The 72,089-nt window shown below is 40.5% G+C and overlaps 3 protein-coding genes across 4 annotated transcripts in view; all 3 read left to right on the top strand.

The window, feature by feature from the left end:
• Positions 1-1,149: 1,149 nt before the first annotated feature.
• vps45 (vacuolar protein sorting 45 homolog) lies at positions 1,150-13,428 on the top strand. Of its 2 annotated transcripts, XM_015004824.2 has the most exons (16): positions 1,150-1,412; positions 1,887-2,021; positions 2,652-2,712; positions 2,866-2,945; positions 3,714-3,782; positions 4,817-4,858; positions 5,221-5,358; positions 6,530-6,640; positions 7,510-7,644; positions 8,076-8,189; positions 8,698-8,865; positions 9,611-9,769; positions 9,872-9,979; positions 10,116-10,237; positions 10,431-10,562; positions 11,058-13,428. In XM_015004824.2, exons 1-16 carry the CDS (start codon positions 1,320-1,322, stop codon positions 11,137-11,139), a joined length of 1,749 nt encoding a protein of 582 aa, XP_014860310.2. In that variant the 5' UTR covers positions 1,150-1,319; the 3' UTR covers positions 11,140-13,428. The 2 variants fall into 2 exon arrangements, with proteins under 2 accessions (XP_014860310.2, XP_014860311.2); XM_015004825.2 differs by lacking the exon at positions 4,817-4,858.
• A 1,051-nt stretch (positions 13,429-14,479) lies between these two features.
• On the top strand, positions 14,480-18,547 carry LOC106928524 (saxitoxin and tetrodotoxin-binding protein 1-like). The gene is made up of 6 exons (XM_088010400.1): positions 14,480-14,720; positions 14,800-14,945; positions 16,236-16,318; positions 16,930-17,070; positions 18,053-18,172; positions 18,473-18,547. Exons 1-6 carry the CDS (start codon positions 14,589-14,591, stop codon positions 18,508-18,510), a joined length of 660 nt encoding a protein of 219 aa, XP_087866526.1. The 5' UTR covers positions 14,480-14,588; the 3' UTR covers positions 18,511-18,547.
• Positions 18,548-45,602: 27,055 nt separating this feature from the next.
• The window catches only part of plekho1a (pleckstrin homology domain containing O1a), a 27,689-nt gene continuing 1,202 nt past the window's right edge, over positions 45,603-72,089 (top strand). The window contains exons 1-9 of the mRNA XM_088009976.1: positions 45,603-45,611; positions 45,666-45,815; positions 56,083-56,223; positions 59,753-59,857; positions 59,932-60,408; positions 61,403-61,500; positions 67,093-67,255; positions 67,329-67,441; positions 68,088-72,089. The exon at positions 68,088-72,089 is cut by the window's right edge and continues 1,202 nt beyond it. Of these exons, the coding sequence (XP_087866102.1) occupies positions 45,603-45,611; positions 45,666-45,815; positions 56,083-56,223; positions 59,753-59,857; positions 59,932-60,408; positions 61,403-61,500; positions 67,093-67,255; positions 67,329-67,441; positions 68,088-68,871 (2,040 nt within the window). The 3' untranslated portion in view covers positions 68,872-72,089. The remainder of the gene's footprint in view (positions 45,612-45,665; positions 45,816-56,082; positions 56,224-59,752; positions 59,858-59,931; positions 60,409-61,402; positions 61,501-67,092; positions 67,256-67,328; positions 67,442-68,087) is intronic.

Genomic DNA, 72,089 nt, shown 5'->3' on the forward strand with positions numbered 1-72,089 from the left:
TAGAACTGGTTATTTGTAAATTTCAGAATACAACTGAGCTGTTTAAGCAATAATTACCTAAATTAAGTACTAATGTTTATGGGTTTAATAAAAATATTTTTGCTTTAAACAGGTGCTATGTTCAATGATTATGACCTACAAATTCTATGTTCTTTTTTGTGTAAATAACAATTTAAGTTTAAGTAGACACGAAAGCAGCTGAACTCACAAGCAGTATATTAAAATGACAACCCCAGTCCCCAGGGACTGCTAGCAAAATGAGCTAATACATTAAAACATTTACATTGGTCAAATTAAATGGAAACATTCGCATTCAAATGTTCTCTTACAATCACTTCCAACACTTCTAGTTTCTTTGAAACAAAACATTTGCAGTCTTGTTTGATTGACACTTATAGACAAAGAATCCACTTGTTAAAAGCAGAGAGACGTTTTATTCATGGAAAACCATTTAAAATGATAAGCCTAACTATGGTCTTTATGTACAATGTTGGATGTTTCATATAACATGGAAAGAACATGTAAGCTTCCAGGACTACAAAGACATTTCTGATGCTTTGAGCCTCTAGCAAACCAAGTGAAAGTCATTATCAAAAATGAAAAAAGGCATAAAACAGTGATAAGCTTTTCCAGGAGTGGCCTACCAAAGTTACTCCATTAGTGGATCAATCACAGACTCATCTAGGAGGTCATGAAAGACTCCAGAACATAAAAATCACTTAAATAAGTGTTTGGGATTCAAGTTTGAGGAAGAAACTGGGCAAAAATGGCAACCATGAGAGAGCTCCAACACCAAGACCAAAAAACATCTTGATCTGGTCCCCTAGAAAAATACTCTGTTGACTGATGAGAGAAAAACTTTTTCTGGAATATATAAGTTTTAACATATCTGGTGTAAAACTAGCAAGTCAAATTCTGATTGACTAAATAAATATATATAAAATAAAATTGAGATAAATAATGATTAAAAAAAATAAATGATCAATAAATAATAATTTAAAATAATCTTTTTATACTCAATTGAGTTTTTATCACAAGTTTTCCTAAAGAAAGTCTTGCCTCACTTTCATTCACTAACTTTCGTCCGCGTTTTCCATCAACGCTGCATCTGTCAACAATGAGATATACGTGGTACGTAATGACGTCAGAGACCCGGAAGAAGATCGCATCGGTGCTGCCTCAAGAGCTCAGCTGATAGATCTTCACAACAACAAAAACCAGACATACAGAGCTTCCAGCACGGGCGCTGCTGGCATTTTACCGCTGGTTTAGACTTTATTTGTTTGTTTTTGTCGCAGTTGTGTCTCAGCGTCGCCATCATGAACGTGACGCTCGCGGTGAAGCAGTACATCTCCAAAATGATCGAGAACAGCGGGCCCGGGATGAAGGTTCTGCTCATGGACAAGGAGACGGTGAGAGCCTGCTGGCTGATGTGGTACCGTCTGAGCTTTGGGGACTGAAACAGTCCGGTAGCTGTTGGTACTGTGTGGACCTGCAGTATTACTGTGTAATTCTAGAGTCGTGGTGTTGCAGTGAAGCAACTAACCATATAGAATCGGTTCTGGTTCTGTGTGGTGGTCCTCTTGATCTTTTTATACAGAATTTGAACAAAATGCCACTTGAGGAGTTTTGGGTCAAACATATTTACAGACGACAAAGATGATTTTTATCTTAAATGTATTAATACATTGCACAGTTTTGGCCTAATATCTTCTCTGAATATGTTTCTATTTTTTTCAGCAAATTGCCTTTATTTGAGTCTGTAACCCGTATTAACAATTAATTGATGATAAAATTAGCTGATTAATTCAGCAATCTGATTAGCCCTTGTTTGTCCACCTTGTTTATTCTGGCTGCATCAGAGTAAAACATGTTTGTGTTTCCAGACCAGCATAGTAAGCGTGGTTTACACCCAGTCTGAAATCCTGCAGAAGGAGGTTTACCTGTTCGAACGGATCGACTCTCAGAGCAGAGACAGCATGAAGCACCTGAAGGCCATCTGCTTCCTTCGTCCAACCAAGGTACGCAAACCATCTCCACCAGTCTGAGCAAATGCTCTTTAAAGCTGCAGTAGTTAACTTTTATAAATAATATGTTTTCTCTTTCTACCAAAAACTGGATGATAAAATTCTTCAATCTGGTGTTTTCGTCACCTCTATCCCTTTTTTCGAAGGATAATTTTGTTTACAGAGACTTCATAATTAATTTTATTTGTTGTTTTTATTTTTTTTATATATTTAAAGTGTCTTCCAGTTACAGTGTTAAATGTTCATTAGGAATTAAAGTTAATTGATCTTTGAGAATTCATTTTTGCATTATATTATTTGAAAATGATCTCAAAACAACAATATTATCATTTATCACTGAGACAATTTATCATCCAGTAAAATTTGTTATTTTGATAGCGCAATATGAGACAGATGATCTGTGGCGCGCACACAGGCATGGTTGACAGCACTAAGACCCGCCTTCTGGCGCTGAATGGTTGTTTCTAGTTAGAACTGGGAACACCGGGAGAGGAGCTCATCTGTCTCATGTCATACTGCAAAGACAAAGTGACAGTTTCAACGAAAATGTAGAAAATAACAGCTGCATGCTCTAACATTAAATGAAAAAAGGGAGACTAACATTAGTTTTTGTTTTTGCTGCAGGAGAACGTGCAGCATCTAATCCAGGAGCTAAGAAGACCAAAGTACAGCGTTTACTTCATCTGTACGTCAGCCGATGGTTTTACTGAGACGCTTTAGGCTGAGTGAATCGCCTAATGTGATGTGACAAAGATGCTTGTTTTACTAGCTTGTTTTGCTAGTTTCCTGTAAATCAAAGCTGCTGTTCCTTTAAGGTTTGTGGCTGTGTCTGTTTCAGACTTCAGTAATGTGATCAGTAAGAGTGAAATCAAAGCTCTGGCCGAGGCAGATGAACAGGAAGTTGTGGCTGAAGTCCAGGTGAGAGCTGAAACATTTTAGCTTTACTCTAATGTTTATAAACTTACATCTTACCCACAGACATAAAAGATGCTGCAGCTACAGACTATATGAGATTTTATAAATGGTCTGTCGAGTTTGTAGTTTGCTAAAAATATTTAAAAATGAAATCGTTTTTCAGAAATAAACAGTTTCTAGATTAACTCTGGACTGTAGTTGTCTTCAGAAATTGAGACAATTTAGTGTTTGGTTTGTTTTTTTCATAATCTCATAATATCTATATATTTGTGTGTGTGTGTGTGTGTGTGTGTGTGTGTATATTTATATACAAGCATCTGTATTTTTTATATAAATATATTGACGTATTTATATTTTTACACGGTATTGTTTTTTATTTTGTTGTATTTCATTTGTTTCTCTTTTGTTCCGTTTTCTGCCATGGCAGCTTAAGTTTCCTACATCTTGATCAGATTTCATATTTTTATGTTTTCACTATTTGACATGAAACATTTTTTTACATGAACTCCTGAGTGGTTTTCCTAAGACGGTGTATAAGAAAAGGATTGTCTTTTCTAATCATATCTAATCTCACCATCTGTTTCACAGCAGCTCTCTTCCATTTATGTTTTTTTTTTCTTGGTGCAAACTAAATTTTTTTAACATGTTCTCATGTGGAAAATTTGTTTCTTTTATTTCTGTGTGCAAAACAGAATAAAGTAAAGATCTGAAATTGCTGTTTATGAGCAATAAAAACCAAATTACTGAGTGTGTGTTTGTGTTTTTCTGCAGGAGTTTTATGGAGATTTTATCGCTGTGAATCCTCACGTGTTTTCTCTCAACCTGCAGGGAGTTTCCCGGGTAAGAAAGATGGAAGCTCTTATATTTTATGTAAAAACACAAGTAAAAGCAAAACAAGGAGAGAAAAATTGTAAATTATTAGGTAAAATATAAACAATTTCAGTCAATTTATTGATCTGTTTTTTTGTTTTGCAAGCCTGAGCAAATATTGTTTTTATTTTTTGTTGGGATTGAAATCCGTGGAGCGTTTAGTGTTACAAGTTCAAGTGATCAAACAGGAAAGACATTTTTATTTTACCTGAAATGTTAGTTCTGGTTCAGATGAACGGCTGTCAGAACTCCTGTTGGATCACAGTTCGTGTTGATGTTGGTGTCTGAGACTAAAACTGGATCATTTAGTAATTAAAATTTTGGTCTTTGTGGATCGATGTGAGCCAGTTAAGATGAACAAAGATGGATTTCTGAGAGTACAAATACTTTGGAGAATTTTTTAGGACGGATTAATTGTAATTAATCGGTATTTGAAATAATTGTAAGCTAATTTAGTCATCAATTAATCATTAATTGAGGTATTCAGACTCAAGAAAGGGTATTTATTAAAAGAACAACATATTCAGATCATTTATTAGCAAAAACTGTAAAAAGGTTTTTGTAAGAAAAAAAAACCTTTTTCTGTAAATATGTTCTACCTAGGTCTCCTCAGGAGGCAGTTTTAGCTTCACCTGGTTTTAATTCTGTAAAAATAAAGTATTTTTTTAGCTGCAGATGGATCCTTTGACACAAATGACCAAATGTTCACTATAGGAATGCTGTTACTGCATTTCAGACAGTGAAATCTTTATTTTTCTATTTAAAATAGGAATTGAAATATGTGCATCTTTTAATGTATTTCTAATATACTGAAGGAATAAATGGTTGTAAGAAAAATCTTCAAAGTGTGGCATTTATTTTATCCCAATGCTCTTCAGAACAGAATAATCTTTCCTAGAAGTTTTATACTTTATTAAATTGTTGGAAAGTGGGTCCATCCATTTATTTGAGTTGCTTTGACATGTTTGTCATGTTTACGTTGGCCATCTTTGTTTCTCGACCAGAGACGCACCGATCAGGTTTTATCTGGCCGAAACCATTTCCCGGTAGGTGAGAGCTGCTGATTCTGACTTAAGAATGTTTTGATGAAAACGAACAAACTGCTGTTGCTAGCTCTTTGTTAGCAGCAGAGAGCTAGCAGCAAGTAGCTAGCTCTTTGCTAGCTCCCTGCTTGTAGCAGCAGTTTGAATCAAACCTTCATCTGATTTTTATGAACCTCAGGAGAAAGGTCATGATGGTACCTGCTGGTGGTGGTTGATTCTTCTTGACAGTGAAAATGGTTCTAACATTTGATTTGTTTAATAAACTGGGTGAAATGGATCGGTTCTGATCGATGGGCTGTTGGTTGGTGTCGCTACAGTCCGGTTGGTTCACACGGCGTCTCTCTGAGAACCTGTTTGTGTTTCAGGGTCGGACCTGGGAACCCTCCATGTTGTCGCGCTGCACGCAGGGTTTGACCTCCGTCCTGCTCGCTCTGAAGAAATGTCCAATGATCCGCTACCAGCTGTCCTCTGACATGGCCAAACGCCTCGCAGAGAGCGTCAAGGTTTCCACCACAACAGCGTTTCACGCTCCATGTTACATTTTAACTTGTTTTCCTCCTGTTCCAAGAAGTATTCAGCCCCTTGGATTGTTTTCCCCTTTCAGTGCTTATAAATCATTTATATATGATAAACAAAATTAGCATTTTCTGTCAAAAAAATAAAACACTCTAATGTGTTGACTTTATTTAGCACATTTTAAAACAACCACATTTGAACAAATTGCCCATTGAAAGTATGGAATTAGATTTTTTCATATATACTTAAGTTTAGAAACGTACAGAAAATAGAAAATCTGGTATAAATATGTTTTAGTTTCCAGATTTCTTTCCTTTTCATTCATCTAAAAGAACTAGTTTACAACCAAATAAAGAGCTTTTATGTTGATTTGGTTAAAAAATATGCACTTTACTTTTTAATTTTAATTTCGTATTGACAACAGAGAACCAAAAGTTTCACACACAATCAGTGAAAAATAAAACAAAGGAATATTTTACAGGTTTTTTTTTTTACTATATATCATCCAGTACAGGTTATTAACAAATACACAAGCAAGAAAATATGACACACTGCATAAACACAAAATCCTACCAAATATTTTTCGTCCAGTTTCTAGTGCAAATACCTTAGTGTACTTGAAACACAACAAAAGTAACTTACAAGTAACTTTTCAGTAAAATATAGGAGCTGGTTTTAAGTCAATAGTTCCTTAATGTTGATACTGGCAGATTATTTAACTTATAACATGAGAAAAATGTTTTGTTAAAAGTCAAATAGTTGCCAGTGGAACTAGAACTGGTTGCTAGGTGACGGGCTGGGTTGGCTGTGGTTGCTAGGTGACGGGCTGGGTTGGCTGTGGTTGCTAGGTGACGGGCTGGGTTGGCTGTGGTTGCTAGGTGACTGGCTGGGTTGGCTGTGGTTGCTAGGTGATGGACAGGGTTGGCTGTGGTTGCTAGGTGACGGCTTTAGTGCCCCTTGATTCTGAAATAAGTGAAGTAATCTGCCAGTATACCTTGTACTTTTTAAGCAATATTAAGGACTTAAAATAAGCCCATTTTTTTGTTTTCTCATGGATTTTGAAAAACATAGAAAATACACTCTGCTCTTTCTCTTTTTTATTGAAATTGTGAGCTTTAACGTATTTTGGATCATCATATTTTGTTTGTCTGCTTTCAGCAAATCATCACGAAGGAATATGAGCTGTTTGACTTCAGGAAGACTGAAGTTCCTCCTCTGCTGCTGATCCTCGACCGCAGCGACGACGCCATCACACCGCTGCTCAACCAGGTGACCAGTCACACACATATGTTTCTAATAATAATTAGCTTTTATTTAATTATATTTAAGTTGTTTTTTTACTTGTCTCAAGAAACAGGGGTTTTTAATTTTAGACAATTTTTACTTATACTTTATTCTGTTTCTGAATCCCATCTTTGAAATTAAATGAAACCCATTTAACAAGTTTAATCCTTAATTATTAAATATTAAATCTAAATAAAAATGTCTCTAAAAGCTGATTTTTTTTGGTATGATTCTGACATCATTTTGGAAAGTTTTTCTTCATTATGGGATATTTTTGGTTTGAAAAGTAATCAAGATAGCAGTTAAGTATTTTTTAAATGTACATTTGGGTTTATTTTGAACTTGTAATTATTTATTTGTTCAATTGAGGATCCTCTTTAGTTTCTGTCATAGTAGAGATTCTTCTTCCTGGCATCCACACCACAAACATTATAATAAAATTATACTTTTACACATGTTACAAAAGAGAAACAAAATCAAAACATGAAATTCAAATCCACCGCCTCCACAATTTTAACATTTTAGAAACATTAAAAAAGGACAAAATGTGATACCTTGAAACACACAAACAAAATTAAAACACAAAATTTCAACTGTGGCAAAGATAAATTAAAAACAATCTTCACTTAAAGTATAAATTCCACCAATTCAATATTATTTTATGATTTATTATTGAATTTTTAAGGTCCTTTTTAAAATTTACATGATTTTATTAACTCTTGTAGGCATAAATGTGTTGAATCCCCTTGTTACTTTGTGAAGATATGAACAGTGGGGATGAACTGTGCTGCTGGGATGTTTGTTTTTGTGTGAAATGTTCGCCCTGCTGACGAGACGCGGTCGGTGTCTCACAGTGGACGTACCAGGCGATGGTCCACGAGCTGCTGGGTCTGAACAACAACCGGATCGACCTGTCCAGAGTCCCGGGGATCACCAAAGACCTGCGGGAAGTGGTGCTGTCCGCCGAGAACGACGAGTTTTACGCCAACGTGAGTCCTGAACAAAAACATGACGGCTTCCTGTTTACGCTCAGCTAATTCTGAGTTCTCACACCTACAAGCTGATTAAATTTAAATCTGGTTTACAAAACAAAAGTAACACAGTGCGACTAAAACTCTCACAGTGTCTGTTGTTTATCGTGTTGCTTTGGTTGTTTAAAGGCAACTTCTACGTCTCTATTGTCATTTAGGTTTCTCTTATACGATGGAGTATTAGGGCCAGGCTAAGAAAAAAAAAATATATGAGTAAAGTAATAATATTGTCACTTCCCTTTACATTCTCTGAGTTGGGAAGATATTTCTCCTGAGTCTCTGTCAGGTATTAATGGTATAACTAACACTTCTAGTAGAGATCTTTATTATTAATCATCATGTAAAATATTCAAATAACTTTGTGTTCTGTTCCATATTTCTGTTTACAGAACTTGTACATGAATTTCGGGGAAATCGGCACAAACATAAAGAACCTGATGGAAGATTTCCAGAAAAAGAAACCTAAAGGGCAACAGAAGCTGGAGTCCATTTCTGACATGAAGGTTGGGATTTATTGAGCTGAATTTATTGGGTTGATTTATTGAGTTGAAAAAACTAAAATAAAAAAATTTAATCCAATGTTTGTCTTTTTTTATTGGGGATTATGTAGATGGAAAACAAACAAAAAAAAGATTACATTTCCACCAAAAATATATATATTTCTGAGTTTCAAAAGTTGAACATTTTCAATTTTTCCAACTCAGAAATTTCTGCTTTTTTTTTTTTCTAGAAAATTTTTGAAATTAATCTCAAAATGTCTGACTTTTATCTAGCAAATTTTCAAAAAACTCCCACCTGGTTTTTGGCAACAAATTAATGTTTTTTGGTGTCTGGAAATTGAGCTGTTTCAAAAACATTTCGAATGTAACGCCACAAATCAGCACTCACTGCGCCGTTACCTAGCAACCCCAGCAGAGCCCAACCCGTTACCTAGCAACCGAAACCAGGCTCCTGTAAATTCAAAAATATTTTATTGATGCCAAAGATTTTTGATTTTTTTCATCCCTCCAGGCGTTTGTGGACAACTACCCTCAGTTCAAGAAGATGTCGGGAACCGTGTCGAAGCACGTGACGGTGGTGGGGGAGCTTTCCCGGCTGGTGTCTGAGCGGCAGCTGATGGAGGTGTCAGAGGTGGAGCAGGAGCTGGCCTGTCAGAACGACCACTCAAACGCTCAGCAGGTAACGCTCTTCATCATCTCACCTCAGTCTCTAGTCAGAAACTTAAAGAAGAGCAGAAGGTTAAATGCACAATTCACATTTGGAACATTTTGAAAACAACCCAAGCTGTTTAAAGTTTTTTAAAGATTTTTTTGACGATAACTTAATGTTTTTTGGTGTCTGGAAATAAGCCTGGTTGGAGTAGCTCTGTACTTTATTGAGATTTTTTGCTGCTTTTGGACAACCGTTCCTCCTTGTTTTGGATTCGGTGTAGCTGTACTGATTTTTGCCAATTCTTTTTACACTTTGCTGTTTTTGTTATGATACCTAACCTTATTTAGTTTCCCTTTGAGATGAATAAAGTATTTTTGAATTGAATTTAATGAAATTGTCACATTCCATGGGCACTGCGCTGTTACCTAGCAACCTCAGCTGAGCCCAACCTGTTACCTAGCAACCCAAACAGAGTTCCAGAATGTTGGGTCAGCTGGTTTTACCTCTGTATTTGCTGTACAAAGACTGCTGGAAAAGACAAATGTTTTGTTGTTGTTTTGCCATTCAGAAAACACTTTATGTATTCTTGCTGGTTGTGCAGGAGGATTTACTAATGCTTTTCTAAAACAGCTCATTCCAAAGGGAGCTCGAAATATAACTGATCAGATTAAAGTCTTATTATCTAAGAATGATTGTGTGCAGAAGATGTATCGGACATGTTTTGTGTAGTCCATAGAAGCGTAGGTCACCTTTAAGACATCTTTTCTGTCAGAACGTTCGGCGGCTGCTGCAGAATCCTCGGGTTTCGGAGCTGGACGCCGTCCGTCTTGTCATGCTCTACGCTTTGAGGTATGAGCGCCACAGCAGCAGCATCCTCCCGTCGCTGATGGAGGAGCTGAGCAGGAAGGGAGTGTCTGAACGCTACCGCAGGGTAATCACAGCCTCTTGGTTTTATTTTCACGCAAGCATGTATTTACTAATTTTGGCCTGTGGATGGCAGATTGAAGCTTTACGATGTGCATTCCTTCTGCAGATGGTTCAGTCGGTTGTGGAGTACGGTGGGAAGAGAATCAGAGGAAGTGACCTCATCACACCAACGGATGCTGTCGCCATCACTAAACAGTTCTTCAAAGGACTAAAGGTAAAAAAACACATCTGATCTCAATATTTATTTACATATTACTTACTTCATCAGATGAGCCTGAAGAAGCATGTAGCTTACTGCAGGGTTCAGAGAAAACACAGCATTTTATTGTGTGTTTTAATGTATTTCTCAGGGCGTAGAGAACGTGTATACACAGCATCAGCCTCTGCTGCACGACACTCTGGATCAGCTGATTAAAGGTCGACTCAAAGACAGTCAGTTCCCATACCTGGGAGCCAGCAGCCTGAGAGACAGGTAACACACCTGGAAATCCTTACAGAAATTACTCTCACAGATAGAAATTCACATATTTCATGTTTGGTTTTGAATGATTTGTTTTCTTTACATCTGAAATATTAAGAGTTTAGAGCAGGGGAATGAAAATAGACCTTTATAAAATACACAGATATTTTTCTCCAGAAAGTCACATTTTGAAAACATGTTTCAGGCCTCAGGACATTATGGTGTTCCTGATCGGTGGAGCGACGTATGAAGAAGCTTTGACTGTTTACAACCTGAATCGTAACACACCGGGGGTTCGGATTGTGCTGGGAGGAAGCGCCATCCACAACACTAAGAGGTATCAGATGCTCATACTCTGATTTTTATCTTTTCATTAGTTAGATTCACTTCACTGCATGTAAAAAATAAAACAAAAGAGGACCCAAGGACTCATCCTTGTGGAACTCCATGTCTAAGTGTAGTTATAAAGAAGCATAAACAGACAATCTTTTGATTTTGCCATCCTGGATATATAGTTTATTGGACAAGGGCACTTTTGGAGGACATTTTGTTTCAGTTGTTTTAGCCAGAAGAAATGCCAAATATTTTCAGTACTAAAAATGTCTGAATCTGAATCTTAGCTTTGATCATTTTACTATTATTACTTATATTTAACCGTTCTTTGATCATCTCAGGTCTAGCAAATAAATCAACTGATTCTGACATATATATCTAGCAGCATTTACATATAAACAGATTTTTATTTCTATTTTGAGATGTAGTGGACACATAAATTACACATTCACACATATTCAGTTTAATTTCAGCTTCTTTTGCTCGTTTTTTTCTCCAGTTTCCTTGAAGAGGTGATGCTGGCGACGGGTCACAGCGGCGACAGAGCGCAGGGAAGTGGACGCCACTCCACCAGGCGATGAACACTAACTCTGCTTCTGACTCTTGTATAATAAACTTCATCTCTCCCTCCGCTTGTTTATGTCTGTATTTAGAGGAGCTTCCAGAGATCTGTGAATTACCTGGATGTCTTTTTTAAATACCAACAGGTTTGTGTTAAACAAACACCCATTACTGGCAAATTAAGAGCTACTCAATCAGGAAAGATGAAGGATTTGGGAACAATCTTGTTTTCAGGTCTGTAACAGTACACTCAGGTCATGGCTGAAAATCCATCTCATTGTCAGAGTCTTGATTCAGCTCATCGAAAGTGAATAAAGTCATGAATAATAATATTGACTTAAATATATTTAATTTAAAATATGACATGGGAAAAGAAAAGGATGCAAACAGACCTCTTAATTCTTGCTGCAGTCTAAGCTTTAAAAACCATAACCTTTAAAGGTTTGTGATACTGTTAGAAAACTAATAAACACAAAACAAGAACTTTTATATTTGCGTTTGTTAATCCCTTGTAGCAGCAACATTCTCAGGAAAACAAAGGCTAACTACTGAACACACCGACTGTCTTTCTAAAGTGTTGCTACAGGAAAGGCAAATTTTCATGAGCCTCCAACTGCTACTTTTGTGACTTCCTGTTGCTGTTAGCTGTGCTGCAATTCTAACACTGAGCTTGTAGCAGCAACAGTATGTAAAAAATCAGTTTGAGATTTGTTTTGACTATTTCTAGGACCATTTTATGAGCATCTCAGCAATTTCCAACTGTAAAAACTTTAAAAATTTTATTTTTCTTATTTCTTGTAGGCACTAGCTTGACTGCTGTAACACCTTTTGAAAATTCAGTTTTATGTTTATTTTTTAATTTGCAACATGTTGTTGCGTGATGAAAGCTACAAATCTACAAATATCTAAAACAATTTCCAATATACCAAACAGTCGCTCTGTTAATAAGTGCTACTTTGTTAGCTTCCTGTAGCAGATAGCTCAGTGCTAGCACTACATTACATATTAACAACATGTATTATTATTATTATTATTATTATTATTATTATTATTATTATGTGTCTTTTGTAGTAGCTCTGCTAGTTATAATATTTTTGTTAGGATAACAACAATCCTACTATGTCTGAGGAAATGGCTTCTGAGAGCAGTTAGCTAGCGGTGCTGCAGTGCTAATGCTAGCTTATTTGTAAAACGTAATAGATCATTAAGATTCCATTTAAAATATGCTATTTATTTCTGTCTTCTTCTTTAACAGCATAACTTTTGCTAGACATATTTCTTTAAGGATCTTAATAACCTAAAGAAAAACTGCTTATAAATTTCAGCTGTGAAAATGACACTTGCTTCCTGTAGCAACTAGCTCTGCTTTCATAACATGTGAAGATTCAGTTTCATTTTCACGTGAAATATAACTACAAGACATTTTTCTTTGTTTGTTCTGTAACAGAGTCAAAACTATGCAGCTATGAATTTTTGTAAACATATTAAGATTCCTAGAACACAAGAGGCAATAGCTAGCTATAGTTTTAAACTCCTATTGTTTTTAGCTTCGTGTAGCGGGTAGCTTTGCTTCCATTCTGCTAACCCAAGCTTATTCATAAACATGTTTATTTTTCTATCTTCTTTGATCTACGACTGATAATATTATATTAGTATCTAAACAGTGCTGCAACCTCTGAGGAAATGCTTGCGGGTTTTCAAACTCTGCTACCTGCGCCGCTGTGCTAATGCTAGCTAGCATATCAAAAGTAATCGTGTCAACATTCTACCTACATCTGAATTATTTTTTTAGCACCAAGATTAAAATAAAAATGTTTTCTCTAACCTCTTTTTTTCCAGAGCAGAGGTTTTTGTCACTGAAGTAACTCAAGCACACGCTCTGCAGTTTGTATCTTAGCTGCCAGGACTTGACATTGTGTACTGTAACAGACCAGAAAACTGAAATGATCTTCAAATTTAATTAGGATATAATCCACTGATATAGTCTTATAAATATTTTTCAAAGCAGTGGTTATATAATTAGGGTTCTTGGAGCTTTCTGTCCTTGATTTAAAGTGCAGTTTTTCATCTGTTTGGTTTAAAGGAACATTTTTTTTTGCTTCTGTCATGCAGTGATTCTCTTGTTACATCCTTAAACTTTCCAGTGTTTTCCTTTACATGTTTCTGACTGAATGTGAATTTGAAAGGATTAAAAAGAAAAAACAGAGTTGAAACTGTGTTTGGAATCTGAATCTGTACCAGAAATGAATTGAAATATGTGTAATACTGGTGAATATACTGGCGAATATATTAAAATGTATTTTAAAATATATTTGTTTAACTCTTAATTTGGTTTTAAAGTTGGATCAGGTATATTGCAACAGAAAACTCTTTGTTGCTTTCACCACATATTAAATATTTATTACTATTAATCATTAGTACAAATCTGTGTGATTGAGGTATTATGCAAAACAAGTTTATTTGTCTTCTCTGCTGTAAAGGATTTGTGTGGACTGATCTTCCTGTTAATAAGCAACGTAAGTTTACTTTGAATAGTATAGAAAACCACTCCAAAAGATTTAAAAACAAAAATATTGATCTATTCACATATTTACCATGCAATGTACAAAAGGTGAACACTGGAGTCTAGATAAGAAGCACTAAAGTTCAAGAATCCACCGGAAAATGACTGAAAGCAGGTCAAAGGTGAAGGGACTGAGTGAAAATTAAGCAACTGAATTAAATGGATGAAATGTAAAATAAAGAATGTAAAGATTTCCTGTCAGTTTAGATGCAATAATTACATAAAAATAAGACTCAAAATTTAAAATATTACAACTGGTCATGTTGGTTGGAAGCTGTTTTAAATACCTTAAATAATTAACAAAATAACTCAAATAAATGAAAAAAAGAAAAAAAAAACAATATAAAATCACAGGAAAGTTCAAGACAGCCGTATATTTAATCCAGTATCAGATAGAGAAAACTGTAGGAACACAAACAGTTCAAAAGTGTTCAAAAAATAAAATTCATTGAAGTGCTTACAAGATTAAAAAATATTAAAAGAAATTATTAACTATATTTATTACAATAATTTTGAACAAAATAATGTCTGTAAAACTTAAAGTTGATGCAACTTATCTGAGTCACCGTAACCAGGAACCAAGAGTCAAGTTGAATCAGTAAGTTATTTTTTACAGTGTTAAAATGAGGAAAGTTAAAATAAAAGCCCAGATCTGAACAAGATCTGCAGGACGGGAACCAGAAAATGTTTTCCTGAAATGCAGAGATGCAGGAATGACGTAGAAGTATCCACCTGTAAAGAAAAGTATTGATCAATGGGTGGGTCAATTGATCGGTTCTGTCACCAGTGGAGTGGGCGGGTCGGAGTGTTTGCCTGCTTCTCTGAGAGTAAACACTCTGTTGGACTCACTGTGGGTCCAGCTTTATGACCAGACGGCTCTCGGTCAGTCAGTTCTCTCCCTGAACCATGAAGCTTCACTCCGCTGGACCTCTGCTGGTTCTGATGCTGGTTCTGATGCTGGTTCTGATGCTACTCAGCTGCAGCGCTGCTGAAGAATGCAACCTGCCGCCAAAGCTGCAACGACAGGACTTACATAAGGTGAGATCACAAACCAGAACATCTTGACTCATCAGACGTCTCAGCAGAGTTCCTGATTGGTTATGTGTTCTGGTTCCAGTTGACAGAGGTCCGGTGGGTTCTGGTTCAGGCGATAGCCGACTATCCAGCAGGCGAGGAGCTGATGAAGAACGCCAACAGCTCTGTCATGGAGCTGAAGCTCAAGGAAAACAACGAGAGCTTCATGTTTGTTGAGCGAAACATTGTGTGAGTTTAACCTGGGCTCAACTGGACCGGGTAACGTTCTGACTCTTTTACACTGTAAAAACACAAAGTAAGCATTTTCAGTTGAGTTTCTACTGCAAACTTCTTAGTACACTCAAAATAAAACAAAACTAACTTACATTTTCATCACAATGTAGGAGCTTGTTTTAGGTAAATAAATCCTTAAGAAAGAAACTGATTCCATGTACATATTATTTCATTTAAGACAGTTTTGACATATTAAGTTTTTTTTTAATCAATGTTAAGGATTTATTTACTCAAAATAAGCTCATAATGTTTGCAAAAATGTTACTTTTACAGTTCTGTCTTATTTCAAGTGTATTAAAATGTTTGTACTAGAAACCAGGCCAAAAATACTTGCTGAGATTTTGTGTTTTTGCAGTGTAGAAATTATATACGACGGCGTATTAAGGCTTTTAGGAATAGAAAAAAGAGGAAAACCTCAGACAAAAAAATCTGAAATTTTTGGATCAATCTCAGAAACTTTCTATAAAAACCAATGAAGTTTCTGAGATTCAAAAGTTGAATTTTTTTTAATTTTCTTGAAAAAAAAGAAATTTTCTGAGATTAATCTCAAAATTTCTGACATTTTTTTTTTTTAGCAATTTTCTTCACAGCACCAAAACTTTTTATCAAAAAACAAGAGCTGTTTTAAATTAGTTCCTTTCCATTTAGCAAATGTATTTTCAAAATGTCAGATTGCATATAGTTAATGGAAACAGAGTGGGAGCCACGTTACATGTCATATTTACTTATCAGGGACATTTTTCACATTGTTTTTGTTCTTCCATTTTGGTTTCTACAGCTTCTAAAATCAACCCAAGCACTTTAGAATAAAACACCCAGACATTTTTTGGCAGTAAGTTTATGTTTTCTGGTGTCTTGAAATTGAGCCGTTTCAAAACCCTTTTGAATGTGACGTCACAAATCAGAAAGCAAAGCGCTGTTACCTAGCAACCCCAGTAGAGCCCAGTCTGTTACCTAGCAACCCTAGTAGAGCCCAGTATGTTTCCTAGCAACCCCAGTAGAGCCCAGTCTGTTTCCTAGCAATGTTCCAATTCAAATTAAATTTGAATTTAATTTGAATTAAATTCAAATTCAAAAATACTTTGATACCAAAGGGGAAGTAAATGTTGCAACTCATATTAAAATTCTTGACTTCCATCCAGAGCTTCTTGAACCTCCAGATCCCGAGTTTCTACAATCTGCTTTCTGTAACTTTCTAAGGTTCAGTTATTTGATTCAAATATAATTTTGTTCTGTTTTTTCCAGAGCTGGAAACTGTCTCATCTTCCGTGGGAACCTATCGGTCCCAGATCCTGAGACATCCAACCATACGCTCCTTCTGGATGCTGGTCAGTGTTGGACGAGCTCTAATTTTATACTTTTATATGTTAAATTTATACTTTTTTGGCAGGAATTCACTCCTCCATGGACGTTTTTCTCCACTTTTATCAGAAATAGCCCTAATATAATCTGTCCCTGTAAACAACCAATATACTAACTCAAGCATCAAGCTAGGAGCTAGTAGATGATCCACTTTAAGTCTGTATGTATAATTTGTCCCCTGGAGAGAAAAGCTAGTAATTTCAAGATATTCTTAATTTTAAAATATTAGTGGCCCTTGAAATGATTGTGTTTGGCCAAAGTCAAAAATGGTAAAAACTATTCATAACAAAATATTTTGAGATGTTCTGTTTTTCTTCTAATAAGACATCAGTCCAAAGCCATTTTTATGTTATGCTCAATTTATTTTTTAGCAGGTAAAACAAACAAACCAAAAAATGGCAATAAATAAAATTTGCCTTTTTAATTTAATGAATCTTGTTGTTCGCCAATAGTTTAAATTTTCCAGTTTTGGCCCCGAGGACTAAAAGTTTGGACACCCCTGAGTTACATATTGAAGGAAATTCGACCAGCACAGAGGGAAAAGTTGATGGATGTTATTGTTGCTGATTCCTCGAAGGCGTGCGGGAGTTTGGCGGTGTGGTGACTCCATACGATGACAAAGGTCGAGCGGACGTCCACCAGGCCTGTCCGAACTGCCTGCTTGTCTTCTACCGCGGAGTGTTTGAGGGAACGCCGGGGAGGATGCTGCTCATTTACAGTGAGGAAAACACTTTGAACATTCATCTGACATGAGATTAAAACTGATCTGCAAAAACTCCACACCAGTTGGAATATAAAACAAAATTATCAGTTGTTTGAAGACATGGTGTTTTGGCTCTGTTAGGACTAAAATAATCTGTCTTTAAAGCATACAGGTTATGGAAAGTTTTGGAAACCAATAAAATGCGAATCTGTTGTTTTTTTATCCGTTTAACTACTTACACCTGCAATGTTTTGTTTGGAAGTGTGTAAATGTAAATAAAGAATTCTAAAAAATAAATAAGTAAAATAAATTTAGTTCACATATAGCATAAAATTACAACAAATATAATAAGTTCAATCTAATCATACTGACATAGCCCACTCTGTAAAAAAAGAAAATCGTCTCTAATTCACAGTGAAATACCAGCAGGTTGCTAAATTATAAATGTAAATACGATAAAATCCATATTTTATCTGTAGTTACCAGAATTTCACCGTATTTATGGTAAAATTATGTGAATATGGTAAAACTCTGACAACCACAGCTGCTGGTATTTTGTCATAAGTTACAGACGGAAGTCAATTACAACCATTACAAATCGTAAATTTTTTACTTTTTTGAATTTTTGGAGCTCAGAAATTTCCATGTTTTGTCTAGAAATAATCTTAGAAAATTGTGGGGGAAAAGGGCAAATTCAGAAATATTTTTGCCCAAAACATCTGGCAAAAAATTTTTCTGAATTTTTGGCAAAATTTTCCTTTTTTATTCTATCTATCATGGTCCTAACACACCGTGATCCGCATTGCTCCTTCCAGGCTCCTTACTGTCAAACCCAGAATCCAAAGCTCCCTGTTAGAAAACCACAACAAAACAAAAAATATTTTTAATTAAAAAACAAAACAAAGCAGAACACTGCAAATCTCTAATATCTACTTTACAAAGAGTTTATTCTGTCTGCAGAGAGGATGCTGACTTCCTGTCATTTTTTGTGAAACAGGAAGTGAGGGGAAACACCTGGATGCTGAGGAGCTGAAAGCTGCTGAGAGCGAACACAGGAGGATGGCCGAGTGCCTGAAGTTCAACGTCAGGACGAGTTTCCGCTACGACGGGAAGGCAGGTCAGGAAAATGACTAAAGTTACTGTCTGAAGTGGTAAAACTGGGCGACAGACTTCAAAGTTCATGTTTTAGTTGTTATAGAAACCAAATAACAGTCAAACATTTGTGACGTTGTTTTATATAATTGGTGAGAAGATTTTAAACTCTGTTTTCTTTTATATTAAATTACAAAAACAAGCAACATGCATGTTCATTCACAGACATGAATCTCTGTATTCTGTAAATTTAACCTCAATTTCAGCCATTATTTGGATCATAAAGCAGATTATTTTTTTAAAAAAGTGTATTGTTTCTCTGCAGATTTTTGCCTGGAAAAGAAGGAAGAAACAGAAGCCTGACACAACATGTAGGGTTTAATAAATATATTTAATCTGATGAAGACTAAAGTTATTTTATTCATTCTCGTGTGTCTCGATTTGTTGCAGAGAGCAGATGGAAATCTATGCTAATACAGTAGTCTGGCAAAAGTAGCAAACATAAGTTACTACAATTGTCAAGTTATGGCAATTTGCGCCATAATATGAATTATAATATGAATATTATAATTTATATTGTAATGTGAATTATAATATAAATTATAATTCATAGTTTTTTTATTTTTAAAATTAAATGTATTTATTTATTTATTTATTTATTTATTTATTTATTTATTTATTTATCACTCTTGCTGCTTAATGTTTCGATAAAATAAAATTTTTCAGACGTGTCTTTCCGGTCTGGTGCCGCTGGGTGTCGCTGTCGCGCTCCTTTTTAATTCGCTGAAAAGAAACCCGCCGCGCGCGGCCTCGTACGGGGTAGAGCGCGCGTGCTCGAAGCCAAAGAGCATCTGCTTCAAAGCGGTCCGCGCACGCGCAGGAGGGAAGGATGCAGCCTGTGTTCAGACAACAGCCGCGGCTCTGAGGAGGAGACACAACCGGCGTGGACCCGAGTGGACGCGGCGGCACCGACACCAGGACCTCACCGGGGACCGGAGCGACCAGAGTCCGGGCTGCAGCTCCCTCCGGGCCGGACCGAACCTCCTCCTTCTTCCCCAGCGCTCCGACTGAGCGGTTCCCCCCGGGAGTGAAGAGGAGGGAGGATGAAGAAAAGCAACCAAAGCAGACGGGTCAGTCAGACACGTTTTATTCTTTAGTTTTATTTTTTTATTTTTAGATTTGGAGTCAGTTTTAAACATTCATCCGGGTTTAAGTTGTTTTAATGTTTAATTGGGCAGAAAGCAGAGTATAAATATGAAAATAAATCCCTCAGATTTCTGATCAGGTTCGTTATTTATCAATATTCATCACGCTGCTCCATTGAAATTCCTAATCACTGCCACGTTTCCGTCAATAACTTTAACTTAATTTACATCTGATTGATGAATTAATGAATAAACATTTTTGTTACATATTTATTAGTCGTCTATTGTGTAAATAAATTAAGTTTAATTATATTTTTTCAGCCTTTTTTTTGTTTTTATGTTTTCACCCAGGTTTTGTTTATCTGGTCAGTTAAACATTTTAATTTTGAGTCAATATTGCATGACATTTCACCATCATTTAGGTTTTGGGATCCTCAGATTAACGCTTCACACACATTCTGAGGAGGAAATTTTTTTTATTTTTTTAACTAAACTAATTTAAAGATGGAGTCAGAAATTGTGGGAAAAATCTTCAAATGTTCTTCTTCGTCTTCCCCTCCAGATAAATAACTGGAATCCTGAAACCTGTTATTGTCAGATCAGAGGATAAAAAACATCCCAAACCACTTTGAGCTCAACTTTCATGTCTTTTTTTGTTGTTTCTTTGAATTTTTCCCTTTGAAAGTTTTTCCCGTCAGGTCCTGTTGCTTCCCGTTTCCTGGTCGGTTTCATTTCGTCTCTTTCTCTCTGCAGCACTTCGCCCAGCTTTCTTTTTAGGCCCGAGCAGCTAAGCGCTGCGAGAGCCTATTGAAACTGTACTGTTTCTTATTAGGCCCGAGCAGCTAAGCGCTGCGAGAGCCTATTGAAACTGTACTGTTTTATTAGGCCCGAGCAGCTAAGCGCTGCGAGAGCCTATTGAAACCTTGCTGTTTCTTATTATTATAGTTCTTCAGCCAAATGAATTGGCTTTTTGGGGGCTTTATCATATTCAAAAACTCACCAAACTTGGCGGGGGCATAGAGCCCGTGTAAAATTTACGTATTTTAAGGTACCTGCAAAAATCGCACAAGAAACGGCTCAAGGGCGCCACCTAGCAACTTTCGAAAGACCCTTTCCTATTCACTTACTTTATAGTAGAGACTTGAAATTTGGTACACTTGTAGAGCTCCCCAAGACACTCAGAATTTACAATTAATGTCATAGTGCAAGTATCACAGATTGTCGGCCATTTTGGATTAAAGTTCCGATTTTGACCCGATTTTGGGCGTTTGCAGGGTTCGCATTTGATCGAACTTGTCCTAGGGATTTCGATCGATCGGCTTCAAACTCGGTCAGATCGTTCATAAGGCATGGCCGATCCAAAGTTATCGTAGGTTTGCGTTTTCGGGCTTGCTGAAGGGGTCTTTCCGGGGGTCAAAGGTCACCGATTCGCCATGAAACATCAAACTGTTATAACTCTTTGAAAAAAACTCATAGAAGCACCAAACTTTCAGTGATTGATCATCATGGGATGCTCTACAATACCCAACGGTCAAATGATGACGTCACTTAGGCCACGCCCCCTGAGAACAGGAAGTGTCATTTTTTACGCTGAACGGTCGCTATCTGACCCCTTTCACCTAATCGAGGTGAAACTGTGTCCACAGACAGAAAACATGTTGGTGTGTTGAGGATTCCAAGCCAAGCTCATTTGAATCCAGCAGGTGGGCGTGGCGGCGTGGCGAAGTGACCCTAAACGCCGTGTCCTTACGTTTGGCTGTGGATTCCACAATTTTGAGGCCAGCTGCACCAAACTTGACATGAGTGATCCTGGTAGGGTCCCCTACGATCCTATGTTGTCATAGTCTGACGTCATCTAAGCCCCGCCCCCTCAGAACAGGAAGTGCTTTTTTTTCCATGGAAAGCTGCCTTTCTGGCTCACTGCACCTAATCAACATGATTCTGTGTTGGATGACAGATAACATGTTAGTGTCACTTGCTTTAAAGCGCCAAGAGTCTTCTGTAGAGGGCGTGGCCGTGGGACCGCGGCGAAGCAGAGGTAACGCCGCCGCCATACGTTTGGCTCTAGATTCCACATCGTTCAGCCCAGCTGCACCAAACTCACTAGGATGCATCCTTATCCATCCCCGAACAGGAATCCATAACAGTCGTTGATGGGCGTGGCCTAATTTCTCTACAGCGCCCCCTAGAAATTTTTAAATGATCAGCCCCAAGCCATGCTTTAACCTAGAATTATGAAACTTGGTACACATGTGTATGATGTCAGGACCTACAAAAAAGTCTCTTGGAGCCATGGTGCAAACCCAACAGGAAGTCGGCCATTTTGGATCAAAATCAGCCATTTCCTCTTTTTCATAGACATCGCATCTGATCTATCTCCTCCTGCAGCTTTTGAGATAGAGACTTCAAACTCAGTCAGCAGTGACTTGAGACATTAAAGATGAAAAGTTATCGTAGGAATTTTTCTATGTCAAAGCATGTGGGCGTGGCTAAGTCCCAAACTTTGACTATACAGCATGAAACATGAATGTGAAATAACTTCCAAATGCCAGGTCACAGCTGCATCACACTTTCTATGTCTCATTATAGACCAGCCTTCATCATAGTTAGGTGGTCGATTGATGACATCACCCTAGCCCCGCCCACTTCCGACAGGAAGTAACCTCTTTCTTCAATTGTATGTCTTACTTTTACTCTCTAATTCTTATGGGTTTCATCCTGTGCAGGCTGACATGAAATGACATGATGATGAACTCTCCCATGATGAACTCTACTGACCCGTGGGGGCGTGGCTAAGTCCCAAACTTTGACTATACACCATGAAACATGAATGTGAAATAACTTCCAAATGCCAGGTCACAGCTTCATCAGACTTTCTATGTCTCATTATAGATAAGCCCTCATCACAGTTATGTGGTCGATTGATGACATCACCCTTGCCCCGCCCACTTCCGACAGGAAGTCACCCCTATTTTCTACTGTATGTCTGACTTTTACTCTCTAAGTAATGTTGGTGTGTCATGGATTCCAACCCTGTGCAGGCTGACATAAAATGAGATGATGATGAACTCTGTAAATGCCTACTGCTAAGTTTGGGACTAAGCGTGGCTTAGTCCCAAACTTTGACTATTCACCATGAAACATGAATGTGAAATAACTTCCTAATGCCAGGTCACAGCTGCATCAGACTTTCTATGTCTCATTATAGACCAGTCCTCATCACAGTTAGGTGGTCGATTGATGACATCACCTTAGCCCCGCCCACTTCCGACAGGAAGTCACCTGTTTTTTCTACTGTATGTCTGACTTTTACTCTCTAAGTCATATGGGTTTCATCCTGTGCAGACTGACATAAAATGCCATGAAGATGAACTCTGTCAATGGCATCTGACCCTTGTGGGTGTGGCAAAAATGGCTGTCCCTCGCCATATGCATACGATCGTCTCTTATTGACAAACGCATCATCCCATTTGCTCCAGACTTTTTATGAGTGACACTTGTGAACCTCTAAGGAGCCCAATAGAGTTTAATTGCAATTTGACTCTACTGCGCACCCAGGTTAATCAAACACCTGTGTCTCCTTGCGATATCAGCTGATCTACACCAGATTTTTGTGCATTGACTGGGAGCAATGTCGAACATGAAAGGGTGACTATCTTCAGGGCGGGTTTGGCAGCTCCGTGAGAGCAAGGCGGTGGCTGGGGGTAGGCGGTGGCTGGGGTGACATGGTGCTGAGGGGAGGCAGTGGCTGGGGGGAGGTGGTGCTGAGGGGAGGCGGTGGCTGAGGGGAGGCGGTGCTGGAACATCCGCGGTGGCTATAGGCTTGAGCGGCGCTTGGCTGCGAGGGCCGCTTGAGGCTCCGCGGAGCTTTAATTAGGCCCGAGCAGCTAAGCGCTGCGAAGGCCTATTGTAATCGCGCTGTTTATTATTCTTATTATTAGGCCCGAGCAGCTAAGCGCTGCGAAGGCCTATTGTAATCGCGCTGTTTATTATTCTTATTATTAGGCCCGAGCAGCTAAGCGCTGCGAAGGCCTATTGTAATCGCGCTGTTTCTTATTATTATTAGGCCCGAGCAGCTAAGCGCTGCGAAGGCCTATTGTAATCGTGCTGTTAATTATTATTATTATTATGCTTCCGCCAAATAAATTGGCTTTTAGGGGGCTTTATCATATTCAAAAACTCACCAAACTTGGCGGACGCATCAGGTCTGCGTGAAAATTACGTATTTTAAGGTCCCCAGAAAAATCGCACAAGAAACGGCTCAAGGGCGCCACCTAGCAACTTTCAAAGGAGCCTTTCCTATTCACTTACTTTATCGTAGAGACTTGAAACTTGGTACACTTGTACAGCTCCCCAAAACACTCTGAATTTACAATTAATGTCATAGTGCAAGTATCACAGATTGTCGGCCATTTTGGATTGAATCTCCGATTTTGACCCGATTTTGTCCGTTTACAGGGTTCGCATTTGATCGAACTTGTCCTAGGGATTTCGATCGATCGGCTTCAAACTCGGTCAGATCGTTCATAAGGCATGGCCGATCCAAAGTTATCGTAGGTTTGCGTTTTCGGGCTTGCTGAAGCGGTCTTTCCGGGGGTCAAAGGTCACCGATTCGCCATGAAACATCAAACTGTTATAACTCTTTGAAAAAAACTCATAGAAGCACCAAACTTTCAGTGATTGATCATCATGGGATGCTCTACAATACCCAACGGTCAAATGATGACGTCACTTAGGCCACGCCCCCTGAGAACAGGAAGTGTCATTTTTTACGCTGAACGGTCGCTATCTGACCCCTTTGTCCTAATCGAGGTGAAACTGTGTCCACAGACAGAAAACATGTTGGTGTGTTGAGGATTCCAAGCCAAGCTCATTTGAATCCAGCAGGTGGGCGTGGCGGCGTGGCGAAGTGACCCTAAACGCCGTGTCCTTACGTTTGGCTGTGGATTCCACAATTTTGAGGCCAGCTGCACCAAACTTGACATGAGTGATCCTGGTAGGGTCCCCTACGATCCTATGTTGTCATAGTCTGACGTCATCTAAGCCCCGCCCCCTCAGAACAGGAAGTGCTTTTTTTTCCATGGAAAGCTGCCTTTCTGGCTCACTGCACCTAATCAACATGATTCTGTGTTGGATGACAGATAACATGTTAGTGTCACTTGCTTTAAAGCGCCAAGAGTCTTCTGTAGAGGGCGTGGCCGTGGGACCGCGTCGAAGCAGAGGTAACGCCGCCGCCATACGTTTGGCTCTAGATTCCACATGGTTCAGCCCAGCTGCACCAAACTCACTAGGATGCATCCTTATCCATCCCCGAACAGGAATCCATAACAGTCGTTGATGGGCGTGGCCTAATTTCTCTACAGCGCCCCCTAGAAATTTTTAAATGATCAGCCCCAAGCCATGCTTTAACCTAGAATTATGAAACTTGGTACACATGTGTATCATGTCAGGACCTACAAAAAAGTCTCTTGGAGCCATGGTGCAAACCCAACAGGAAGTCGGCCATTTTGGATCAAAATCAGCCATTTCCTCTTTTTCATAGACATCGCATCTGATCTATCTCCTCCTGCAGCTTTTGAGATAGAGACTTCAAACTCAGTCAGCAGAGACTTGAGACATTAAAGATGAAAAGTTATCGTAGGAATTTTTCTATGTCAAAGCATGTGGGCGTGGCTAAGTCCCAAACTTTGACTATTCGCCATGAAACATCAAGATGCAATAACTTCCACATAGAAGGTCACAGCTGCATCAGACTTCCTATATCTGACTACAGACCACCCCTCATCACATTGAGATGGTCAGTTGATGACATCACCTTAACCCCGCCCACTTCCGACAGGAAGTCACCTGTTTTTTCTATTGTATGTCTTACTTTTACTCTCTAAGTCATATGGGTTTCATCCGGTGTAGGCTGACATGACATGATATGATGATGAACTCTCCCATGATGAACTCGACTGACCCGTGGGGGCGTGGCTAAGTCCCAAACTTTGACTATACACCATGAAACATGAATGTGAAATAACTTCCAAATGCCAGGTCAGAGCTGCATCAGACTTTCTATGTCTCATTATAGATAAGCCCTCATCACAGTTAGGTGGTCGATTGATGACGTCACCTTTGCCCCGCCCACTTCCGAAAGGAAGTAACATGTTTTTTCAAATGTATGTCTTACAGTCTAATTCATATGGGTTTAATCCTGTGCAGACTGACATAAAATGAAATGATGATGAACTTATTGATGATGAACTCATTGATGATGAACTCTACTGACCCGTGGGGGCGTGGCAAAATGGCTGTCCCTCGTAATATGCATACGTTCGTCTCGTATTCACAAACGCATCATCCGATTTGCACCAGACATTGTATGAGTGACACTTGTGAACCTCTAAGGAGCCCAATAGAGTTTATTTGTGATTTGACTCCACTGCGCCCCCTAGGTTAATCAAACAGCTGTATCTCCTCTCTACATGGCCCGATGTGCTCCAGATTTTTGGTTCATCGCCAGGGAGCTCTGCCGAAGCCGTAAAAGCGGATAGCGTGGATGAGGGCGCGCGAGCGTCGGCGGTGGCGGGCGGGTGGCGGTGCTGGTACCCCCGCGGTGGCTATAGGCCGGAGCAGCGCTAGCTGCGAGGGCCGCTTGAGGCTCCGCGGAGCTTTAATTATTATTATTATTATAGTTCTTGTGCCAAATGAATTGGCTTTTTGGGGGCTTTATCATATTCAAAAACTCACCAAACGTGGCGGGGGCATAGAGCCCGTGTAAAATTTACGTATTTTAAGGTCCTCTGAAAAATCGCACAAGAAACGGCTCAAGGGCGCCACCTGGCAAATTTCAAAGGACCCTTTCCTATTCACTTACTTTATCGTAGAGACTTGAAACTTGGTACACTTGTAGAGCTCCCCAAGACACTCAGAATTTACAATTAATGTCATAGTGCAAGTATCACAGAATGTCGGCCATTTTGGATTGAAGTTCCGATTTTGACCCGATTTTGGCCGTTTACAGGGTTCGCATTTTTTCGAACTTGTCCTAGGGATTTCGATCGATCGGCTTCAAACTCGGTCAGATCGTTCATAAGGCATGGCCGATCCAAAGTTATCGTAGGTTTGCGTTTTCGACCTTCCTGAAGGGGGGTTACCTGGGGTCAAAGTTCACCTAGTCGCCATGAAAAATAAAACGGTTATAACTTTTACAAAAAAACTCACAGCAGCACCAAACTGTCAGTGATTGATCATCATCGGGTCCCCTACAATACCCAATGGTCAAATGATGACATCACTTAGGCCACGCCCCCTTAGAACAGGAAGTGTCATTTTTTACTGTGAATGGTCGCTATCTGACCCCTTTGACCTAATCAACATGAAACTGTGTCCACAGACAGAAAACATGTTGGTGTGTCATGGATTCCAACCCTGTTTCGCTTTGATGGAGCAGGTGGGCGTGGCAGCGTGGCGAACTGACCTGTAACGCCGTCGCCATACGTTTGGCTGTAGATTCCACAATTTTAAGCCCAGCTGCACCAAACTTCACATGAGTGATCCTGGTGGGATGCCTTACGATCCTATGTCGTCATAGTCTGACGTCATCTAAGCCCCGCCCCCTCAGAACAGGAAGTGCCTTTTTTTGACTTGTAAAGCTCCATCTATGGTTCTCTCAACCTAATCAAGATGATTCTGTGTTGGATGACAGATAACATGTTGGTCTCACTTGCTTTAAAGCGCCAAGAGTCTTCAGTAGAGGGCGTGGCCGTGGCAGCGCGGCGAAGCAGAGGGAACGCCGCCGCCATACGTTTGGCTCTAGATTCCACATCGTTCAGCCCAGCTGCACCAAACTCACTAGGATGCATCCTTATTTATCCCCGAACAGGAATCCATAACAGTCGTTGATGGGCGTGGCCTAATTTCTCTACAGCGCCCCCTAGAATTATTTAAATAATCAGCCCCAAGCCATGCTTTAACCTAGAATTATGAAACTTGGTACACATGTGTATGATGTCAGGACCTACAAAAAAGTCTCTTGGAGCCATGGTGCAAACCCAACAGGAAGTCGGCCATTTTGGATCAAAATCCGCCATTTACTGTTTTTCATAGACGTCACATCTGATCCATCTCCTCCTACAGCTTTCGAGATACAGACTTCAAACTCAGTCAGCAGAGAGTTGAGACAATAAAGGTCTGAAGTTATCACAGGAATTTTTGTGTGTCAAAGCGTGTGGGCGTGGTAAAGTCCCAAACTTTGACTATTCACCATTAAGCATCAAAGTGACATAACATGCACATACAAGGTCACAGCTGCATCAGACTTTCTATGTCTCATTATAGACCAGTCCTCATCACGGTTAGGTGGTCGATTGATGACATCACCTTAGCCCCGCCCACTTCCGACAGGAAGTCACCTGTTTTTTCTACTGTATGTCTTACTTTTACACTCTAAGTCATATGGGATTCATCCTGTGCAGACTGACATAAAATGACATGAAGATGAACTCTGTCAATGCCTACTGATGCGTGGGGGCGTCGCAAAATGGCTGTCCCTCGCCATATGCATACGATCATCTCTTATTCACAGACACATCATCCGATTTACACCAGACTTTTTATGAGTGACACTTGTGAACCTCTAAGGAGCCCAGTGGAGTTTAATTGCAATTTGACTCCACTGCGCCCCCTATGTTAATCAAACAGCTGTATCTCCTCTCTACATGGCCCGATGTGCTCCAGATTTTTGGTTCATCGCCAGGGAGCTCTGTCGAAGCCGTAAAAGCGGATAGCGTGGATGAGGGCGCGCGAGCGTCGGCGGTGGCGGGCGGGTGGCGGTGCTGGTACCCCCGCGGTGGCTATAGGCCGGAGCAGCGCTAGCTGCGAGGGCCGCTTGAGGCTCCGCGGAGCTTTAATTAGGCCCGAGCAGCTAAGCGCTGCGAGAGCCTATTGTTCCTGTACTGTTTCTTATTATTATTACGATTCTGCCACCCTTTTTAGGGGGCTTTTTGGGGGCTTTATCATATTCAAAAACTCACCAAACGTGGCGGGGGCATAGAGCCCGGTGAAAAATTTCGTATTTTATGGTCGTTGAAAAAATCGCAAAAGAAACGGCTCAAGGGCGCCACCTAGCAACTTTCAAAAGACCCTTTCCTATTCACTTACTTTATCGTAGAGACTTGAAACTTGGTACACTTGTACAGCTCCCCAAAACACTCTGAATTTACAATTAATGTCATAGTGCAAGTATCACAGATTGTCGGCCATTTTGGATTAAAGTTCCGATTTTGACCCGATTTTGGGCGTTTACAGGGTTCGCATTTGATCGAACTTGACCTAGGGATTTCGATCGATCGGCTTGAAACTCGGTCAGATCGTTCAAAAGGCATGGCCGATCCAAAGTTATCGTAGGTTTGCGTTTTCGGGCTTGCTGAAGGGGTCTTTCCGGGGGTCAAAGGTCACCGATTCGCCATGAAACATCAAACTGTTATAACTCTTTGAAAAAAACTCATAGAAGCACCAAACTTTCAGTGATTGATCATCATGGGATGCTCTACAATACCCAACGGTCAAATGATGACGTCACTTAGGCCACGCCCCCTGAGAACAGGAAGTGTCATTTTTTACGCTGAACGGTCGCTATCTGACCCCTTTGACCTAATCGAGGTGAAACTGTGTCCACAGACAGAAAACATGTTGGTGTGTTGAGGATTCCAAGCCAAGCTCATTTGAATCCAGCAGGTGGGCGTGGCGGCGTGGCGAAGTGACCCTAAACGCCGTGTCCTTACGTTTGGCTGTGGATTCCACAATTTTGAGGCCAGCTGCACCAAACTTGACATGAGTGATCCTGGTAGGGTTCCCTACGACCCTATGTTGTCATAGTCTGACGTCATCTAAGCCCCGCCCCCTCAGAACAGGAAGTGCTTTTTTTTCCATGGAAAGCTGCCTTTCTGGCTCACTGCACCTAATCAACATGATTCTGTGTTGGATGACAGATAACATGTTAGTCTCACTTGCTTTAAAGCGCCAAGAGTCTTCTGTAGAGGGCGTGGCCGTGGGACCGCGGCGAAGCAGAGGTAACGCCGCCGCCATACGTTTGGCTCTAGATTCCACATCGTTCAGCCCAGCTGCACCAAACTCACTAGGATGCATCCTTATCCATCCCCGAACAGGAATCCATAACAGTCGTTGATGGGCGTGGCCTAATTTCTCTACAGCGCCCCCTAGAAATTTTTAAATGATCAGCCCCAAGCCATGCTTTAACCTAGAATTATGAAACTTGGTACACATGTGTATCATATCAGGACCTACAAAAAAGTCTCTTGGAGCCATGGTGCAAACCCAACAGGAAGTCGGCCATTTTGGATCAAAATCAGCCATTTCCTCTTTTTCATAGACATCGCATCTGATCTATCTCCTCCTGCAGCTTTTGAGATAGAGACTTCAAACTCAGTCAGCAGAGACTTGAGACATTAAAGATGAAAAGTTATCGTAGGAATTTTTCTATGTCAAAGCATGTGGGCGTGGCTAAGTCCCAAACTTTGACTATTCGCCATGAAACATCAAGATGCAATAACTTCCACATAGAAGGTCACAGCTGCATCAGACTTCCTATGTCTCATTATAGACCAGCCTTCATCATAGTTAGGTGGTCGATTGATGACATCACCCTAGCCCCGCCCACTTCCGACAGGAACTAACCTCTTTCTTCAATTGTATGTCTTACTTTTACTCTCTAATTCTTATGGGTTTCATCCTGTGCAGGCTGACATGAAATGAAATGATGATGAACTCTGCCGTGATGAACTCTACTGACCCGTGGGGGCGTGGCTAAGTCCCAAACTTTGAATATACATCATGAAACATGAATGTGAAATTACTTCCTAATGCCAGGTCACAGCTGCATCAGACTTTCTATGTGTCATTATAGACCAGCCATCATGACAGTTAGGTGGTCGATTGATGACATAACATTAGCCCCGCCCACTTCCGACAGGAAGTCACCTGTTTTTTCTACTGTATGTCTTACTTTTTCTCTCTAATTCTTATGGGTTTCATCCTGTCCTGACTGACATAAAATGAAATGATGATGAACTTATTGATGATGAACTCATTGATGATGTACTCTACTGACCCGTGGGGGCGTGGCAAAATGGCTGTCCCTCGTAATATGCATACGTTCGTCTCGTATTCACAAACGCATCATCCGATTTGCACCAGACATTGTATGAGTGACACTTGTGAACCTCTAAGGAGCCCAATAGAGTTTAATTGCGATTTGACTCCACTGCGCACCAAGGTTAATCAAACACCTGTGTCTCCTTGCGATATTAGCTGATCTACACCAGATTTTTGTGCATTGTCTGGGAGCAATGTCGAACATGACAGGGTGACTATCTTCAGGGCGGGTTTGGCAGCTCCGTGAGAGCAAGGAAGTGGCTGGGGGTAGGCGGTGGCTGGGGTGACATGGTGCTGAGGGGAGGCAGTGGCTGGGGGGAGGTGGTGCTGAGGGGAGGCGGTGGCTGGGGGGAGGCGGTGCTGGAAAATCCGCGGTGGCTAGGCTTGAGCGGCGCTTGGCTGCGAGGGCCGCTTGAGGCTCCGCGGAGCTTTAATTAGGCCCGAGCAGCTAAGCGCTGCGAAGGCCTATTGTAATCGCGCTGTTTCTTATTATTATTATTATTATTATTATTATAGTTCTTGTGCCAAATGAATTGGCTTTTTGGGGGCTTTATCATATTCAAAAACTCACCAAACGTGGCGGGGGCATAGAGCCCGTGTAAAATTTACGTATTTTAAGGTCCTCTGAAAAATCGCACAAGAAACGGCTCAAGGGCGCCACCTGGCAAATTTCAAAGGACCCTTTCCTATTCACTTACTTTATCGTAGAGACTTGAAACTTGGTACACTTGTAGAGCTCCCCAAGACACTCAGAATTTACAATTAATGTCATAGTGCAAGTATCACAGAATGTCGGCCATTTTGGATTGAAGTTCCGATTTTGACCCGATTTTGGCCGTTTACAGGGTTCGCATTTTTTCGAACTTGTCCTAGGGATTTCGATCGATCGGCTTCAAACTCGGTCAGATCGTTCATAAGGCATGGCCGATCCAAAGTTATCGTAGGTTTGCGTTTTCGACCTTCCTGAAGGGGGGTTACCTGGGGTCAAAGTTCACCTAGTCGCCATGAAAAATAAAACGGTTATAACTTTTACAAAAAAACTCACAGCAGCACCAAACTGTCAGTGATTGATCATCATCGGGTCCCCTACAATACCCAATGGTCAAATGATGACATCACTTAGGCCACGCCCCCTTAGAACAGGAAGTGTCATTTTTTACTGTGAATGGTCGCTATCTGACCCCTTTGACCTAATCAACATGAAACTGTGTCCACAGACAGAAAACATGTTGGTGTGTCATGGATTCCAACCCTGTTTCGCTTTGATGGAGCAGGTGGGCGTGGCAGCGTGGCGAACTGACCTGTAACGCCGTCGCCATACGTTTGGCTGTAGATTCCACAATTTTAAGCCCAGCTGCACCAAACTTCACATGAGTGATCCTGGTGGGATGCCTTACGATCCTATGTCGTCATAGTCTGACGTCATCTAAGCCCCGCCCCCTCAGAACAGGAAGTGCCTTTTTTTGACTTGTAAAGCTCCATCTATGGTTCTCTCAACCTAATCAAGATGATTCTGTGTTGGATGACAGATAACATGTTGGTCTCACTTGCTTTAAAGCGCCAAGAGTCTTCAGTAGAGGGCGTGGCCGTGGCAGCGCGGCGAAGCAGAGGGAACGCCGCCGCCATACGTTTGGCTCTAGATTCCACATCGTTCAGCCCAGCTGCACCAAACTCACTAGGATGCATCCTTATTTATCCCCGAACAGGAATCCATAACAGTCGTTGATGGGCGTGGCCTAATTTCTCTACAGCGCCCCCTAGAATTATTTAAATAATCAGCCCCAAGCCATGCTTTAACCTAGAATTATGAAACTTGGTACACATGTGTATGATGTCAGGACCTACAAAAAAGTCTCTTGGAGCCATGGTGCAAACCCAACAGGAAGTCGGCCATTTTGGATCAAAATCCGCCATTTACTGTTTTTCATAGACGTCACATCTGATCCATCTCCTCCTACAGCTTTCGAGATACAGACTTCAAACTCAGTCAGCAGAGAGTTGAGACAATAAAGGTCTGAAGTTATCACAGGAATTTTTGTGTGTCAAAGCGTGTGGGCGTGGTAAAGTCCCAAACTTTGACTATTCACCATTAAGCATCAAAGTGACATAACATGCACATACAAGGTCACAGCTGCATCAGACTTTCTATGTCTCATTATAGACCAGTCCTCATCACGGTTAGGTGGTCGATTGATGACATCACCTTAGCCCCGCCCACTTCCGACAGGAAGTCACCTGTTTTTTCTACTGTATGTCTTACTTTTACACTCTAAGTCATATGGGATTCATCCTGTGCAGACTGACATAAAATGACATGAAGATGAACTCTGTCAATGCCTACTGATGCGTGGGGGCGTCGCAAAATGGCTGTCCCTCGCCATATGCATACGATCATCTCTTATTCACAGACACATCATCCGATTTACACCAGACTTTTTATGAGTGACACTTGTGAACCTCTAAGGAGCCCAGTGGAGTTTAATTGCAATTTGACTCCACTGCGCCCCCTATGTTAATCAAACAGCTGTATCTCCTCTCTACATGGCCCGATGTGCTCCAGATTTTTGGTTCATCGCCAGGGAGCTCTGTCGAAGCCGTAAAAGCGGATAGCGTGGATGAGGGCGCGCGAGCGTCGGCGGTGGCGGGCGGGTGGCGGTGCTGGTACCCCCGCGGTGGCTATAGGCCGGAGCAGCGCTAGCTGCGAGGGCCGCTTGAGGCTCCGCGGAGCTTTAATTATTATTATTATTATGCTTCCGCCAAATAAATTGGCTTTTAGGGGGCTTTATCATATTCAAAAACTCACCAAACTTGGCGGACGCGTCAGGTCTGTGTGAAAATTACGTATTTTAAGGTCCTCAGAAAAATCGCACAAGAAACGGCTCAAGGGCGCCACCTAGCAACTTTCAAAAGACCCTTTCCTATTCACTTACTTTATCGTAGAGACTTGAAATTTGGTACACTTGTAGAGCTCCCCAAAACACTCTGAATTTACAATTAATGTCATAGTGCAAGTATCACAGATTGTCGGCCATTTTGGATTAAAGTTCCGATTTTGAACCGATTTTGGGCGTTTGCAGGGTTCGCATTTGATCGAACTTGTCCTAGGGATTTCGATCGATCGGCTTGAAACTCGGTCAGATCGTTCAAAAGGCATGGCCGATCCAAAGTTATCGTACGTTTGTGTTTTCGGGCTTGCTGAAGGGGTCTTTCCGGGGGTCAAAGGTCACCGATTCGCCATGAAACATCAAACTGTTATAACTCTTTGAAAAAAACTCATAGAAGCACCAAACTTTCAGTGATTGATCATCATGGGATGCTCTACAATACCCAACGGTCAAATGATGACGTCACTTAGGCCACGCCCCCTGAGAACAGGAAGTGTCATTTTTTACGCTGAACGGTCGCTATCTGACCCCTTTGACCTAATCGAGGTGAAACTGTGTCCACAGACAGAAAACATGTTGGTGTGTTGAGGATTCCAAGCCAAGCTCATTTGAATCCAGCAGGTGGGCGTGGCGGCGTGGCGAAGTGACCCTAAACGCCGTGTCCTTACGTTTGGCTGTGGATTCCACAATTTTGAGGCCAGCTGCACCAAACTTGACATGACTGATCCTGGTAGGGTCCCCTACGAACCTATGTTGTCATAGTCTGACGTCATCTAAGCCCCGCCCCTCAGAACAGGAAGTGCTTTTTTTTCCATGGAAAGCTGCCTTTCTGGCTCACTGCACCTAATCAACATGATTCTGTGTTGGATGACAGATAACATGTTAGTGTCACTTGCTTTAAAGCGCCAAGAGTCTTCTGTAGAGGGCGTGGCCGTGGGACCGCGGCGAAGCAGAGGTAACGCCGCCGCCATACGTTTGGCTCTAGATTCCACATCGTTCAGCCCAGCTGCACCAAACTCACTAGGATGCATCCTTATCCATCCCCGAACAGGAATCCATAACAGTCGTTGATGGGCGTGGCCTAATTTCTCTACAGCGCCCCCTAGAATTTTTTAAATGATCAGCCCCAAGCCATTCTTTAACCTAGAATTATGAAACTTGGTACACATGTGTATCATGTCAGGACCTACAAAAAAGTCTCTTGGAGCCATGGTGCAAACCCAACAGGAAGTCGGCCATTTTGGATCAAAATCAGCCATTTCCTCTTTTTCATAGACATCGCATCTGATCTATCTCCTCCTGCAGCTTTTGAGATAGAGACTTCAAACTCAGTCAGCAGAGACTTGAGACATTAAAGATGAAAAGTTATCGTAGGAATTTTTCTATGTCAAAGCATGTGGGCGTGGCTAAGTCCCAAACTTTGACTATTCGCCATGAAACATCAAGATACAATAACTTCCACATAGAAGGTCACAGCTGCATCAGACTTCCTATATCTGACTACAGACCACCCCTCATCACATTGAGATGGTCAGTTGATGACATCACCTTAACCCCGCCCACTTCCGACAGGAAATCACCTGTTTTTTCTATTGTATGTCTTACTTTTACTCTCTAAATCATATGGGATTCATCCTGTGCAGGCTGACATGAAATTACATGATGATGAACTCTCCCATGATGAACTCGACTGACCCGTGGGGGCGTGGCTAAGTCCCAAACTTTGACTATACAGCATGAAACATGAATGTGAAATAACTTCCAAATGCCAGGTCACAGCTGCATCAGACTTTCTATGTCTCATTATAGACCAGCCTTCATCATAGTTAGGTGGTCGATTGATGACATCACCCTAGCCCCGCCCACTTCCGACAGGAAGTAACCTCTTTCTTCAATTGTATGTCTTACTTTTACTCTCTAATTCTTATGGGTTTCATCCTGTGCAGGCTGACATGAAATGACATGATGATGAACTCTCCCATGATGAACTCTACTGACCCGTGGGGGCGTGGCTAAGTCCCAAACTTTGACTATACACCATGAAACATGAATGTGAAATAACTTCCAAATGCCAGGTCAGAGCTGCATCAGACTTTCTATGTCTCATTATAGATAAGCCCTCATCACAGTTATGTGGTCGATTGATGACATCACCCTTGCCCCGCCCACTTCCGACAGGAAGTGACCTGTTTTTTCTACTGTATGTCTTACTTTTTCTCTCTAATTCTTATGGGTTTCATCCTGTGCAGACTGACATGAAATGAAATGATGATGAACTCTGCCGTGATGAACTCTACTGACCCGTGGGGGCGTGGCTAAGTCCCAAACTTTGATTATACATCATGAAACATGAATGTGAAATTACTTCCTAATGCCAGGTCACAGATGCATCAGACTTTCTATGTGTCATTATAGACCAGCCATCATGACAGTTAGGTGGTCGATTGATGACATAACATTAGCCCCGCACACTTCCGACAGGAAGTCACCTGTTTTTTCTACTGTATGTCTTACTTTTTCTCTCTAATTCTTATGGGTTTCATCCTGTGCAGACTGACATAAAATGAAATGATGATGAACTTATTGATGATGAACTCATTGATGATGAACTCTACTGACCCGTGGGGGCGTGGCAAAATGGCTGTCCCTCGTAATATGCATACGTTCGTCTCGTATTCACAAACGCATCATCCGATTTGCACCAGACATTGTATGAGTGACACTTGTGAACCTCTAAGGAGCCCAATAGAGTTTAATTGTGATTTGACTCCACTGCGCCCCCTAGGTTAATCAAACAGCTGTATCTCCTCTCTACATGGCCCGATGTGCTCCAGATTTTTGGTTCATCGCCAGGGAGCTCTGCCGAAGCCGTAAAAGCGGATAGCGTGGATGAGGGCGCGCGAGCGTCGGCGGTGGCGGGCGGGGGGCGGTGCTGGTACCCCCGCGGTGGCTATAGGCCGGAGCAGCGCTAGCTGCGAGGGCCGCTTGAGGCTCCGCGGAGCTTTAATTATTTTTATTGTGCCAAAAGAATTGGCTTTTTGGGGGCTTTCTCATATTCAAAAACTCACCAAACTTGGCGGGGGCATAGAGCCCGTGTAAAATTTACGTATTTTAAGGTCCCCAGAAAAATCGCACAAGAAACGGCTCAAGGGCGCCACCTAGCAACTTTCAAAGGACCCTTTCCTATTCACTTACTTTATCGTAGAGACTTGAAACTTGGTACACTTGTACAGCTCCCCAAAACACTCAGAATTTACAATTAATGTCATAGTGCAAGTATCACAGATTGTCGGCCATTTTGGATTAAAGTTCCGATTTTGACCCGATTTTGGGCGTTTGCAGGGTTCGCATTTGATCGAACTTGTCCTAGGGATTTCGATCGATCGGCTTCAAACTCGGTCAGATCGTTCATAAGGCATGGCCGATCCAAAGTTATCGTAGGTTTGCGTTTTCGGGCTTGCTGAAGGGGTCTTTCCGGGGGTCAAAGGTCACCGATTCGCCATGAAACATCAAACTGTTATAACTCTTTGAAAAAAACTCATAGAAGCACCAAACTTTCAGTGATTGATCATCATGGGATGCTCTACAATACCCAACGGTCAAATGATGACGTCACTTAGGCCACGCCCCCTGAGAACAGGAAGTGTCATTTTTTACGCTGAACGGTCGCTATCTGACCCCTTTGACCTAATCGAGGTGAAACTGTGTCCACAGACAGAAAACATGTTGGTGTGTTGAGGATTCCAAGCCAAGCTCATTTGAATCCAGCAGGTGGGCGTGGCGGCGTGGCGAAGTGACCCTAAACGCCGTGTCCTTACGTTTGGCTGTGGATTCCACAATTTTGAGGCCAGCTGCACCAAACTTGACATGAGTGATCCTGGTAGGGTCCCCTACGATCCTATGTTGTCATAGTCTGACGTCATCTAAGCCCCGCCCCCTCAGAACAGGAAGTGCTTTTTTTTCCATGGAAAGCTGCCTTTCTGGCTCACTGCACCTAATCAACATGATTCTGTGTTGGATGACAGATAACATGTTAGTGTCACTTGCTTTAAAGCGCCAAGAGTCTTCTGTAGAGGGCGTGGCCGTGGGACCGCGGCGAAGCAGAGGTAACGCCGCCGCCATACGTTTGGCTCTAGATTCCACATCGTTCAGCCCAGCTGCACCAAACTCACTAGGATGCATCCTTATCCATCCCCGAACAGGAATCCATAACAGTCGTTGATGGGCGTGGCCTAATTTCTCTACAGCGCCCCCTAGAAATTTTTAAATGATCAGCCCCAAGCCATGCTTTAACCTAGAATTATGAAACTTGGTACACATGTGTATCATGTCAGGACCTACAAAAAAGTCTCTTGGAGCCATGGTGCAAACCCAACAGGAAGTCGGCCATTTTGGATCAAAATCAGCCATTTCCTCTTTTTCATAGACATCGCATCTGATCTATCTCCTCCTGCAGCTTTTGAGATAGAGACTTCAAACTCAGTCAGCAGAGACTTGAGACATTAAAGATGAAAAGTTATCGTAGGAATTTTTCTATGTCAAAGCATGTGGGCGTGGCTAAGTCCCAAACTTTGACTATTCGCCATGAAACATCAAGATGCAATAACTTCCACATAGAAGGTCACAGCTGCATCAGACTTATTATATCTGACTACAGACCACCCCTCATCACATTGAGATGGTCAGTTGATGACATCACCTTAACCCCGCCCACTTCCGACAGGAAGTCACCTGTTTTTTCTATTGTATGTCTTACTTTTACTCTCTAAGTCATATGGGTTTCATCCGGTGTAGGCTGACATGACATGATATGATGATGAACTCTCCCATGATGAACTCGACTGACCCGTGGGGGCGTGGCTAAGTCCCAAACTTTGACTATACAGCATGAAACATGAATGTGAAATAACTTCCAAATGCCAGGTCAGAGCTTCATCAGACTTTCTATGTCTCATTATAGACCAGTCCTCATCACAGTTAGGTGGTCGATTGATGACATCACCTTAGCCCCGCCCACTTCCGACAGGAAGTCACCTGTTTTTTCTACTGTATGTCTGACTTTTACTCTCTAAGTCATATGGGTTTCATCCTGTGCAGACTGACATAAAATGCCATGAAGATGAACTCTGTCAATGGCATCTGACCCTTGTGGGTGTGGCAAAAATGGCTGTCCCTCGCCATATGCATACGATCGTCTCTTATTGACAAACGCATCATCCCATTTGCTCCAGACTTTTTATGAGTGACACTTGTGAACCTCTAAGGAGCCCAATAGAGTTTAATTGCAATTTGACTCTACTGCGCACCCAGGTTAATCAAACACCTGTGTCTCCTTGCGATATCAGCTGATCTACACCAGATTTTTGTGCATTGACTGGGAGCAATGTCGAACATGAAAGGGTGACTATCTTCAGGGCGGGTTTGGCAGCTCCGTGAGAGCAAGGCGGTGGCTGGGGGTAGGCGGTGGCTGGGGTGACATGGTGCTGAGGGGAGGCAGTGGCTGGGGGGAGGTGGTGCTGAGGGGAGGCGGTGGCTGAGGGGAGGCGGTGCTGGAACATCCGCGGTGGCTATAGGCTTGAGCGGCGCTTGGCTGCGAGGGCCGCTTGAGGCTCCGCGGAGCTTTAATTATTAGGCCCGAGCAGCTAAGCGCTGCGAGAGCCTATTGAAACTGTGCTGTTTATTATTATAGTTCTTGTGCCAAAAGAATTGGCTTTTTGGGGGCTTTCTCATATTCAAAAACTCACCAAACTTGGCGGGGGCATAGAGCCCGTGTAAAATTTACGTATTTTAAGGTCCCCAGAAAAATCGCACAAGAAACGGCTCAAGGGCGCCACCTAGCAACATTCAAAAGACCCTTTCCTATTCACTTACTTTATCGTAGAGACTTGAAACTTGGTACACTTGTAGAGCTCCCCAAAACACTCAGAATTTACAATTAATGTCATAGTGCAAGTATCACAGATTGTCGGCCATTTTGGATTGAAGTTCCGATTTTGACCCGATTTTGGGCGTTTGCAGGGTTCGCATTTGATCGAACTTGTCCTAGGGATTTCGATCGATCGGCTTCAAACTCGGTCAGATCGTTCATAAGGCATGGCCGATCCAAAGTTATCGTAGGTTTGCGTTTTCGGGCTTGCTGAAGGGGTCTTTCCGGGGGTCAAAGGTCACCGATTCGCCATGAAACATCAAACTGTTATAACTCTTTGAAAAAAACTCATAGAAGCACCAAACTTTCAGTGATTGATCATCATGGGATGCTCTACAATACCCAACGGTCAAATGATGACGTCACTTAGGCCACGCCCCCTGAGAACAGGAAGTGTCATTTTTTACGCTGAACGGTCGCTATCTGACCCCTTTGACCTAATCGAGGTGAAACTGTGTCCACAGACAGAAAACATGTTGGTGTGTTGAGGATTCCAAGCCAAGCTCATTTGAATCCAGCAGGTGGGCGTGGCGGCGTGGCGAAGTGACCCTAAACGCCGTGTCCTTACGTTTGGCTGTGGATTCCACAATTTTGAGGCCAGCTGCACCAAACTTGACATGAGTGATCCTGGTAGGGTCCCCTACGATCCTATGTTGTCATGGTCTGACGTCATCTAAGCCCCGCCCCCTCAGAACAGGAAGTGCTTTTTTTTCCACGGAAAGCTGCCTTTCTGGCTCACTGCACCTAATCAACATGATTCTGTGTTGGATGACAGATAACATGTTAGTCTCACTTGCTTTAAAGCGCCAAGAGTCTTCTGTAGAGGGCGTGGCCGTGGGACCGCGGCGAAGCAGAGGTAACGCCGCCGCCATACGTTTGGCTCTAGATTCCACATCGTTCAGCCCAGCTGCACCAAACTCACTAGGATGCATCCTTATCCATCCCCGAACAGGAATCCATAACAGTCGTTGATGGGCGTGGCCTAATTTCTCTACAGCGCCCCCTAGAAATTTTTAAATGATCAGCCCCAAGCCATGCTTTAACCTAGAATTATGAAACTTGGTACACATGTGTATCATGTCAGGACCTACAAAAAAGTCTCTTGGAGCCATGGTGCAAACCCAACAGGAAGTCGGCCATTTTGGATCAAAATCAGCCATTTCCTCTTTTTCATAGACATCGCATCTGATCTATCTCCTCCTGCAGCTTTTGAGATAGAGACTTCAAACTCAGTCAGCAGAGACTTGAGACATTAAAGATGAAAAGTTATCGTAGGAATTTTTCTATGTCAAAGCATGTGGGCGTGGTTAAGTCCCAAACTTTGACTATTCACCATTAAGCATCAAAGTGACATAACATCCACATATAAGGTCACAGCTGCATCAGACTTTCTGTGTCTCATTATAGACCACCCCTCATCACAGTTAGGTGGTCGATTGATGACATCACCTTAGCCCCGCCCACTTCCGACAGGAAGTCACCTGTTTTTTCTACTGTATGTCTGACTTTTACTCTCTAAGTCATGTTGGTCTGTCATGGATTCCAACCCTGTGCAGGCTGACATAAAATGAGATGATTATGAACTCTGTAAATGCCTACTGGTAAGTTTGGGACTAAGCGTGGCTTAGTCCCAAACTTTGACTATTCACCATGAAACATGAATGTGAAATAACTTCCACATGCCAGGTCACAGCTGCATCAAACTTTCTATGTCTCATTATAGACCAGTCCTCATCACAGTTAGGTGGTCGATTGATGACATCACCTTAGCCCCGCCCACTTCCGACAGGAAGTCACCTGTTTTTTCTACTGTATGTCTGACTTTTACTCTCTCAGTCATATGGGTTTCATCCTGTGCAGACTGACATAAAATGCCATGAAGATGAACTCTGTCAATGCCTACTGACCCGTGGGGGCGTGGCAAAATGGCTCACCCTCGCCATATGCAAACGATTGTCTCTTATTAACACACGCATCATCCCATTTGCTCCAGACTTTTTATGAGTGACACTTGTGAACCTCTAAGGAGCCCAATAGAGTTTAATTGCAATTTGACTCCACTGCGCCCCCTAGGTAAATCGACAGCTGTATCTCCTTGCCACATGGCCCAATCTGCTCCAGATTTTGGCTGCATGGCCAGGGAACGCTGCCGAAGACATCGAAGCGGATCGCGTGGAGGATGGCGCGCGAGCGTCGGCGGTGGCCGGCGGGAGGCGGTGCTGGAACATCCGCGGTGGCTATAGGCTTGAGCGGCGCTTGGCTGCGAGGGCCGCTTGAGGCTCCGCGGAGCTTTAATTATTATTATTTTTTTTATCTTCCCAAATGAATTGGCTTTTTGGGGGCTTTATCATATTCAAAAACTCACCAAACTTGGCGGGGGCATAGAGCCCGTGTAAAATTTACGTATTTTAAGGTCCCGGGAAAAATCGCAACAGAAACGGCTCAAGGGCGCCACCTAGCAACTTTCAAAAGACCCTTTCCTATTCACTTACTTTATCGTAGAGACTTGAAACTTGGTACACTTGTAGAGCTCCCCAAAACACTCAGAATTTACAATTAATGTCATAGTGCAAGTATCACAGATTGTCGGCCATTTTGGATTGAAGTTCCGATTTTGACCCGATTTTGGGCGTTTGCAGGGTTCGCATTTGATCGAACTTGTCCTAGGGATTTCGATCGATCGGCTTCAAACTCGGTCAGATCGTTCAAAAGGCATGGCCGATCCAAAGTTATCGTAGGTTTGCGTTTTCGGGCTTGCTGAAGGGGTCTTTCCGGGGGTCAAAGGTCACCGATTCGCCATGAAACATCAAACTGTTATAACTCTTTGAAAAAAACTCATAGAAGCACCAAACTTTCAGTGATTGATCATCATGGGATGCTCTACAATACCCAACGGTCAAATGATGACGTCATTTAGGCCACGCCCCCTGAGAACAGGAAGTGTCATTTTTTACGCTGAACGGTCGCTATCTGACCCCTTTGACCTAATCGAGGTGAAACTGTGTCCACAGACAGAAAACATGTTGGTGTGTTGAGGATTCCAAGCCAAGCTCATTTGAATCCAGCAGGTGGGCGTGGCGGCGTGGCGAAGTGACCCTAAACGCCGTGTCCTTACGTTTGGCTGTGGATTCCACAATTTTGAGGCCAGCTGCACCAAACTTGACATGATTGATCCTGGTAGGGTCCCCTACGATCCTATGTTGTCATAGTCTGACGTCATCTAAGCCCCGCCCCCTCAGAACAGGAAGTGCTTTTTTTTCCATGGAAAGTTGCCTTTATGGCTCACTGCACCTAATCAACATGATTCTGTGTTGGATGACAGATAACATGTTAGTCTCACTTGCTTTAAAGCGCCAAGAGTCTTCTGTAGAGGGCGTGGCCGTGGGACCGCGGCGAAGCAGAGGTAACGCCGCCGCCATACGTTTGGCTCTAGATTCCACATCGTTCAGCCCAGCTGCACCAAACTCACTAGGATGCATCCTTATCCATCCCCGAACAGGAATCCATAACAGTCGTTGATGGGCGTGGCCTAATTTCTCTACAGCGCCCCCTAGAAATTTTTAAATGATCAGCCCCAAGCCATGCTTTAACCTAGAATTATGAAACTTGGTACACATGTGTATCATGTCAGGACCTACAAAAAAGTCTCTTAGAGCCATGGTGCAAACCCAACAGGAAGTCGGCCATTTTGGATCAAAATCAGCCATTTCCTCTTTTTCATAGACATCGCATCTGATCTATCTCCTCCTGCAGCTTTTGAGATAGAGACTTCAAACTCAGTCAGCAGAGACTTGAGACATTAAAGATGAAAAGTTATCGTAGGAATTTTTCTATGTCAAAGCATGTGGGCGTGGCTAAGTCCCAAACTTTGACTATTCGCCATGAAACATCAAGATGCAATAACTTCCACATAGAAGGTCACAGCTGCATCAGACTTCCTATATCTGACTACAGACCACCCCTCATCACATTGAGATGGTCAGTTGATGACATCACCTTAACCCCGCCCACTTCCGACAGGAAGTCACCTGTTTTTTCTATTGTATGTCTTACTTTTACTCTCTAATTCTTATGGGTTTCATCCTGTGCAGGCTGACATGAAATGACATGATGATGAACTCTCCCATGATGAACTCTACTGACCCGTGGGAGCGTGGCTAAGTCCCAAACTTTGACTATACACCATGAAACATGAATGTGAAATAACTTCCAAATGCCAGGTCAGAGCTGCATCAGACTTTCTATGTCTCATTATAGATAAGCCCTCATCACAGTTATGTGGTCGATTGATGACATCACCCTTGCCCCGCCCACTTCCGACAGGAAGTGACCTGTTTTTTCTACTGTATGTCTTACTTTTTCTCTCTAATTCTTATGGGTTTCATCCTGTGCAGACTGACATGAAATGAAATGATGATGAACTCTGCCGTGATGAACTCTACTGACCCGTGGGGGCGTGGCTAAGTCCCAAACTTTGAATATACATCATGAAACATGAATGTGAAATTACTTCCTAATGCCAGGTCACAGATGCATCAGACTTTCTATGTCTCATTATAGACCAGCCCTCATCACAGTTAGGTGGTCGATTGATGACATCACCTGAGCCCCGCCCACTTCCGACAGGAAGTCACCTGTTTTTTATACTGTATGTCTTACTTTTACACTCTAAAACATGTTGGTGTGTCATGGATTCCAACCCTGTGCACACTGACATAACATGAGATGATGATGAACTCTGTCAGTGCCTACAGACCCGTGGGGGAGTGGCAAAATGGCTGTCCCTCGCCATATGCATACGATCGTCTCTTATTCACAAACGCATCATCCTATTTGCACCAGACTTTTTATGAGTGAAACTTGTGAACCTCTGAGGAGCCCAATACAGTTTAATTGCAATTTGACTCCACTGCGCCCCCTAGGTTAATCAAACAGCTGTATCTCCTTGCCACATGGCCCAATCTGCTCCAGATTTTGGGTGCATGGCCAGGGAACGCTGCCCAAGACATCGAAGCGGATCGCATGGAGGACGGCGCGCGAGCGTCGGCAGTGGCCGGCGGGAGGCGGTGCTGGAACATCCGCGGTGGCTATAGGCTTGAGCGGCGCTTGGCTGCGAGGGCCGCTTGAGGCTCCGCGGAGCTTTAATTCCTCTTACTTCTGTGAGAGTCGGGCTGTTATGCAATTAAAGTAGGTCAGACTGACGGAGAGCAGTGAGATCATGACAAACACGATCATCGTGAAGATTTGCACTCCTCCATCAGTCGCACGTTATTCCTCCTCTTCACTTCTCCCTCGCCTTTCTTCCTCTTCTTCTACTCTCAGACCAAAGCTTTACCTTTTAACTTTGTTTTTTCTCATTTTTTAAAATCTACTTTCATCTGGTTTTTCAGTCATTCTTCATTTTTTAACCTAAAAATAAGATTAATTGATCTTCTTATGAGTTTAATCCTTTTTTTGTTTGTTTGTGAAATTAAAATATTTATTTTCCTCGTTTATGCAATAATCACACACTAATAACACAAATTAATTCTTTATAGACCTGCAACTCTATTATTTTGGTTATAAAATAATCTATCGATTAATCTGACGATGGATAATTGGATAAAAAATTGCCACATTCTGCTGATTTTAAATTTAAACCTTTTTTTCTACAATATTAAAAATACATTAATAGAAACAAACAACTAAATTTTATTGCCTAAAATGAATAACATAGCATTCCTTTGAACACCTGATCATTTATTAAATAAAAATACTTCAACACTTCCTGCTTAATGTATCAATACAATTTAGGATTGATCTGTTGATTATCTTTTGGATTAAATCTAATTATTGGATTAATATATTTTATTTTGAACCAGGTGAAGCAAACTTTGCCGTTTGAGTAGTTCTGGGTAAAACATATTTACAAACAAAGAAGTTTATTTTCATCTTAAATGTGTAACGTATATATTTTTTGTACAGTTTTGGCTTAAATATGTTCTTTGAATCTGTGAACCATAGTTAACGATTAACTTATTATTAAGTAACCTGACAATTATTTTAACAAATGATTAATCACGATTAATGATTAATCATGATTAATCACGATTAATCATGATTAATCACGATTAATCATTTCATCCCTAGAAGGAATGATATTTGAGGAGTTTTTTTATATCTTAAATTCATCATTTATTTATTTATTTCTGCAGTTTTGGCTTAATTACTTCTCTGAGTACGTTGTTTTTTCAGCAAATTATCTTTTTTTTAAGTTAACGATAATCGATTACTAAATTAGTTGACACTTATTTTGATAATCGATTAATCTGATCTATAATTATCTGACTTGTTGGTGTCATGTTGGCTGTGAACTTGTGGTTTCTCTTGTTTTGTTTTTATCTTCTTCTTCTTCTGTTTCAGGGCTTGCAGGACTCCGGTCCGCTCGCCGTCCAGCAGCCGGAGAAGGCAGGTTGGATCAGGAAGTTCTGCGGTCGAGGGATTTTCAGGGAGCTGTGGCGGAGCAGGTACCTGGTGCTGAAGGGAGATCACCTCTTCATCTCAGACAAGGAGGTGAGGAACGAGCGAAACGGAAACATAGTTAATGGGACGGCACTGGGAGGACTGGGACTCGTTTTGCCTGATGGGTTCTGGGCCTGGAGCTTCAGCAGCTGTTTGGTGTCAGCGACCTCACTGTGGGTTAGTGTCAGAGAGAGACGGAGACGGTTTGTGTCCTGGAGCGACAGCGGAGATTAGCAGCAGCGACTGACTCAGGAGTCAGACGTGATGTTGGAGAGTGAAACAGAAACTCCCAGAGTTTGTGTTCCTCTAGTGGCGACCGATCCTTGGACAGGTTGGGCCGGGTCTGTGGTCCAAACACGTTCGTTACGGTTTTTTCACAAAATCATTTTTAGATTAAAAGATTTCAGTGTTCTCAGTTCTGACTGTTTTGAGCTCCTTTCAGAATGAGCTGTTTTAGGACGCTGTCACTTTAAATCCAAATGAGCAGCTGCTGGCCACGCCCCCAGCTCAGCGTTTAAGTTTATATGTGAAAATGGCTCCTTCTTTCCCAGCAGCCACCGTAGGGCGCATACTGCGGTTAAACCAGATGACCAAATGTGCTGGAGTTCCACCTGGGTTGCTAGGTAACGGACTGGAGTTCCACCTGGGTTGCTAGGTAACGGACTGGAGTTCCACTTGGGTTGCTAGGTAACGACATAAAACCCTATTTTTGAAACGCCTAATTTTTCAGACACCAAAAATCATTAGCTCATTGTCAAAATTGTGGCGGTGTGTTTTTTCTAAGTGGCTGTTTTTAGAAGCAGTACAAGCCCAAATGGAAGTACAAAAACATGAATCCTAACACTTACAAATCCATGTAAATGCTGATTCATTTATTTTTTTACTTGTTGAGCTTCAAATGGACAATTTGAAATATTTTCCCAAACCAAGGGAAGAAGCGCGTAACTCTAAAGATAAAAAAACACTAAATAAACTCATAATTAAAACTCAAGACAACCACAGAGATGTATATAAAATCACAAAGACAAACAAATCATTAAATAAAAACAATAACAAAAATCTTCCAAGCACCAAAAAGACACAAAATAACAAAGCTGAGAATAGATTAAAAAACATCCATAAAACAACATTGATACACCAAAATCAAGAATAAAAACAACCAGAAAGTAATTAAAAATAGATTTGAAAGGAATAGAAAGAACTATAATTTTTTGACTGTGGTAAATTACTTGTTTTATGGCAACAGCAACTAGTTAAACAGTCCAATAAAAATATGGATATAGTCGATGAATATTTGCATCCTTGGTAAATTACACGGGTCAAACATTTGTGATGTTGATTAAAATCTTGATAAATCTAAGAATCTCCAGTAAAATCAGGATGTGACTTTGTTTGTTTGTCAGTTGATGTAAAATGTAAGTTTTAGTGAGACGAGGGAGGAACGATGTCCTGTAATCTGTTTTTACTTCCAGCTCAGATGATGGCCGGTCGGCTCTGAAACATGAGCTTTTCACCTGAACCGACCTCATCAAGTTCCTGTTGTATGAAAATCCAACATCCTCTTTGGAGAAACTGCTTCACATCAGTTTTAATCTTTTTATTGCTCTGTGGTAGACAAATTCACTAATGTTAACGGACACCAACATGCTTCCTTTAACAGGTTAGGATTAATCTACGGACTGCACAAAACATTCATTTCATTTGATTTTACAAAATCATTCCTACGTAATGAGATTTTAGTCTGGTCAGTTCTGCCTATTTTGAGCTGTTTTAGGGCGTCTTATCTCTTTAAGTCCAAATAAGTCACGCCTCCAACTCAATATTTAGCCTTTCATGTGAAAATGGCTGCAAACAGAAGCACAATTTTACAACGACTGATCTTTGAAAAGCAGAAGTAAAGCCTCCTGCACAAACAACAACAAATCACTTGTCTTTTCCAGCAGCCATTGTACAGCAGTGAAACCAGCTGACCAAACATGCTTGAACTCCAGCTGGGTTGCTAGGTAACGGACTGGGCTTGGCTGGGGTTGCTAGGTAATGGCTTGTTGATTTGTAATATTACATTTCAGAGGTTTTTGAAATGGCTCTTTTTCCAGACACTAAAAATCTTTAACTTGTTCCCAAAAACTGGCTGTGCTGGGTTTTTTAAGCTCTTGGTTGCTTTTAGAAGCAGTCGAGACCCAAATGAAAGCACAAAAACCTGAAAAATGTGAATTTAACATAATTTGTCCCCTTTAATGCTGCGTGGTTTGACTGCAGGCCGTTTGTTCGTGTCGGGAATCAGATGAACCTTCCTGTCAGTGAGGCAGTTTGGATCCTAAGTGCCGAGTGTTCACACTGATTCTGTTTTTGCTCCAGCATTACGTAACTGTTATGCAGCTCCACACACAGGCTGCGGGACGCTGAGTCAGACTTTCTCAAACACTTTCTTCTGAGTTTTGCATCTCAGCTGATTTTATCTCTGCAGAGTGCAGACAGGCAGATCTGAGGAGGTGGAGGCCGTCTGTCGGCGAGGAGTTTGAACAATAAAAACGGCTTCAACAGTTGGTCAATTTGTTTCTGTTGTTTTGTTTTTTCCCAGCATAAGAAGGAGCTGTTCATTCATTAGTTTAAACTCACTTTAAATGATTTAAGTCACGTGTCAAACTCCAGGCCCGGGGGCCAAATATGGCCGCCGTAGCTTTTAATGTGGCCTTCGAGACTCCTGATGACATCAGGAAGTCCTTTCAGTTCTTTACAAATCTGTAAGATTCACAAAATCAACAGATCCCCACATTTTTTCTGATTTTACTGTAATTATTTCTCAAAATTGGTGAAAAACATTTCGTTTCAATGACTCAGCATTACTTAATGTGAAGTTATAGTTCCTGATTGATACGGCGATTAATAAAAAGTCACATTTAGCATCATTTAGCATAAATATAATACAAATTCATTAGAAATATTTCTTATTTAGCACCACAAAATCTGATTCTGATTGCAAAAAACCACAAAAAAAATCACAAAATCCTGGATGGGCTGATCAGCGTGGAAATATGTTTAATTTAATTATAAGAAATACTTACTGAATGTTGAAACAAACAGCAGTTTATTGATATTTTAACAGATATTTTAATGGGTTTTATCAACAGATTCAGGCTCAACCGGCCCTTTAAGAGGAACTTTAAGAGTTAAATGATTGAACACTGGAGCTGGAGGACATTTTAAAAAATAAAATAAATAAATAAAACAGCAGAAACAACAAATAAAATTAGTTAGAAAGTCTCTGTAAACAAATTGTCCTTTAAAAAATGTTTATTTGAGACCAAAACACCAGAGTGAAGAGTTTAGTCATCTAGTTTTTGGTAGAAATAGAGAAAATAGAGAAAATTGTTACATATGGCAAAGGGAAATTATTGAGTTTGTTATCACCTGTTTATCATCTGACTTATTGATTTATTGCTTAATTGCGACAGGCCTGATCACACCTCAACTAAAAGCAGAAACTATTAAAACCTGATCTAATGGGACAGAGAAGTGGAAAGATTACAGAGAGTAATATAAAACCAGAAAGAAGAAAATCACAAACTGGCTGCAAACACAAACTCTGCACAAGGTTAAATACTGATAACATCTTCCATAAGACCAGAGTCCGTTCGTCCGCTGCTTTAAAAATAGACATTTCCATGCGGATGCAGAGTCAGGAATAAAGTGCGTTTCTGCTGAGAGGTTCTGTTTGTGTGTTCGGCTCTATTTTAGCTGCAGAAACTCGTGTTCCTGTTATTGTTGCCGAGGCCGGCCGATCGGACCGAGCGGCGTCATAATGACTCACCCTAACCCACTTACCGCTGCAGCAGGGAGCTTCATCTCATTATTTACATCGTAAATCGTTAGATTTCTGGGTAAAGACGCGCTCTGGGGTGGGAAGAAAACAAGTTTGAGGCGTGAGTGAGAAGCTGTAAATCACTGCAATCTGCTCTGAAGCGGTGAAACGAGCCTGCCTGTGTTTCCTGTAATTACATATTTATTTCACTGCGAGTCTCGGGGATCCGTCCTGTTTCTGTGTCTCAGAATGACCCGGGTCCGCTAACTACTGCAGCCAGAGGCGCTGTGTGTGTGTGTGTGCGTGTGTGTGTTGGATTTCTATTTTTAAAGGTAGCAGTTTTACTCTGAAACTAAAGCAGAGAAGACATTCCTCCCTCATGCAGATATTTCTCATGAAAAATGCAGATAATTGATCATCCGGACATCCAGAGCTCCTGTTTTTGTCTCGTATTTTCTGAAGCGTCTCCATGTCGGCGGCGCTGAGGCTCAGGCTCCATGTAAATAGTATAGATTGTGGTATTGATAATGGTATTGATGGCTTCTCAACATGTGACTGCCATGAACCCTGCAGCCATTAAACACACCATATGACACAGAGGAATGTTAAATCATCCTCATTATGATCAAGAAATGGAACAGTTTTATACATTTAAAGGTTTCTGAGTGTTTATGAAGCGACTTTTATTCATTTGTGTTGCAGTTTTGTATTACTATTAGCTCATAAAACGTCTCAAGTTCAACAAATTTGTTTTAAATTAATCCATAAACTGCAAAGTTATCACATTTAAATGAAATATTGCAAATATTTCATCAACATTCATCATCCCAGAGAAACTAAACATACTTGTAACATGAAAGCACAAACATATAGAGATTTATTATTTTAAGCCTTTTTTATACTATTTGGTTTGGAACAAAAAAAACTTAAATTAATCATTAAATAAGATTTTCTCTATTATTATTGAAAGGGAAACAAAATGTCTCTCATATATGTCACAGTAACTGACATATAATTGTCCCAGAAGTTACTGAAATAAACGATAATATTGTTGTGTTGAGACCATTTTCAGGTAATAATGATCCAATAATGTGAAATTCTCAAAGATCAATAAACTTTAAATTCTAATGAATATTTAACACTGGAACACATTTCAAATATCCAAAATAAATAACAGAAATAACAAGTAAAATTAATTATAAAGTCTCTGTAAACAAAATTATCCTTTAAAAAAAGTAACTTATTGAGCTCAAATCACCAGACTGAAAACTTTTATCATCCAGTTTTTAGTAGAAAGAGACAAAGAAAAAACAACAGTAAATCATGCAAATAGAAATTATTAGGCTCGTTTTAATTTATATGCAGTTAACTGATTTATTAACACTGTCATGGTGTGTGGTTGGTGGTGAGGATAGAACGCTGAGACCCAGGTATGAAGGTGATAATGATGAAGAATTTATTGATGCAGCTCACAGTCCAACAGGCAGCACGGCAGAAGGAAGCACACAGCTAACACAGCTAACTCTTGAGCTGACGCCGACACAGGACTTAGCAGTTCCACTGCGACGACGGACAGACTGATGCAGACGACTCTGACTACGACAGACAACAATAGACACGACAAGGATCCGACAACGAACACTGACAACAGGTGGGACTAAATACACTGGGAGGGTAATCACAGGAACGACACACAGCTGGGATCAATCAAGACAGAGACTCAGGGGAAAACAGGACTAGACAGACAAAAACTCGAACTCAAAACACAGAACCTAACAAACACAGAACTGCTCTCATATATATATTATTGACTTTCTGCGTCTCTTACTGGAATTTCTCTTTTTTTCTTAATTTCTTGCATTTTATGTCTTTCTGATTATAATTTTTTTATTTTTTCCAGTTTAATTTTCTGAATTTTTATGCCGTCTTTTGTTTTGCAGCATTTGGTTCTGACACCAGCTGCGACAGAAAATCCCATCTCTAATCGATTACAGATGCAGCCGTGTTCTCCTTGACTCGTTTCAGCTCCAAATGCAAATCAGCGACTGCATGGCATGAGTATCATGCTGCATCCGACTGGAACAATGATGTTAGATTTGAGTCTTTTTTATCTATTCTTGTGAGACCTGCTGGACAAAGAAAGAAGAACTGACCCAGTTTAATAGACGTTCTGCGTTTCCTCGTTTCCACTGAGCGGTTTGCTGTTTTATGGAGAGAGTTCCCATTTGGACTCAAACTGGAACCAAATGCTTAACGTGGCGTCACCACTGTGTTAAAAACGTGATGCAATTGAATCTTGTTCTTCTTCCTCCCAATCAATAATGGACTGTTATGTAATCGGCACCAGTGCCCAAAGGAACAAATGTAGAAAAAATGGGTAAATGTCACCAACTAAACCATTTATGAATCAATTAAGCTTCATTGTACAGCCATTGTTTGTTTTTGTGAAAATATTCTGATATTGTAAGACATATAAAACATATGTTTATTTGCCAGTTACCAACAACAAGTCAAACAAAATGCCAGTTGTACATAGAGGCTGCCAAGCAGATGGTCATGAATCTCGAACTTCTGGAGAATCGTCTTCGTACGCGCAGCTCTCTAGATATTTGAGTCATAATTAAGAAGTTCTTGGAGGAAGCATCCAGTTGGAGTTTATCCATTTGGCTTCATGAATGTGAAACAGGGAGCAGCAACTGACCAAATGTAGGAGTTCCGCTAAGGGTTGCTAGGTAACAAACTGCTGGGGTTGCTAGGTAACGGGCTGGGCTCTGCTGTGGTTGCTAGGTAACGGGCTGGGGTTGCTAATTTGTAACCTAAATCCTGGGATTCCTCTTATATCTATATTCTCTCTGTTACAGCATAATCTGGTCCTTTGGTTCATTTGAAGAAATAATTCTGGATTATTTTTAAACGTACATAGACAAAGTGTAACATATTTATTTATGTTATAAGACAGTGTTATAATTCTCTTAATGAATAATAAATCTCATAATTTAGTTCAAATATTACAAGGAATCACAGGACTTTAAGATATTTTCACTGTCACAGACAAAAAAGCCAAACAAAACATTTGTTTTTATAATAATCACAACTTTTAGCCTTATTGGTGTTTATGTGAAATACTAACTTATTACTCCCTTTACATTTACTTGGTTTTTTTTCAGAAGCCAAGCAAAATGTGGTCAAACTGTTTTTATCTTCATTTTTTGTTATTCTCTTTAAATCATATATTATTTTTACGATTACACTGAAATATATAAAAAAAAAAAAAAAGATAAAAATTACCCTTCCTGGAAGTATTTCTATTAGCGCATGTGTGAATTAGTGGCTAGCTCAGGCTATAACAGGTAATAATAGTTAATATATCATTGGAATAATAAAAACAAACAAAGTAAAAAACAAAAAAGTGTAAAAGTAAGAGTGGCTTGGTTAGATAAAGTTCCCTGTTGCTGGTTTCATTTATTCAGAGCCGCTGCTCCAGCAGAGTTAGGTTTTGTTAAATATGAATAAATGTCTCTTCCTCTCAGTTAAACTCAGCTGGTTTTCCTTTTTGCTCGGAAGCTTTCACCAAATTAACTTTTTAAAGTTGAACGAAGTGAAAACTCGACGGATGAATGAAACATGGAGCAAGGCGACTCATTTTTCCACACTGAATCGCCTCCTGACTCGTTTTCACTAAACCAACAGCTTCGCCTGCACAGAGGAACCAGAACCAAATTTAATAAAAATAACACTGCAAAACATCCATATTTATTCTAATAAACACTCTGTCCCACCATTGACTTAATGCAGTAAAGATTTTCTTCTTTACATCTTGAACAGACGGTATCATATTTATTTATCTGAATGAAACGAGTCAAAATCTTCAAGCTAATGAGCCAGATGTTCGACCTGAATGTGAAAAATATGAACTGGAATGGAAACAGCTGCTCTTATTTGTGTGAAATGATCAATAATTCAGTTTAAAAAGCTGTTTTCAATATTATTTATTATTATTAAACATTATAGAAGATTGGGTCATGGGTCAAACAGCCACACATATTTTTATCATTAGATTAAACACAATTAAAAACATTTTACCTCCCAGACAGTAGAAAAGCTCCGATAACAGCGGAGCCACAAGGTGGAGGTTTGGATCGGTCCTTTGGTTCCAGGTTTCTTCATGAAATCGGTGAGCAGCTGGGTGGAACCAGATGGTACAAACTGTGGTACAAACACAAGCTTATTTCTGTGTCATTGACTCTGAGCTAAACGAGCAGCAGAGACAGATGTGCATGAGTTTCTAAATCAAGAAGAAATGCTTTAAAACACCACTTACTGGGGATTTTTTACCTTTTTTTAATACACAAAATTCACTTTTTGCACATTTTGGATTTCCATTTGGATCTCTGCTCTTTCAAAAAAAATACACCCAGACATTTTTTGGTAATACGTTAATGTTTTTGGTGTCTGGAATGAGCCGTTTTATAAATGTCCAATTTATTGAGTCACATTTGACGGATACCTCACCGTTACCTAGCAACCCAAGTTGAGCTCCAGCATGATTGGCGAGCTGGTTTTACCACTGTATGCGCTGTACAATGGCTACTGGAAAAGCCAAATGCTTAGTTGTTGGCTTACCTTGAGTAACCACTTGCTGGATTCTTGTTGGCTGTGCAGGAGGCTCCACTTCTGCTCTTTAAAGATGTACGGTTGCATAATTGTGTTTGATGCAGATGCAGTACGTGAGGTTGATTGACAGTGCTAAGACCCTCCTCCTGGCTCTGATTGATTGTTTTTGATAGAGAGCTGGAAATTGATATTTTCACTGATTATTGGTTTCATATCAAACTGTCACGACGTGGCGACAGTTTTAACAAATATGGAAAAGACAAATTTTGTAAAAGCTACTTACTGGAGCTTTGATATCATGACTGTAACATTATAAGTTTACTTTTCTAAATAGAAAATAATCCTATCCTGGCCCTTATATTTTGTCATAGAGTTGACCTGGTTTCAAAGTCCAAATAACAAATAAAACGCTGAATAAAACGCTCATCAAACAAGATGGGGGCCTTGGAGGCGCTGGCGTCACTCTGATCTGTGGAAACCCAATGACTACACGTGACAAAAATGCAGATTTTCAAAAAAAGTAAATCTTCTAGAACCAAAACTTTGATTAAACACTGACTGATTTATCATCCTTAGGTTAGCTACACTTTTGGGTGCTTATTTTTTGTGAAAGTCTCATCACCACTCAGTGTCTCGCTCTGAATTTTAAACTTTACATGGTTCCTTTAATCACAGATTTTGCTGCCCTAGCAGAAGCTGCTGCCAAGCATCTGGATTAAGCAGTGGTGATGTAATCTAGGACTGTATAAATAAATCCATTCAGCGATATATATCGATATTTTCCGCCCTCGGAAAGTATCGATTTTTCATCCGCGAGTATCGATCCGTTAAACCATAGGGGTCCATAGCCTGACAGCTCTTTTTAACGTCTAGTTTGTTACGGCGTAGCAGCAAGACTCCGCCTCCCTCAGTCTCACTTTCAACTTGAGCTTAAAGTGCACATTATAAACTAACACCAGTTTTTAAATTGTGTTAATAGGCCAAGTATAACCGGAGTTATGCTAAAATTAGTAAACCATATTTTTCCGAATGTCAGAGAAATGTCAAAAGCGCCGCCATTCCCCGACTTTTCCGATAATGTGAGAGGGAACGAGCTTCCAAACGTACAAAACGAAACATTAGATTCCTGTGTTTTTGGAAATGTAAAATCTTCAATAAATAACAATGGGCTGTATTTTGTTGGTGAGGAACGAAGTAAAGCTGCGCAAGTAACCATGAAAGAGAAGCGGAACGGAGAAGCGGCGCGAACGGAGCAGCTGCAAAAGCAGTGAGATCGTGAAATTAATGCAAATTTCGACTGGTAGCATTCACTTCGTAATTAGTTTTTAGCTTAGCGGTTTCTGTTCTGTATATAAAGGATTACAACTCTAACCCTAACCCTTACCCTACCCTGCATTTTTACTCCAAAATGCAGCCATAGTGTCCAAAAGAAAAAACATAAGTGCAATCATTTGCATATTGAGAGTCTACAGAGGCTGATAATCTCCCCACTCTGCTCCTGGATTACCGTTTAAACTTTTGAGTTTTATGTCAAATCCACATGAATTAAATGACAGAAACTAATTCTCTCACTACGTCTTTGATTCATTTTGTCCAGCTGCAGACTGTTAGACTGTCCAATCAGAGTCAGGTATTGTGTAGTTGGTGCTTTTAATCAGTTTTCAGTTAACTAAATTCAAGTCTATGGAACACAAAATGTCACTAAAATTACTCTGTCCTTCTAAAATCTTTCAGAAAATCGTAAAAATGCACTGAATCGTAGCGAACTGTATTGCTCAACAAATATCGTGATACATATCGTATCGTGACCAGAATATCATATATCGTATCATATCGTGAAATTATTGTATCGCTACACTCCTAATGTAATCTGAGTGTTTTTTTCTATGTTGATGTTTGCAGGTTAAAGATGAGCGTAAAGCCCAGGAGGTGTTTGACCTGGCTGATTACGAGCGCTCAGAGGAGCTGAGGAAGGCGAAGAGTCGGAGCAAGAAGAACCACAGTCGCTTCACGTTGCTGCGCTGCAAGCAGCGAGGAAACACGGTGAGTTCTGCCTGCAGTTTCAGAGACTTTCACACCTGATAACCCGAAAGACTCGGTTCAGTTGGGGAGAAAATCTGCAGCGTTTGTTACATTTTCAGCTGCTGTGGTTCACTTTTACACTGCACTGTGTTAAATGAACCAAAACCTCTGAAAAACCTGTTCCCCTCCTCGCCTGTGGGGGCGCTGCACCAAGAACCACTGAAGGAAACGACACAAAAATATCTAAAGAATACACTGAGCGCAACTTCCTTCTTCACAAAGTGTAAACAAAAATGGAGTGGCGTCAGATTTTAGCGATTGTAGGATTTCTCTTTTGTCTCGGTAAAAAACTACGAGCCATTTCTTCTGCTAGCGCTGAACTCTTGTATTTGTTTTGCTTTCATTTACCCAGAATGCTCTCTGCTATAGTCCACTTCCTGCTTTGGAGCGGTCTCCAAAACACATGAAGGCGGTTTTGGCTTGGATTTAATTAGAGCCACTGATACACCTTCTGAGGGAAACTACATGGCCTGGCCAAGGTTTTTAGACACAATTTGGTCTGGAGGCCTCGACGTTCATTAGCATAGCGTAGCACACTGCAAAACAAAATATTACCAGGTATTTTTGGTCTAGATTAAAGTGCAAATATCATAGTACACTTGAAGTAATTTAAAACTAACTTACAAGTAGATTTTCAGCAAGATATAGAAGCTTGTTTAAATTTCTAAATATTTATTTTTAAAAGCACTCAGTTCACAGGAAGATTATTTTACTTATAACAAGACATTTTTCCCATATAACTAGTATAAATATTTCTATACTAAGAGAACTAGTATTTTTCATCAAAGTTGAGAGAATATTGACTTTAAATAGGGTTAAAATAGGCTCCTATATTTTGCTTACTTGTAAGTTAGTTTTGTCTTATTTGAAGACATTTACACCAGAAACTAGACCAATTTTGTGTTTTTGTAGTGTAAATCCACTCTTTAAATTTTACTTAAACCTACACTGTAAAAAAAATCTAATTTATGCATAAATATGGTAAAATTCTGGAAACCACAGCTGCCGGTATATTACTGTAAATTAGAAATGTTTTTTTACAGTGTAGAAAAACCATTACTAACATAATAATGAAAGTCAGAACACAATGTGCTGCTTCAGTTATATTCATTCAGGTGAATCCCGGTAAATTAGTAAATAGTTTAAAAAATAACTTATAGAATGTCATTAACTCCATTCTAACAGTGAACAGATATTTAAATTTATTTAAATTATTACAGTTAATGAAAATTGACCGAACACCGAATCGTTTAGTTTTTGTTTCTCCGTGTGAGAAAAGTAATTTTTTCCAGATGCAGCTCTGCTGAGGCCATGCAGACTCAAATCCACCAGACCATAACTCAGAGCAGAGCGGAGGCTTACTTGCAGATCTTATGATGTCGACGCTGCACAGCTCTAATCGTCCGGTTTCAGCCGACCGGTTTCTTCTGCTCAGATTATCCATTGAAAAGGCTTATGAGGGAAATCCACAGGGTTTACTCTGACTTTAAACTTCAGCTGAAATGATTGAAAGATATGTTTTTCCTTATGACCGGACGTATGTTCGTCTGTCACTTCCTGATGCCTCCAGTATTTATAAAGCACTTTAGAAAGTTTTTATTTTGGTTTTTATGTTAATTTTATTTTAGGTAACTTTAAGTTTCCTGGGATGTTTTGATTTGTTAAGAAACTTTAAGAGTTCAGACTTTGACATATCTCAGAAACCTGAGAAAAGAACAAATGTTAAAGAAGATCCGTCTGTCTGTCCATCCATCCATCTGTCTGTCTGACCATCCATCCATCCATCCATCCACATCCAACCATCCGTCCGTCCATCCATCCATCCGTCTGTCTGTCTGTCCATCCATCCGTCTGTCTGTCTGTCTGTCCATCCATCCATCCGTCTGTCTGTCTGTCTGTCCATCCATCCATCCGTCTGTCTGTCCATCCATCCATCCGTCTGTATGTCCATCCATCCGTCTGTCTGTCCGTCCATCCATCCATCCATCCGTCTGTATGTCCATCCATCCGTCTGTCTGTCCGTCCATCCATCCATCCATCCGTCTGTCTGTCCGTCCATCCGTCTGTCTGTCCATCCATCCGTCTGTCCGTCCGTCCATCCATCCATCCATCCATCCATCCATCCATCCGTCTGTATGTCCATCCATCCGTCTGTGTCCGTCCATCCATCCATCCATCCATCCATCCATCCGTCTGTCCGTCCATCCATCCGTCTGTCTGTCCGTCCATCCATCCGTCCATCGTTTACCGTCTTTTCTTTGCTTGAAAAGCACCAAACATGATCAGAAATCCTGATTTCAGAACCAACAGATTCCCATTAACCTGCACATAATGGCTGCTGAATTGCAGGTTAATTTGTCCTCTCCTTCCTGTTTCTGCTTTTTGTTTTTTTATTGTTTCCTGATCACTAGGCCTGTGTTGTTTTCCTTCCTCCCTCAACCTCCACTTTCTGTCCAGTTTCACAATGTTTTAGTTGAACAATCCGGTCAGGAACCGGAAAGACCTGTCCACAGGGAGATATGTGAGAATGTTACATCAGCTATTTCATGGGCGGTTAGTCTGCATTTATCCTTTCCAGATGTGAAAACTTCCTACAGTTCGTCCTTTCCATGTGTCTCTGCTTGTCTCCATCTGTCCTCTGCTTCCGGAGATTATGCTGTCCCAACTGTCCAGCCGCCCCATTGGAGCATTTCCCCCATCAGGATTGGTGGATCTAAACGTTTATTTCCCTCCCACTCGCCCTGAGCGGCTCTGACTGGCCGAGCGCTGACCGTTTTTTCTTTACCCCGTGAAAAAGCTTAATCTGCAGAATCCCATTAGTCCGTGAGTTACAGCAGAATAATCCCTGAAACACTTTCACATGCCAGTCTTCTGCTTACTCTTTCTTACAGTCGTGCAAACTCTGAACTGAGGCAGAGGAAACGTGACTGAAACGGCTTTCTCGTGTGTAGTAGATTATGTCTGCTTCAGTTTACAGATTAATATTCTGGAACGTTTTATAAAAAGTCACTAAATCTGCTAGCTAAGAAGGACTTGTAGCCTTCGTGTTTGTTAGTACATGTGCTTACTCTGCCAGTCACCAGAACCTTGATATTCACGTGAAGAGTTTGTACGTTCTTTATGAATCGGTTTAAATATTAATCGTATGCCTCCAATGATTTCAGGTCGTGAATCTCCTCCATATCGTACAAACTCTTCCTGTTCACTAAGCAGTTATTAACTAACTCATAGTTTGAGAGCAGAGGCAGTCTGACATATTTTCCTTGTCATACGGGTTGGTCCTGACAGCAGCCATTTTGTTCTCTTTCTCTTGTACATTGGTGAAGAGTGTCCATGTTTCCTTTTTGTTGGTCTCAAAGCTGTTGGTCCGCTATGCATTGTGCTCGCCTACTAAGATGGAGCAGATTACTTCCGGTTGAGACTGGTGGGAACTATGTACAGGTCACCTTTAAAACATTGGTCAGAAAAGATTAAACTTCGTCTTTTTCAGGTTCCTAACCTGGTGTTTCTGGCTGTGAGTCCGGAGGAGAAGGAGTCCTGGATCAACACGCTGAACGTGGCTATAATCAGGGCCAAGAACAGAGTTCTAGATGAGGTCTGACCTGGTCTGTCTAGAGGTTTTTAAGGGTTTGAGGTGGAAATGTTGATGTCTTTCCATTGGGCTTTCAGGTGACCATTGAGGAGGACAGCGCTCTGGACCATCTGACCAGAGATCGGGCCAAGATCCCTCACAGCCGCCGGCTGCCGACCAGAGGACACCTCATGGCCGTGGTACAAACATCCCCCTTTCCTCCTGCCTGTTATTCTGGATTACCACCTTTCATGAGATCGTCTCTGAAACCTCAGGCCTCCACATCCTCCCACGGCATGCTGACCCTTGACCTGGTTGCTGAAGAGGATGGTTTCTGCCTTGAATATGACGACGACGAATCCTGGGAGGACAGCTTCCGGGTCGACCTGCAGAAAGAGGGCTCCGGAGGCGGGATCGGGGGTCGTCAGCGGGCAGGAACCGACGTCTCGAAGCTGCGGGTGACGACCAAAGAGCCCAAAGTGAAGACGGGAAGCCTACCGAGAGGCAGCGAGCGCTCCTGGGGCAAACAGCCACACCTGGACGCCTCCAAAGTCCAAAAGAACCAGCAAGTCCAGGTGAGACACTCGCTGTGTTTCATCCATCTGTCATAAGGTTTTTGAGTGAACTTTGAAAATGTCATAAAAAGAAAATGTGAGTTTGTTTTGTTTCCATCTACTGGTTTGAAGAAGGCCTGGATGATAAATAATAGCAATAAATATCGCACAGCATTCTGGGAGATGTAGGCAGAGAGAAGACGTTAGCCTCATGACCAGCCAAGCAATGCTGGTGCACTGTAAAAACACAAAATCTTACAAAGTAATTTTTGTTTAGTTTCTAGAGCAAATATCTTAATACACTTGAAATAAGACAAAACTAATATACAAGTAACTTGTCAGCAAGATATATGAGGTTGTTTTAAGTAAATAATTCCTTAATATTGATGAAAAAGTTCTAGTCTTATTGGAATAACAGGACATTTTCCACATGTTATAAGTGAAATAATCTTCCAATGGAACTAGAACTTTTACCTGGTGAGATTTTGTGTTTTTGCAGTGTGGAATCAACTCACTCATTCTTTGGTTACCTAGCAACTCACTCACTCTTTGGTTACCTAGCAACTCACTCACTCTTTGGTTACCTAGCAACGACCTGTTGAGCAACTGACACAGTAGCAGTTTAAGGTTTCCACTGTGTTTCATAACTACTTAACGCTGTGGAGTGAAATCTGTGGATAAAACAGGGAAGGTCACATCACCAGCTGGCAGGATTTCAGACACTTAAAACAAAAACTATAGACAACTATCAATATTCATGCATTTTGTTTGGAGCAAATCAACCAGGCTAGCAGGATTCGTCATATGTTGACGCTACGCATGGATGTAAAAATCAGGTTTCACACCAGCATGAACCATCTCACCTGGAAAAACAAGATTTTTGTTTTTTAATTGGTGTGTTTCCATTGAGCTAATTTATTTTTGTAATTCCTATTTGTGCGATTTTATGGTCAGTGGATCATCATCTGTGAACGGGTTATGCCACAAACTGCTGATCTGACCTTTGCCCCTTCAGGTCCTTCAGGCCCAGTCTCGAACGCCGCAGCCAGGGAAGAGGTTCAGCATGCAGGGTCGGAGTCGCTGCGCCTCCATGGATGAAGTCCTGTCCTCCAGGTGAAACATCCATAGATTAATCTCTTATTCTGACTGGAAATTACTAGATTATCATCTTGAAGTGGTTCTTTTTACTGGCTAGAGGCTCTGGATCAAATATTCTAGTAATTTAATTTGATCCACTTTTACAATAACCTAGAGAAATTACAGGTTTTAAAATCAACTCCTTCATCTGCACCATAATCTGGAGGACAAGCAGAGCCTCTGAAAAATTATGGGATTAAAGTCAGAATCCTGACTCAAAACTTTGACTAATCTTAGAATTCTGACTTTAATCTCAAAACTTTGACTTTAATCTCAGAATTCTGACTTTAATTTCTGAAGTCTGGCTTTAATCTCAGTCGCCCTAATCCTCTTCAGTTCCAGATATGTCAGATTTAATAAATTTCTGTCACACTGATTTATTTTTTTGTTACGTCTAAATATATTAATCGTTATGCTATCACAAAGGATATTAGAGATTGTCAATTAAATTTTACAGGCACTTTCACAAATCCTGGGATTTTTGACAATCAATTTAACTCATGCAGGAAAAATGAAATATGAGCACTGAATCTGAAAATGTGTTCGCTAATAAAAAAATCATGGCTCATCAAGCAACACAAAAACTGTGAGTACAAATTTGATTCTTAGTGTGATCCCTGTTTGTGCTTTTAACTGTGTATTTGTTTCGGTAGTAAATAACACATTTCCACCTCTTCCCTATTTGAATCCCAACTGAGGCGCTTCTGTCTGGATTTTGCATATTCTCATTTTGCATGTATTGGGATTTTCACCGGTTATTCCGGTTTACTAACGGAACCACGTGTTAGTGAGTCAGTGACTCTAATTTGGTTGTTCATGGTTGGTCTGTTGACTTAACCTGGATGTTTCTGTAGTTGGAGCTACTGGATGCATTGATGGGATTTCTCTACTTGGCTTTTGTACTTACTCTTAATTTTATTGCGTTATTTATCAGATTGACACAGAGACTTTTTCTTCCTTCCTAAGTTAAAACATTACAGAATCACATTTTTAATGAAGTTACAGCAGCAAGTCTTTACTGAAGTTTATTTGTACTGCAAAAGCACAAAATCTTAAAGAGTATTTTTAGTCTAATTTCTCGTGTAAATATCTTGAAAAAAAGACTAAATTAACTTACAATAAACTTTTCAGTAACATATCGGAGCTTGTTTTATGTAAATAATTCCTTAATATTGATGAAAATGTACTAGTTCCACTGAACAGACAGATTATTTTACTTAAAACATGAGAAAAATGTTTTGTTATAAGTGAACTGCCTGTGGAACTAGAACGTGGTTGCTAGGTTACGGGCTGAGCTTGGCTGGGGTTGCTAGGTAATGGTACAGAGCCAGTTGATTGTGGGGCTAATATATTTTTTAGCGATATTAAGCAATTATTGACTTAAAACAAGCTCCTGTTTCTTGCTGAAATGCTTTTTGTAAATTAGTTTTGTCTGTTAAGATATTTTCACTAGAAACTACACCAAAAATACTTGGTAAAATTTTGTTTTTGAATTGCACATTTCTACGGAAGCGCATTGCTATCACGCAGGAAAAAAAAAATTTCGAGCGCTATCACGTTATAACGTGATACGTATCTCGTTAAAACGTGATACGTATGTCGTTAAAACGTGATACGTATGTCGTTAAAACGTGATACGTATCTCGTTAAAACGTGATACGTATGTCGTTAAAACGTGATAGTTATCTCGTTAAAACGTGATACGTATGTCGTTAAAACGTGATACGTATCTCGTTAAAACGTGATACGTATGTCGTTAAAACGTGATACGTATGTCGTTAAAACGTGATAGTTATCTCGTTAAAACGTGATACGTATGTCGTTAAAACGTGATAGTTATCTCGTTAAAACGTGATACGTATGTCGTTAAAACGTGATACGTATCTCGTTAAAACGTGATACGTATGTCGTTAAAACGTGATACGTATGTCGTTAAAACGTGATAGTTATCTCGTTAAAACGTGATACGTATGTCGTTAAAACGTGATAGTTATCTCGTTAAAACGTGATACGTATGTCGTTAAAACGTGATAGTTATCTCGTTAAAACGTGATATTTATCTTGTTAAAACATGATAATTTTAGGTCCAGGAAGTGGCGGTATTATGCTAGGCTAGTACAGTGGCTAACATGAATTGGTCAGGTTTCCTTTCATGTTTGGTCTACAACATGTAGAGATACGGATGCTGCTTTGCACTGTGGTTAAAGCCATTAATAGCATGCGTACTCTGAGCAGGATCCTAAACAGAACGGGACTGCACCGAAGGAAACGTCAGTCCGGTCCTCTAGCTGTAGCGGCGTTCCTGACTGGATCGAAGCTCAAGTTGGCTTCCGATTGTAGCTTCTGATTTGGGAAATGGCTAAAGGGAGATTATAACGGAGGCTCAGACGTATTTGCTGAACAGTTTCTGTTCAGATTTGTTTTAACAGTACACCAGCTGAACAACGGCAACGGCTGTTCGTAACCAAGCAACCGAAATCAACAGAAGGCTCAATAGTGGCAAAAGACAAAACTAGATCCTGTTAAGCATTCTTCAAAATAAAAGACTTCCTCTCTCCAAAATAAATCATACAGAAAGCTTTGAATTTAATTATTTTTCACGTCACCTTTTGGAATTGTGTACAATCAAGTTAAATTCGGTGAATAATAATAATCATGTAAATTATACTTAACATATGACTTGACATATGACTGTAAATAAGTAACTAATCATGGAAATTATATTTAACATATAAATGTTAAGAAATAATTTGTTCTGCTTTAAAAACGAACATACATCGACACTTCAAATCTGGAGTAGATTATTCTAATCTACGCTAATGGCAGAATATTTCAAACCTAGTTTGTGATTTGTGAAATCTTTATCTGAATTGAAACCTCAGCAATGAGAGATTTAAAAATATGTTTGCATCTGGAATGCATTAGAAATAAACTCCTATCACATTTACAATATTTGTTATTATTTTAACCTTCTGTTTTCTTTCACTTTTTTGTCCTAGAGCACCTGCCTTTTTGTGTGGCTTACAAGGATCCATCAGCTGGGATAATAATGCCAACAACTTTTCAGATTCCGATTTATAGTGATGCAACGTAGCATCAGAGATGAATAATCTATTCCAGATCAGAAGTGTCTAAGTATGTTAGCTTTAAAAGTTTAATAGTTAAAGATGCTACTCATCTCCTTAATTGGTCACATCAATATTATAAAAATTACAATATTGCCAAAATTCTTATATGTTTTCCAATCAGTTTCAATTTCCTCACTCCCCTTCTTCTTTAAGGAGCTAAATATAACTTTTTCCAACTTCACTTAAATGGTAAACGCCCGAGAATGAAACTGTCTCTCTTATATCTGCCATATGACAGAGGGTGTTAACAATTATCAAACCTATTATGTTATTTCAACCCAGATCAGGGCAGCAATGTTTTACTTTACTTCCAGACAGCCCCCAGCATGGGTTACTATTGTGTCCCACTGGATCTCTATGGCTATAGACTTGTACATGTACTCATCAGGCAGGAAAAGGTCAATTAAGCAAACAAAATACCCATTTCTGAAAAATACAATGATGATCTGGCAAAAAACACTTGATTATTTGGGAGAAATGCAACAACTATCCGATATAATGTTCATCCATGTAGAGCAGGATTTAAACTGCTAAGAATATAACTAAAGTGTCTGATCTTTTTTCAGGGAAGGTATTTATGTAACTTGAAGAAATTAAAAACAAACATGATAGTCCTACAAAATATTTCTATAACTATCTTCAAGTTCAGAGTTTTATTTTATCAAAGCAACACAATAATCTTTATCTACCCTCTTTGTCTCCATTAGAAAACATTATTTTAAGTCACCTATATGGTAAAGGAGAGATGTCTCTTCTTTGCTCCTTGTTTGTCGACAAATATTAAAAATTGTTGACCAATATTTGACAAATATTATTATTTTATTTTTTTTTATTTTATTTATTTTATTTTATCAGGTAAACCACGTTGAGATACACATCTTATCTTATTTTCAAGAGGGACCTGGGTAGAAGTCTGCAACACACAGCAACCTGGTTACAAAATAAAATTAATTAATGCATATGCAGAAGTGTAAAACAGTAGAAAAGAATTTAAAAACAGTGACACCTTTTAAGAGAATCTCGTCTGTTTTTAAGAATTGCTCGAAATAAGTCCAGTGAAACCAGCTTTGACATCTTTATTTCAGACTGAAGCTGATTCCAGGCTGTAGGAGCCATCACACTAAAAGCTTGCTTCCCTTTTTCAGTTCAGAAAAGTGAAACATGTAAAAGAAAAATATTGTTAAAACGTAAAGAATGGGAATTAACAGACCTATGTAAAAGAAAGTTTAAGGATGCTGGAGCCAAGCCGAGTAGAGATTTATGAATCACGATCATTAGGTGATTGTTTCTCAGGACGTTTAAAGGAGGCCATTCAGCTTTTGCTGATTTATGATTTATTTTGGAGAGAGGAAGTCTTTTATTTTGAAGAATGCTTAACAGGATCTAGTTTTGTCTTTTGCCACTATCGAGCCTTCTGTTGATTTCGGTTGCTTGGTTACGAACAGCCGTTGCCGTTGTTCAGCTGGTGTACTGTTAAAACAAATCTGAACAGAAACTGTTCAGCAAATACGTCTGAGCCTCCGTTATAATCTCCCTTTAGCCATTTCCCAAATCAGAAGCTACAATCGGAAGCCAACTTGAGCTTCGATCCAGTCAGGAACGCCGCTACAGCTAGAGGACCGGACTGACGTTTCCTTCGGTGCAGTCCCGTTCTGTTTAGGATCCTGCTCAGAGTACGCATGCTATTAATGGCTTTAACCACAGTGCAAAGCAGCATCCGTATCTCTACATGTTGTAGACCAAACATGAAAGGAAACCTGACCAATTCATGTTAGCCACTGTACTAGCCTAGCATAATACCGCCACTTCCTGGACCTAAAATTATCATGTTTTAACAAGATAAATATCACGTTTTAACGAGATAACTATCACGTTTTAACGACATACGTATCACGTTTTAACGAGATAACTATCACGTTTTAACGACATACGTATCACGTTTTAACGAGATAACTATCACGTTTTAACGACATACGTATCACGTTTTAACGAGATACGTATCACGTTTTAACGAGATACGTATCACGTTTTAACGACATACGTATCACGTTTTAACGACATACTATCACGTTTTAACGACATACATATCACGTTTTAACGAGATAACTATCACGTTTTAACGACATACGTATCACGTTTTAACGACATACGTATCACGTTTTAACGAGATACGTATCACGTTTTAACGACATACGTATCACGTTTTAACGAGATACTATCACGTTTTAACGAGATACGTATCACGTTATAACGTGATAGCGCTCGAAATTTTTTTTTTCCTGCGTGATAGCAATGCGCTTCCGTACATTTCAACCTAATGACCAGAAAAGTAGAACGATCACATAAACTGAAAGGGAACTGAAGGACTTCAGGTGCTCTGAACACACAGAGGCTGATAAATGTTTAATAAGATGATTTGATGCTCAATCTGCTTTTCCAGACCAGCAATGATTCGGTCAGAGTTTCGTTCAGCTCTTCGTCGCTGTCCGACCGAAGAGGAGGCGGGCAGCGGCTCCTCCGCCCAGCCTGTCGGCCAGCTGCAGAGCCTCATTGCCCAGAGGATGCAGAGAGCCCAGGAGCTGCTGGAGGAAATGAGGCTGCAGGTCGGACTTCCTCAGAAACCTCCGTCCCTCCGACTGTAAGCTGTGAAATGATGGTAAATGTCACTGTTTATAGGAGCTGCAGAAGGCCAAAGCGGAGAGAGAACGAGGCGGCAGCTCAACGTACCTGAAGGGGATCAACTCCCCTCGGCTTCACCACCTCAGGGGCTCAGACTCTCCCCACTCCAGGTTGGTCTCATCACATTCTGTTACAACTAGAGATTATTTTAGTCTGACGATTAATCGATTAATCAAATAAACAAATTGGTATATTCTACAAATTTTTCATTTAAACACTTGTGCCTTTTCTATACAGTATTAGAAATATGTTAAACTATGCAAATAAACAATTCTGTTACTTTTTTAATTAGGAAAATAAATGTTTTATTTCCTAAAATGCAATCTTTAGTGAATTTTAACCGGGTGAATATAAAAAAAATGCCACTTCAGGAGTTTTGGGTAAAAAATATTTATAGATAAAGGTGTTTTTATCTTACTTGCGAAATGTATAAATATTTTGTGCAGTTTGGTTAAATGACTGCTCTCAGTTTGTTGAGGTTTCTTCCAGTAAATGTCCTTTTTTGAGTCTATATCTAGTTTACGATTAATTGATTAATCCAATTAATCCAATTAATGCAAACTGTATTTTGTCCAGCTTTGTTAAATTATTGCTCTGAATAGGTTGTTCTTTTTTCCAACATCTAACTTTTTTGAGTCTGTACAGTGTACTTAACGATTAATTGATTACTAAATTAGTTGACGGATTATTTAAAAAATTCGCTGAATCTGATTAATCGTTTCAGTCCTAGCTGACAGAGTTTCCTGTCATCATCAGCAGATCGTCGGGGTCTCCGAGGAGCAGGAGCAGCGACTCGCCACGCCTCCGGGGCAAAGACTCGCCTCGCCTCAGAGGAAGAGAGTCTCCTCGATCTAAAGCCAAGAAGAACCGCTCCAAAGCCGCCGACTCGCCTCGCTCCAGAGGGTCTCACTCTCCTGCAGCTAAAGCCGCCGACTCCCCTCACCTGAAGGATCCGAGCGGCTCTCCTCGATCGAAGAGCTCCGACGCTCCAAAACCGAAGGGGTCATCGGGTTCCAACAGAAAGGATTATTCTCCTCCACTGAAGACTCCCGAGACGCCGCCATGTTTGAATAGATCCAACTCCTGTCAGGCGGAGGGATCCGGTTCGTTGCAGGGCAGCGAGACCGACTCCCCTCATCTGGGCATCATTAAGGAGAACCAGCAGAACCAAAACTCCCCTGGTCTGCACAGATCCTTCGACTCCGCGCTGCCCAAAACCCCCGACAAACTCCGCGTCTCTCCTCCTCTGGAGCCGCCCGAAGAGGATCAGGAGGTGGAGAGGCGGCGTGCCGAGGCCGAGCGGCTGCTGGAGGAGGCGGTGTCGTCCTGGAAAGAGGCGCAGGAGGTCCTGCAGGAGGTGAAGGAGCTGCAGAGCCAGACGTTGAGGCGGCAGCGCAGGAGGACCTACGAGAAGATGACGACTTCGGCGGCTGCGGCTTTGCAGCCTGCGGCAACCGCGGCAACCGCAGCCGGAGAGGAGGACGATACTCCGGCCTCCCCGACGTCACCGGAGGACGATGAGGAGTCCGAGACTCCTTGATGAGAACAAACATCCGGCAGCGCTTCTCTCCATGCTTACACTGCAACAAAAACAAAATCTCACCACATTTTTTTGGTCCAATTTCTAGTGCAAATATCTTAGTGCTCTTGAAATAAGACAAAACCAAATTAAATGTAACATTTCTGCTAGAAATAGAGGCTTGTTTTAAGTAAATAATTCCTTATAGTTGACCTACTGTGCTTCTTTGAACAGGATAGAATAGATCTATGGGTTATACAAACAGTTCATTACATGTTTTGCACAAAATCATTATCAGATAATTAGATTTCAGACTGGTAAGCTTTGCCTATTTAGAGTTCCTTCCAGTTGTTTTATGGCGTCTTGTCACTTTAAATCCCAATATGCTGCTGCTGGCCACGCCCCCAACTCAATGTTTACACTCTCACTTTAAAATGGCTGCAAACAGATACGCAATCATACAACCATACATCTTTGAAAAGCAGAAGTAGAGCCTCCTGCACAATCAACAGGAACGCAGCAAGGGGTTTCTGGATGGTAAGTCAACAAAAAAAAAAAAAACAATTGTCTTTTCCAGCAGCCATTGTACAGCACATAAGAGCAATAAAAACAGCAAAGCAAACATCCTTGACCTCAGATTGAGTTGCTAAGCAACGGGCAGTGACTGCTGATTTGTGAGGTTACAAACAGACACCAGATAGGTGTTTTTTTAAGCACTTAAACTTTTTAGAAGCAGTAAAAACCCAGATTTAAGTTTAAAAAATTGGCAAAATGTGAACTTTGTATAATATGTCCCATTTAATATTAACAAAAAAGTACTAATTCCACTGATTATTTCACTGATAACGAGACATTTTCCCATAAGTAAAATAATCTGCCAGTTGAACTAGAACTTTTCTATCAATATTATGTAATTATTTACAATAAAGCTCCTTTTTCTTGCTGAAAAGTTACCTGTAGTTTAGTTTTGTCTTATTTCAAGTGTAATAATAAGATATTTGCTCTAGAAACTACACTAAAAATACTTGGTAAGATTTTCTGTGTTTGCAGTGTATGCACAAAAACCTAACAACGTTTACACAATTTTTACATTTTTGATCGTATTTTCAAAAAGATTTCAACATTTTCATTGATTAAGGCAACAAGATGCACGTGACGATAAATGTGGATTATTTAAAAACCAGGGATACTTTTCGTTCCAGGGGATTTATTGACTTTAATCCTGTCTGGCGCTCCATCGTCACCAAGCAGAAACCCCCTCTGTGCTGTCAGGAGACCTCCATCTGTGGCGGGAGCTCCACATTTAAGTTTAATTAACGCAGCTTTAATGGAGAGGAGCTCCTCTGCACCTTCTGTCACGATGCTGCACGGCTTCCTTCTTTGTCTCTGAAGAGAAAATCCTCTCCGTTCATTTAAAACCAAGATGTCAAACCTTTTTATGACGGTCAATGAAGAGCACAAAATGACTTTTTTTAAAGAAACAAAATGAACTTCCGATTTCTGCACTGATTTAAAACTTTAACCTGCTTGTTTGCTGATATATCACTGAGTCTTCTTTGTAGCATTTCTTTTAAAAAAACGTCTTTGAAATCGTTTGATCGCCTGATTTAGTTGTAGCTTAAAGGTGACCTATTATGCTTCCTGGAGCAGTTTAGGATAGTTTTATGGGTAAAACCAGCTAACCAATCGTCCTGGAGCTCCACTTGGGTTCCTAGGTGACGGGCCGAACTCGGCTGTGGTTGCTAGGTGACGGGCCGAACTCGGCTGTGGTTGCTAGGTAACGGCGCAGTGCCCATGGAATGTGGCTCAACAACAGAGATTTTTAAAACGGCTCTTTTGCCAAATACCAAAAAACATTAACTTCTTACCAGAAAATGGGTTGGTGGTTTTTTTAAGCGCTTGGTGTTTTTTAGAAGCAGCAGAAACCCAAACGGAAGTATAAAAATGTATAATAGGTCTCCTTTAATGAACAGCAGATCTGCTGCAAGTTTTCTTCCAGCTTATTATTGATTTTCAAATAATCTCAGTCTTTTCAAGCTACATCCAAAATCAGGGAGTTTGAAGTTGTAAAAGATGAGCAAAAAAAAAGAAAAAAAAGAAGCAATAACTAATTTTTATTATTATCTGTTTGTAATTTCAGGCTGAAAAAAAGCCACAGACCAGCTCAGATATTATAAACTCTGCACTATGGGCTGAACTTCTTTGTAACAATATTGCTGCAACCAGCTTTTACTGTATGATTGAAAACTGAAATCAGGATTTTATTTGCACATTTGCTGAATTTTTGAGGCTGATAGTTGACGTTTTATTAAATCCTCACATAATGTTTGATTTTTTTTAAATAATTAATTTGTCCCTTTAAATTATTTCCCATCAGAACATTAACAAATGTGCTTCTGTTATATAAAGATCATCCAATAGATTTTAATATCAAGAAAAAATCAACTAAGTAGATACAAAACGCAGTTTCCAAATAATTATTTCATTTAGTAAGGGATAGCCAAACTAACCTCATCCTGTGTGAAAATGTAATTGACCTCAAAAACTAATAACTGGCCACAGTTCATCACAATAAAGAGAGAAATAAAGAGATCTTTTTTTACATAAATTACTTTTTTTCTGTAATTCTACCACATCTTTCAAAATCTTAGGTATCATAAAGATACTTTCAAGAAATTTACAAACATGATTATGCAACTCATTACTAATGAAAACTAACTATGATGCTTGAACTATTATGTCACATTTTTAAATGTTACACTATTGATATTTAATAACGCTTGTTTAGGGATGAAAAATTGGGTTTTCTACAAGTTCTCAATTTTTTCCCTCTGAATAATAAGGTATTTTCATACATCATTTGTAATTTTTATGATGCAGTTGAAGTTAACCCATCTATAAAGACACCCACGGAAATTTTCAAAGACATAGAGGCCTTGGCGACATGAAAACAATCGTTATATTTGTTGATGTTTCGAAAAACGGTTGTTGTCTATGCTGTTGTTTCCAGATGTTTGTTCATCCACTCAAAAAACTCTGAATATAACGCAAAATACTGTAGTAACTACTCCAGGCCTGTGTGTGGCGCTGTGGCGCCACCGCAGAAATACACCAAAGCAGAGAAGAGTCGTTCGGTGAAGTAGGCTGCAACGTCAAAAAACAACTCATAAAACATGGTTATAGCGGCACTAAAATACAATTTGCGCCCGTGAAATGTTGTTTTAAAGCCAGTTCACAAA

This window comes from Poecilia mexicana, unplaced genomic scaffold, assembly GCF_051168715.1.
Source record: "Poecilia mexicana isolate PSO_F unplaced genomic scaffold, ASM5116871v1 scaffold_11, whole genome shotgun sequence".
NCBI classification, from domain to species: Eukaryota; Metazoa; Chordata; class Actinopteri; order Cyprinodontiformes; family Poeciliidae; genus Poecilia; species Poecilia mexicana.

What these genes read in the sequence shown, in the direction of transcription:
- vps45 (XM_015004824.2), top strand. Translation starts at nt 1,320, where the DNA reads ATGAACGTGACGCTCGCGGTGAAGCAGTACATCTCCAAAATGATCGAG. An exon ending in GCCTCGCAGAGAGCGTCAAG is followed by an intron (nt 5,359 to 6,529) that starts GTTTCCACCACA and finishes GTCTGCTTTCAG; the next exon opens with CAAATCATCACGAAGGAATA. An exon ending in GCCAGCAGCCTGAGAGACAG is followed by an intron (nt 10,238 to 10,430) that starts GTAACACACCTG and finishes AACATGTTTCAG; the next exon opens with GCCTCAGGACATTATGGTGT.
- LOC106928524 (XM_088010400.1), top strand. Translation starts at nt 14,589, where the DNA reads ATGAAGCTTCACTCCGCTGGACCTCTGCTGGTTCTGATGCTGGTTCTG. An exon ending in TACGCTCCTTCTGGATGCTG is followed by an intron (nt 16,319 to 16,929) that starts GTCAGTGTTGGA and finishes GATTCCTCGAAG; the next exon opens with GCGTGCGGGAGTTTGGCGGT. An exon ending in GAGGATGCTGCTCATTTACA is followed by an intron (nt 17,071 to 18,052) that starts GTGAGGAAAACA and finishes TTTGTGAAACAG; the next exon opens with GAAGTGAGGGGAAACACCTG.